Genomic DNA, 72,089 nt, shown 5'->3' with positions numbered 1-72,089 from the left:
TAATTGATTTCTCTTTTTGTTTTTGTAAAAGAAGCTTTGAACATGTTGCCAGACGAGAAGAAACCCAGACGGTCCTTTGCACAGATCCGCCGAGACTTCGCGGAGGCTTAGGCGCGAGAGCTCAAGGTTTACTTTCAAAGTTTACTTTCAAAGTTTTCTTCCTTCGACTGCTAACATTAACTTGCTTATTTTCTCAAGGAGGAAAAGTGGACAAGACGTTTGAGAAAACTCTCAAACGGGCTAGGGAGGAGACCACCGTCTCTAACCCCAGCAAATCCTCCAAGAAGGCTGCCTCCACTGCAACTCCCAACACCTAGGCGGGAGACAAATGCGGATAGGGGGGAAGGAATGAGAGAGTGAGCGGCTCTGTTGGCCTTGACTTGGCCAACCCCCTATCTGCAACCGGGGGGTTCACCACGCCTGCCAGCGGCTCTCGTCTGGCCGGCTCTGCAGGTAAGAACCCTTTTGAATCCGCGCCTGAGCTGGGATGGCCATTGCGAGTGAAATCACACTCCCAGCAGACGTCATCCTCAGATGGTCGAAACCAGATAGGCGCTGCTTTAGTATCTCAATCTGACGCTGATTATGGTGCAGATCAATCTCCCCGTTGGCCAGACGTCCAGAAGCATGCCAAGGCCATGCTGGATGCTGTCAGCAAATGGGATAAGGATGCTATCCTGGGGAATGAGACGTTTAATCTTGAACGTATTCTAGCCCTCTTGGATGAGGTAAGACACTTGAACAATTTTCAATAGATTTCTCCAAGTTTTTCTCCGCCTGCACTACTAACCTTGTTTGCTTTTGCAGGCTCTTCTGCGGGTAGACGGGCTCAAGCGTCCTTACACCCGGGACGAGGTAAGACGGTCCAAGTTGGCCGCCACAGACGCCGATAATGTTGCTTTATAGTCATGTATAGTTAACGATCTTGAAACTAAAGCAACCCAAATGACACAGGCGGCTAAGGTTCAAAAGCTGGGGGCGGATCTGGAGGCGGCCAAAAAGAGGGCTGTGGATGCCAAGGAGGCTCAAAAACAGGCGGAGGTGGACCTTTCCAAGCTCATGGAGGACCTCAAGAAGGCCCAGGAAGACCTCGAAAAGCTTCAAGGAGTCTCTTCAGAGAATGCTGATCTGAAGAGCAAAATTGCCAAGTTGGAGAAGGAGGCGGTCAAAGCTCAGGATAACTTCCGAGCGACTCTCCAAGCGGATCAAAACCGTCTGGTTGCTGAGATGGCCGCCGATAACGAGGCTATGATGAGGATCGCCTAGACCGCCTTGTATCTTGACAAGGATTATGGCGTCTAGGCTCTAGCTCACAAGTATGCTGATGAAGTTATCTACTTGAGAGAGAAGGGTGAGCCAGAGCCTGAGTCCTTCCTCGCCTAGGCTGAAACTGAGCATCCCGAGCCTGAGCCTGAAGCTCCCGAGACTGAAGCTCCTGAAGAAAGGGAGAAGGGCCAGGAGGGACCGTCTGCGGGGCAATGAATTCAGCGGTTGTGTGCCAATTTCTTTTTTTTTTATTTATCTGCGACAGTATGCCATTAATTGCTTTTCTGGCCCGTGTGCCGAGTATCAGTGTATTTACCGGCTACGGAGCCGTGTTTATTAAACAATTTCTCTTTTCCCGGACAGGGTCCGGATAACATTTGCCCCACCACAGCCGTTTGGTTGGGTGGAAAATTAATGAATGTACCGACTGAGTCGGTTTTGATCATTTTGCGCTTGTGTTTGCACTTTTAAATATTTTTTTTTGGCATTTTTATCAAAAGCATGTGGCGAATTTTGCCTATCTTATCAAAAGTATGCGGCTGTCCTTGCCCCTGGACGGCTGTGTGGTTGGTTTCAAATGGAGTTGGTTGATTGACTTGGGAACGTCTGATGCTGCAAAGAGCATGATACGTTTGTAAGTCAATCAATCACAATAGTAATTGCCCCAAACCAAGTACACAGCCGTACATTAACAATGTTGTCCGTCTAAGTAGAGTTCATATAGCCATTGCACAACTCTTTTGCCGCAAACGAGGATGTGTACAATTTAAAAATGAAAAAACGCTAAGTAAGAATTGCAGTCGGTCGCCGACTGATGTCGTTGGACATTCGGGTTCCGAAACTTGGTCGTTCCTTAGACTATTCAAGTCAGACGGCTATGGATGGCTGACTCAGCTGTCCAATTGTGGTCGCCTGCGCTGGCACGTAGAGTAAGCAAGTTGGCTTCTCTCTGCGACGATTGCACCCGGAGGGGTGTTGCCGGACACCTTTGTCCATGTTGGGACAAGCGAATTTATGAGAAAAGCAGCCATCCAGCCATTGGCCTCTGGTCTTGTTTGAGACCGGCTGTATAGCCACTAAGCGTTTTTGTGCTTAGCTTAATTATCTGGCCATTGGCCTATCGTCAATCAAACGTTAATTCAATTTCCAAGTGTCAAACTCAGAAAAACAAACAAGTGACCCGTTTGAGATTCAGACGGGGCATAAGACAAACAAAACAAAAGTGAAAACAAAAAGCAATCTCTCATTAATGTACTTCTTGTTTACAAAAATTACAAAATCTCAGAAGTAGTATTTTTTCAAATTATCTACATTCCAAGTTCTAGGCAGGCGCCTGCCCTCTGGAGTTTCCAGGTGGTAGGTGTCGTCTCTTACTTTTTCATAAATCCGGTAGGGGTCTTCCTAATTAGGAGTCAGCTTTCCAAGCTCATTGGCCCTACCGGTTGCCTCCATTTTTCGTAACACTAGGTCGTCCACTTTCAAATGACGCCTGTGTACTCTCTTGTTGTAGGCTGTTGTCATTCTCAGACGATAAATCTCATGACACAAGGCGGCATTGCCCCTGCATTCTTGAAGTGAGTCCAATGCCAGGCGCATTGCCTCCCAGTTTGCCTCTTCATCATAAAGCATGACCCTGAGAGTCGGCTCATAGTGTTCAATGGGCAAGACGGCTTCAGCACCGTAAACCATGAGAAATGGGGTTTCACCGGTTGCCCCCTTTGCTGTGGTCCGGATGGCCCATAGGACATGGATTAATTCCTCCGCCCATAATCCACCATCTCTTTCAATTTTCTTCTTAATGCCGTCTGAGATCAGTTTGTTGAAGGCTTCAACTTGGCCGTTTGCTTGGGGACGGCCGACTGATGCAAAATAACTCGAGATCCCTTGATCTCCCAACCAAGTTTTTAGCTGAGGCGTCTCAAATTGAGGACCATTATCAAACCCCATGGACATAGGAACCCCATATCGGGTGATAACATTCTTCCAGATGAAAGAAATGACGTCTGATGTCTTGATATTCTTTACCACCTCAGCCTCTACCCACTTGGTAAAGTAATCCACAGCCACCAAGATGTAACGCTTTCCGCCTGGTGCAGGTGTGTAAGGACCTAAAATGTCCATGCCCTATTTTGCAAACGGGATTGGGCTGTGGATGGCCGTCAGATCAGTAGCCGGACGGTGAATAAGTTTGCCAAATTTCTGGCACTTATCACATTTTCTCACCAATTCCTTGGCGTCTGCCTCTAGAGTGGGCCAAAAGTAATGTCGTCTGGCTTTGACGGCTAGAGATCTACCGCCTATATGGGAGGCGCAGAATCCCGAGTGCAAGTCTTCGAGAACTTCCTTCCCCTTTTTTGGGGTTACACACTTCAAAAGAGGCTTAAGAAACCCCGCCTTTAAGAGCTCTCCATTTCTCAACTCGAAGCTTGCGGCTCGCTTTTTCAGAACGGCTGCCTCCTGTGGCGAATCAGGAAGTGTACCGTCTAAAGATATGCCCGGATACCATCCATCCAGGTAGAGCTTCGGTCTAGGACTCCAATGGGATCTTCATAGATGCTTCTTTTTTCAAGTACTTTCCAAAAGACTGACCGAGGCATATCATGGCAGTCGGAAGATGCAAGCTTTGACAGTGCATCCGCCTGGTTGTTAACAAACCTGGGTACTTGATTCAAATGAAACTCCTCAAGTGACCCAGCCTCCTCTTTGACCGCCTGAAGATATTTGATTATAGCCGGGTGAGTTGCATCAAATTTTCCCTCATACTGGCTAACGACCAACTGTGAATCAAAGTAGGCGTCAATTTTTGTTGCCCCTGCCGCCTTACATATGCGGATTTCGGCTAGCAGGGCTTCATATTCCGCCTAATTGTTTGAGGCCTGAAATTTGAACCGTAATGCATACTCATATCTGTCCCCCTCAGGAGACTCATAAATTACGCCTGCACCACAGCCGTTCTTTGTAGAACTCCCGTCTACATACACTTTCCAAACCTGATCAAGATTATCCAGAGCCACCGGACGGGTCATTTCCACAATGAAGTCGGCAAACGCCTGACCTTTCACTGCCTTTCTTGGTTCGTAAGTGATTTTAAGATTTACATTTCAATAGCCCATTTTAACATTCTGCTGGATGACTCCAAGGTAGACATTGGCTGCTTGAGTGACTGGTCGGTGTAAATCACCACTGGATGAGCCAGAAAATAAGGTTTCAATTTTTTGAATGCCATGTACAAAGCTAGGCCAAATTTTTCAACCACGGGGTACCGGAGTTCAGCATTTTTAAGGACATGACTAATGAAGTAAACCGGGATCTGAACGCCGTCTCGCTCACACTAGTAGAAAAAAGCATTTGGCCACCGGTTCAAAACCCCCTTATGCCACTGGTTTTGAACCGGTGTTCATTTGGGGGGTGGCAATAAGCTTTTAAAAAAGCCACTGGTTCAAAACCGGTGGCAAAAACAAGTATTGACCGGTGGCAATAATTTGTCCCGTTTTTTTTTTTTTTTTTTGGTATTAATGAGTATTGCCACCGATTAACCGGTGGCAATAATGCCCTAAAAAAACAAAAAAAAATATTTTTTTTTTTTTTGCTTTTTTTTTTTCACTTAAAATGTACAGCACACATGTATACATACATAATATACATAAAACACATATATATTCATCAATAACTAGTAATTGTACACTTTATAAGAGTGAAAAAGCTAAATTTATAACTACACATAAATTAATGATACAACAATTCCAATTTACAAGAACTAAATTTATCAAATTACACAAACCAAATGTTTAAAACATCAGCTTAGTCTTCAAAGGATTAGTTCTCTGGAGCATTAGTCTCTGTAAATTCCATTAGATCAGAAAAACTTGATTCTCTGGAGCATTACTAGCATCATTTCCTGATAAATAAAAGATGTCATGAGTATGGGATTAGGCTAATTGGCCTAATTTCTAAAACTAATTTTTTTTTAAAAAAAAACAAAAAACAAAAACAAAAAAACCACCGTAAGGTCCCTAACCCACGACCCACCCACAACCGACGAACCACCCACAACCCACCAGAACCCACCACCCACCCACAACCCACCATAACCCACAACCCAGAACCCACCAGAACCCACGACCCACCCACAACCCACGACCCACCCACAACCGACGACCCACCCACAACCCACTAGAACCCCCGACCTGGCACACGACCCACCACGACCTCTGACCGAACCCACAACCAAACCAAAACCTTACCCGACGCCAAACCCACCAGACAACAACCACAAAAGCAACAAAAACCCTACCCAAAATCAATTGGAAAAAAACCCAAAATCAATTCGAAAATAACCCCAAATTAATTTCGAAAATCAATTAACCCCAAAATCAATTCGAAAATCAATTAACCCCAAAATCGATTTAAAAAAAAACCAAAATCAATTACCCCATAATCAATTCGAAAAAACCCAAAAAAATTTAGAAAATCAATTAACCCAGAAACCCTAACCTCGAATAATTAAACCCAACAACATGCACTAACCTCGGACTTGGTGGCGGAGGTGGTTAGTGGCGGTGGCCAGGAACTACGCGCAAATTCTCAACAGCGATGGCGGGTTAGAAGACAGAAAAGAGAAGAGGGGTCGTAGAAGAAAGGGGAAAGGAGAAGAGAGGGGAAAGAAGAGGAGTGAGAGGTCGGACTACAGAGGAGGAGAGAGGGGAAAGAGGAAGAGAGGGGAAAGAAGAGGTGTACAGATCAGAAGAAAGGAGAGAGAAGGAGGAGAGGAGGAGAGAGAGGCGCCTAAGAGAGAAAAGCTGAGGGTATACTTAGGGTTAGGGTATTTAAAGGAGAGAGCTAGGGAACAAAATGAAAGGTCGGTTTTTTTTTAAGAATGCCACCGGTTCAAAATCGGTGGGATTAATGTTTTTCCCACCGGTTCAGTTTGAACCGGTGGCAATAATCTCCCCTCAAAATCCCGCCCATTTTCCCCCTTTTTTTCCCCACCGGTTTTTAAAAACCGGTGGCCTTGAGGGGGTGCCTATCTTCTTTTTTCACCTAGTGTCAGCAAGGAGAACGGCACTGAGAGCATGATCTGAGACGGCTAAATACATGTACAATGTCTCCCTAGGTAGAGGACTGACCAGCCTAGGCAGAGAGTGCAGGTGCTCTTTTAGCTTCTGGAATGCCGTCTCAGCATCGTCTCCCCATTCAAACCTGGTCTTCTTCCTGATTGCTTGGAAGAAGTAAAGGCATTTTTCACCTGACCGGCTGAGGAACCTATCCAAGGCCACCAGGCAACCAGTTAGTCTCTGAACTTCCTTGACAGAACGGGATGACTTCATGTCAATTACCGCCTGTATCTTTTCGGAGTTAGCCTCTATCCCTCTTTGATCAATCAGGAATCCGAGAAACTTCCCAGACTCAACACCAAAGACGCATTTCTTTGGGTTTAACATGACCTTATGCCGCCTTAGTGTGGTGAATGTTTCTCGGATATCAGCAAGGTGATCCGTTTGTTGCTTGGATTTGACTATCATGTCATCGATGTACGCCTCCACATTCCTCCCAATTTGATTAATGAAGACCGTATTAATCATCCGTTGGAAGGTGGCAGGCGCATTCTTCAAGCCAAACGACATCACAGTATAACAGAATAACCCCAAATCAGTGACGAAGGCCGTCTTCTCTTGATCTTTCTTCCAGAGGGGTATCTGATGGAAGCCGGAGTAGACATCCATAAAGCTCATCAAGGCGTGACCGGCTGTAGAGTCGACCAGACTGTCGATCTTTGGAAGTGGGTAACTGTCCTTTGGACACGCCTTGTTGAGGTCTGTGTAGTCAACACACATGCGCCAGGTCCCATTCGGTTTCTTGACAAGGACCACATTGGCCACCCAGTCGGGGAAATTGCAGGGCTGAATGAACCTGGCGTCTAGCAGCTTCTTGACTTCGGCAGCTGCCGCCTGACTTCTTTCCTCGCCATGGTTTCTTTTCTTTTGCCGGATGGGCTTCTTTTTGGGATCCACGGCGAGTTTGTGGACATCGAGATCCGGGCTGACGCCTGGCATCTCTTCCACTTTAAAGGCAAAGATGTCTTTGAATTCTTTCAGCAGAAGGTGCAAGCTTGCACCCAGAGTAGCATAAGCAACCGTCCCAACCTTCACAGTACGCTCTGGACGGCTGTCATCCAGAACAAGATCAATATTTTCACCACCCGATTGGGGACGGAGCTCGTCTGACCGTTCCCCGGTCAGTGATTGCTATTTTTTCTCTTTCTTCACCTCCACCAGCAGAGGCGCCTTTCTTTTCTTACCAACGGCTGGTAGGGCAAGGTTGGCAGCCTTGACATCGTCAAGGTCTATTGGTTCCTTCTCTTGGCCTTCTGAGGCCACAGTGTCTTTAATGGCTGAGAGGTAGCACTCCCGAGCCGTCTTCTAATCCCCGTTCAGGGAACCAACAGAGCCATCATCCCGCTCGTACTTGATGAGCATGAGAGACGGGATGATCACCGCCTTGACTTCGTTGAGGGTTGGCCTACCAAGGATGATATTGTAGGCAGTCAACTCCTCCACGACCAAGATTCTGACTACAATATGTCGTCCCTGGCCTTTTTCTCCCAGCCGGATGGGCAAGTCAATTATGTCGGTTGGGTAGACTGATGGGAAGGAGAACGGTAGGTCGTTGGGCTACCACCCCACCCAATCAAACAAAATTTGTAACTTAACAAACCCCTATTTAGTGTAGTGGTAAGTCAAGGTCGAACCCTAAGGAATGGAGGTCAAATGCACGATGCCTAAGTTAAGCTATTCCGAAGTCTAGTAGGGGTTTAAGGTAGAAACTAAAGCTAAACTAGGCGATGCAAAAGGCTTTTACTAAATGAATGCTAAGGCACTAGGGGAATGGATCCACATGCATCAACGATGAAGTATCATCAACTTGGGGAATTAACCAATCAAGTCAAGCAATGCGAGGGAAAACCGAAATTGCAACCAAGAGAGTACATCAAGCTATTCTCCTAGAGGTCTAATTAGCGTCAACTACATCAAACACTAGCTAGGAAACATCACAAGATATCTCAATCGAGTAAATGTAAGCCACAAATCAATGGTCCGTATCAATGTGAACTCACAATGCAATCTAGTGTGAATAACAAGGGTGATCAAGCCTAATCAAGCACACACATGCACAAAATCAATCAACCAATTTAATCACATTATCAACTCAATCAATTTCCCCCAAATTAATCTCAATTCATCATCAATACATGCTTCACCACTACCCTAGCCAAATAAACTAATCACAATCCATAAAGAACATCAAAATCAAAGCTAAACTAATCATCATTCTCAAATTCATCAATTGAAACCAACAAATTCAATCAAATCAATCAAACTATCAATTAACCAAATCAAACAATAATACTAATGAAATCAAACATTGAATTGCATTAAAGAGTAAAGAATTCTTACAAACTTGATAGAAATCAAATCAAATGAAGCAATCTTCAATCATCAATCATCAAATCCACACTTTCTCTCTCTAAAAATGCTAAGAACTAATGTTTTTCTCTCTCTAAAATCTAATCTAATCTAATTCTCTAATTGTCTAATTGTTTTTCTCTCTACCCAAAAATGGGTATATATTGAATACAAGGATTAAGAGAATATAAAAGAGAAAAGAAAATAAAATAAAATGAAAAGAAAAAGAAAGAAAAGAAGAGAAAATAAATTAATAAAAGAGAATAGAAAAGAAAATTAAAAAGAATAAAAAGAAAAATAAATAACAAAGAAATAAGGAGGAAAAGAAATCGGTTTTTGCTGCTTCAAACAGAGGGAAATTATCCCATGCTTCTCATCTTCAAAGACCCATAATCGTGCGGCCGCAGAGGAGGCGAGTGCGGCCGCACCTGTTGAGGTGTGGGTGCTAGTTGCTGCGTGAGGTGAGTGCGGTTGCTGCCAGGAGTGGCGCGTTGTGAGGGTGGCTGCAGCAGCGGTTCAATTGGGACAGCGTGGCTGGTGGTTGCGGAGGTGAGGGAGGCGCAATTGGAGGCTGACTGGTGTTGCTGCAATTATTGTTGCGAGGTGGTTTGCGGGAATTGTTGTTGCTGCAATTGGTAGTTGTTAATTGCAGTTATTGTTGCTGTCTTTGTTGCGTGTGGTGGTGGAATTAAGGAGTGAAGGTGGCTGCTTTGGTGGGAGGTTTGGAGGTGCGCTTGGAGTTGGTGGTCTGGGTGAAGCAAGGCGGCGCTGCTGGTGGTAATGGTGGTGCGATGGTGGCAGGTTAAAGGGGCAGCAGGTGGTTGATGCGAGGTGATGGAGTGAGGTGCTGCTAGGGGTTGCTTCGGGGTTTGTGGCAGCAGCTAGATGATTTGTGTTGCTGCAGTTATGAAGTGCGGGAACAGGGGAATTGAGGGAGGAGTTCCTGGCAGCTTAAATCACCATCACCGTCATCACCATGATGGTGATGAAGGTTCAACTATGCAGTAGCTAGAACCAACTCGGACTTGGAACAAATACCTACAAAACACACATAAAACCGGGAAATAAAACAAAGTGAAATAAAACTAAAACCGACAAATAAAAGTAAAAGAAATAAAATGAAAATGAAAATAATAAAGGAAGAAAATATAATAAAATGAAAATAAAATAAAGTAAAGAAAATGAAATAAAAATAAAATCAAATAGACTAAAATTAAATAAAACTAAATCTATAAAATCTAAAATAGAGAGAAAACAACTAAAATAAAGAAAATAAAAGAAATAAAAGAGAAAATACTAGAAAACCATAAAAATGCTCAAAAGCCGTAAAATAAGAGAAGAAAGGTAGAATAGAGAGAGAAAGCATAAAACCGAACATTTATTGAGCAAGAAAGCTATGAAAATAGGATAAAAAGGAACTAAATGCTCATCAAATGTGTGCCATTTATGACACACATCAAATGCCCCCAAGCTTACCTTTTGCTCGTCCTCGAGCAAAACAAAACCAAGGGAGTAGAAATGACGAGCTTATTAAAACAAACTAAACAAGACTCAAGCTAAGAATATACACTAAGACTCACTGTCGTAGGAATCACGGTTGCTTTTAGCTACAACAAGCCCTTTAAACCCCAAAGTCGCCTATGAGGATGAGTGAGGTCTCGTAAGGGTATCCTAAGAGTTTGACCCATAACTCTCCACCAAACATCAATGAGGCAAACCATAAAAGAAAAAGAAAGAAAATAAAATAAAAACAAACCTTTGCGAAATGAACCAACATAAAGACTATAATGCAAATGAATGACAATCTTTCTCAAGTAGTTAAGGTATGCACTTTTCAAGATATCTAAGGTTGATTGAAACATAGGGTATGCTAGGCATAGGAACTAGTCGTCACAATCCACGTTCATCCCAAACAATCTTACCGCGTTCTCCCCACTAGTCTCAAATCTCCCCTTAGTGAGTGTCCCAATGATTCCTCGAAGGAACCGGAAAAAGAATTATTTTTAGGCTACTCGACAATCTTGACTATGCATCCCTTTTCCTTAGGCAATGACCCATGATGCCCTCCCCCGAATAGTGACTCAACTATCTAGGTCAAAAGGTCTTTCCCCAAGGTTGTAACGTAAGGCAATAAGGGTGAAGGTAGGCTAAAATTTAAAATTTGGTGGTTTTCCTAATAGTGAAGCAAAGATTGCGCATATCTTTACACCAAGACTAAGTTGTCACCAAACAAAAACAACACCCCCAAGCTTACTTGAAGCTATACTCACAAAAATATATACAAAAAGCGTACACGCTTCTCCCCCAAGCTAAAACGAAGCATTGTCCTCAATGCTTAGAAGGAGAAAAGAATACATCAAAATATTTTTGAATTTTTTTTTTCATTTTTTTCAATTTTTTGTTTTTTTTGTTTTTTTTTATTTATAAGAATTGAATTTGCAATGTCCGGGCCTTTTGTGAAATAGGACGGCTTTTTCACAAATATTTGCCATTATTCACAAAGAAAATCTTATCACAAATTTGCATTCATAAAAACCAAAACTCCAACTCATCTACCACAAACTCCATCTCAAATGATCATTATGCTTCACAAAAACCAAGAAAAGTAGAAAATGAAACAAAAGGTCAAATAACTAAAGATGTGGCTTGAAAAGAAGGGATAAGGCTCAAATGGTTGTAAGAAGGCAAATGTAAACCCAAAAATAGGAAAATAACAAAATATAACAAAAAAAAATGAAAAATACCACCCCGAAAAATGTGCCTTTGTCCTTCCTAGATAGTTCGGTCTCGGGTTTGAGAATCATACATCAGGCTTTATTAGATTAGGTTTTAATAGTCAAGGATCCACGCCGCTCATTCAAAGAATGTTGAAGGCTAGAAAAACAAGTAACCTCACAAGGATGTGGCAAAAACTCACTAATGGTGTCAAATTGACTATAGGGAGCAACTACCAACATGCCACAAACAAGTAGAATCCGGCTTCATGATCCTCCTAGTTCAAACCAACTACCCTAGCATACACCTATCCTAGAGTCAACCGAACATAGTCTCAAACCGTGCATACCTTTACAACCTAGGAAGAAAATCATGCAAAAGACAAAGTCCAATGTACAAAGTCCAATTCAAAAGAAAAATGAAAAATAAAACCTCAAAATCATACCACAAAGAAAAATGAAAGGAAATAAAAGAAAGGGAAAATAAAAGAAAAATAAAAGCAAAGTAATGGAACATAGAAAAGGAAAATAGGAGAAATAATATGAAATGGACTAGAAGGCAAGTTAAACACATAAGAATCCCAATTGACAAACAGGTGATCGATCGACATCATCGTCATCGATCCCAAACACATTACGTGTTAACAAGCATCCATCCTCGAACCATTCAACTTCCCCTAAACTAATCCTATTCTATGCAACCAAGAAAAATAAAGAGAAAAATAAGAAAGATCTCACCGGCTCCAAGCTTAGCAAAAATTAACGAAGCAAGTAGAAACCACCTCGTTGCATTCCATATCCAAAAGCTTCTTCAAGAAACCAAGTGAGAAAGGGAAAATAAAAGAAACTATAAGCAAAGAAAATGGTTAGTAACTTCAAAACAAAGAAAAGAAAACAACAAATAAAAGGAAACTAAACTAAGCAAAAAGTATATACAACTAAAGGAAATAAAAGCTAAACTAATCAAAGAGTAAAAAGAATAAAAGAAAGGAAACTAAAGAAGCAAGAAAGTAACTAAACAAACTAAAGAACTAAACTAAACTACAAGATTTAGATTCAAGGGATTTTGATGGTGAATGGTGAGTGAGGAGTGTATACAAGTGAGGAGGGTTTGAGAGAGAGAGCGTGAGGTAGGAGATGAGGAATGAGGGAATGAATGAAAGAAGAAGGAAGAAGAAATAAAAGGGAACGGCTACAGGGGGTGTGCGGCCGCACTTGTAGCTTGTGCGCCCGCACACGCAAGGTGTGCGCCCGCACACACCTGATGTGCGGCCGCACCTTGCTGTGCTTCTCCGTTCTTTCTTTTCCTCTTATTTTTGATACTCACTGACCACTTGGGTGCGCACATGAATCATGATGGTGATGAGGAACACCATAGGCAGTAGCTAAAAACATTTTTAAAGAGCTCAAAGTTAAAGATTCATGTGCTCACCACAAAAACTCACTAAGTATCAACTTCCTCCAACCTTTAAAACATGAAATTCCTATCTTACCTCTCTAAAATTCTTACCCCTTTTACCTCAAATTTCGATTGGAATCGAACAAAATATGATATGCGCCACGAACACCTTCCATTCACCATGCATTCTTGAAGAAATCCAATCTCGCAAAGTTCATCCTAAAAATCCAAACAAGTAGAAAAGTGAAAGCAAAGAAAAAGTAATAAAAGAAACAAAAATAAGAAAACTCAAAAATCAAAAAGAAAAGTTAGAATCTCCGGGTTGCCTCCCGGGAAGCTCTTGCTTAAGGTCCTAAGCTCGACCCTTCCTCCAAATCATGGAGGGTCAAAGAACACCACCTTCTTCATGGTAGTAGAAAGAACAAATTTCTCTTCAACTTCTAGCAACTTCTCGTTGATGCTTGATAAGCTTTCATAAAGACCTTTCAAATGCGAGCTTTTCTTTCCTCAACTTCATTCTCTTTCTCTTTTTCTTAGAAGCTCGGGCTCTTTTCTTTGCCTTGTTTTTCTTTGTAAAAGGTCCTTCACCATCTAAACTCATAGAAACATCACCTTCATCTTGAGGATGGAGTTCAAACCAATGAGGAATATCAACTTCCTCCTCGTCCATAAGCTTGGGAATCATTACTTTATCTTCACTAACCTTCTTGCAATCACAACTCAAAAGCACATCATCATAATTCTCAAGAAAATCGGTATGTGAAGAATCAATTGTGCATGCATCATCAATAGGGCGAGGGGAATTAACACACATAATTCCTTTTACAAGGGACAAAGACTCATGTGTTGGTTTCAAATCAAAACTTTCCTCATTCTTACCAATTCTCAAGGTAATACGACCTCTCTTAACATCTATCAAGGCTCTCGAGGTGGCTAAGAAAGGCCTTCCTAAGATGATAGGGATATGTTCATCTTCCGCAATCTCAAGCACAATGAAATCAACGGGAATGGTGAACTCTCCTATCTTGAGAGGAACATCCTCAACTCTCCCCTTAGGAAACTTGATAGACCGATCGGCCAATTGAAGGGTCATATTGGATGGAAGGAGTTCACCTAGCTTAAGTTTCTTAAAGACGGAATAAGGCATGATACTAACACTAGCACCAAGATCACAAAGAGCATTTTGGAACAATTTTCCTTTGATTTTGCAAGGTACGGAGAAATTTCCGGGATCCTTCAACTTTTGGGGTAAGTCGTTTTGAAAAAAAGCACTAAAGCACTCCCCTAGATTCACCGGTTCCACCAAATTGCAATCTCTCTTACCGCTCAAGATTTCCTTAAGAAACTTAGCATAGTTTGGCATTTGTTCTACAACATCGGTAAAAGGAAGAGTAAGATGAAGTTGCTTAAGCATGTCGATGAATTTCCCAAATTGCTCATCCAATTTATGCCTATTGTGCTTTTGGGGGTAAGGAAGTCTAGGTTTATAAACCTCATCTTGCTTTCGCTCTTTCTCCTTAGGCTTATCATTGGAATCCTCACTCATCTTTCTAGGCTCTTCATTCTTATTCTCTTCACTCAAAACATTCTCTTTTTCACTCTCCTTACTCTTCTTAGGAACACTCTCTTTAAGGACCTTACCACTCCTAGTGGTCATAGCACACATCGGTTCCCTAGAATCAACTTCTTGTGAAGGTAAAGGAGATGGACTAGCACAATCTTTCAAAGGGTTGGCTAGTTGAACGATTTGGTTCTCAAGCATCTTTCCATGAGTAAAAAGGACCTCAAACATTTTATTACAAGACAATGTGAATTCATTCAACATCTTAGATTGATCCATCATGAAATTTTCTAGCCTATTCAATTGGGATTGTTGAGTAAAGAAATCATCACCTTGGCTTTGAGTCTTTGGAGTAATTTGGGGTGGGGTGTCTCTTTGAACATCATTTTGAAAATTTCCCCTACCTTGATTACTCCAATTACCCTTACCATGATTTTGGCCGAAATTTTGATTATGGTTACCATAACCTTGGTTATGATCCCCATATTCTTGGTCATAGCTTTGATCATTACAACAAAAGTTGTTATGGTTACCACAAAATTCTTGGGTCACACGGTTACCATTACCACTCTTTTGGTTGTAATTATCATAGCTCCCATTATTGTGATAATTCCTATTCCCAATAATCTTTTGAGCATTAAATCTAGGTCCAAAATCATTATTATCATCACAATTCACACGCACATTCTCATATCCATCATATCTATCACAAGGAACATTGGAGAAATTAGAAGCATCATGATCATTCTTGCCACACATATCACAAACCAAGCATTCTCTAATCATGCAACAAGAAGCAAAAAGAGGGTTAGAGTAGGAAGATGTACCTCTCCCCTTAAATTGGGAGGGAAGACTAGAAGCTTGTGAAGGACTCTCGAGCTTGTTCTTGAGAGAATTCACCTCCTTTCCTAACTCCGAGACCATTGTGGACAATTCGTTGATGACATAAGATTGATCGGTTGAGCAACTTGTGCTTGCCGATTCCCTCTCTACATCATGCCAATCCATGTAATTCCTTACCACATCATCTATTACATCCACAACCTCTTCTTCCGTCTTGTTCATGATTGGCCCTCCGGCTCCGGCATCTAGGCTCGATCTACCTTGAAAGCTCAAACCACTATAGAAGATTTGGATCACTTGATATGTTGGAATTCCGTGGTGAGGACATTGCCTTTGGTAGTCCTTGTACCTCTCCCATGCTTCATAGAGATTCTCTCTAGGCAATTGCTTAAAACTTTGGATTAAGGCTCTAGCCTCCGCCGTCTTCTTTGGTGGGTAGAAATGGGACAAGAAAGCTTTTGTGACATCATCCCATGTCTTCAAGGAATTGGGCTTCACTTCTTTGTCTAGCCATTCCAAAGATCTTCCTATGAGAGAGAAAGGGAACAACTTAAGGCGGATAAACTCTTGAGAAACTCCATTGACATTGATAGTGTTGCAATATTTTTCAAACTCCTTAAGATGGTTCAATGGGCTCTCGTTTTTTGCCCCACTATATTGTCTCCTCTCAATTAGGGTGATCATTGCCGGCCTAATTTCAAAATCGCTTGCCGGTGTTGTAGGTGGAGCTATGCCGCTCTCATACCTATATGCACCGGGCACTCCAAGTTCCTTCAAGGCAACTCTTGAATTACTTCCCATGGCTAGGGATCTAAGCACACAAAACTCAAAGAAATTGTTAGTAGCACGGCTACAAGTGTAGCCTAAAGTGTAAAATCTTTTTGTATTTTGCAAATAAAGTGGAATAGACTCAACAACAACATGCACTCAAAGCACCATTCCCCGGCAACGGCGCCATTTTGATGGGAAGGAGAACGGTAGGTCGTTGGGCTACCACCCCACCCAATCAAACAAAATTTGTAACTTAACAAACCCCTATTTAGTGTAGTGGTAAGTCAAGGTCGAACCCTAAGGAATGGAGGTCAAATGCACGATGCCTAAGTTAAGCTATTCCGAAGTCTAGTAGGGGTTTAAGGTAGAAACTAAAGCTAAACTAGGCGATGCAAAAGGCTTTTACTAAATGAATGCTAAGGCACTAGGGGAATGGATCCACATGCATCAACGATGAAGTATCATCAACTTGGGGAATTAACCAATCAAGTCAAGCAATGCGAGGGAAAACCGAAATTGCAACCAAGAGAGTACATCAAGCTATTCTCCTAGAGGTCTAATTAGCGTCAACTACATCAAACACTAGCTAGGAAACATCACAAGATATCTCAATCGAGTAAATGTAAGCCACAAATCAATGGTCCGTATCAATGTGAACTCACAATGCAATCTAGTGTGAATAACAAGGGTGATCAAGCCTAATCAAGCACACACATGCACAAAATCAATCAACCAATTTAATCACATTATCAACTCAATCAATTTCCCCCAAATTAATCTCAATTCATCATCAATACATTCTTCACCACTACCCTAGCCAAATAAACTACTCACAATCCATAAAGAACATCAAAATCAAAGCTAAACTAATCATCATTCTCAAATTCATCAATTGAAACCAACAAATTCAATCAAATCAATCAAACTATCAATTAACCAAATCAAACAACAATACTAATGAAATCAAACATTGAATTGCATTAAAGAGTAAAGAATTCTTACAAACTTGATAGAAATCAAATCAAATGAAGCAATCTTCAATCATCAATCATCAAACCCACACTTTCTCTCTCTAAAAATGCTAAGAACTAATGTTTTTCTCTCTCTAAAATCTAATCTAATTCTCTAATTGTCTAATTGTTTTTCTCTCTACCCAAAAATGGGTATATATTGAATACAAGGATTAAGAGAATATAAAAGAGAAAAGAAAATAAAATAAAATGAAAAGAAAAAGAAAGAAAAGAAGAGAAAATAAATTAATAAAAGAGAATAGAAAAGAAAATTAAAAAGAATAAAAAGAAAAATAAATAACAAAGAAATAAGGAGGAAAAGAAATCGGTTTTTGCTGCTTCAAACAGAGGGAAATTATCCCATGCTTCTCATCTTCAAAGACCCATAATCGTGCGGCCGCAGAGGAGGCGAGTGCGGCCGCACCTGTTGAGGTGTGGGTGCTAGTTGCTGCGTGAGGTGAGTGCGGTTGCTGCCAGGAGTGGCGCGTTGTGAGGGTGGCTGCAGCAGCGGTTCAATTGGGACAGCGTGGCTGGTGGTTGCGGAGGTGAGGGAGGCGCAATTGGAGGCTGACTGGTGTTGCTGCAATTGTTGTTGCGAGGTGGTTTGCGGGAATTGTTGTTGCTGCAATTGGTAGTTGTTAATTGCAGTTATTGTTGCTGTTGTTGTTGCGTGTGGTGGTGGAATTAAGGAGTGAAGGTGGCTGCTTTGGTGGGAGGTTTGGAGGTGCGCTTGGAGTTGGTGGTCTGGGTGAAGCAAGGCGGCGCTGCTGGTGGTAATGGTGGTGCGATGGTGGCAGGTCAAAGGGGCAGCAGGTGGTTGATGCGAGGTGATGGAGTGAGGTGCTGCTAGGGGTTGCTTCGGGGTTTGTGGCAGCAGCTAGATGATTTGTGTTGCTGCAGTTATGAAGTGCGGGAACAGGGGAATTGAGGGAGGAGTTCCTGGCAGCTTAAATCACCATCACCGTCATCACCATGATGGTGATGAAGGTTCAACTATGCAGTAGCTAGAACCAACTCGGACTTGGAACAAATACCTACAAAACACACATAAAACCGGGAAATAAAACAAAGTGAAATAAAACTAAAACTGACAAATAAAAGTAAAAGAAATAAAATGAAAATGAAAATAATAAAGGAAGAAAATATAATAAAATGAAAATAAAATAAAGTAAAGAAAATGAAATAAAAATAAAATCAAATAGACTAAAATAAAATAAAACTAAATCTATAAAATCTAAAATAGAGAGAAAACAACTAAAATAAAGAAAATAAAAGAAATAAAAGAGAAAATACTAGAAAACCATAAAAATGCTCAAAAGCCGTAAAATAAGAGAAGAAAGGTAGAATAGAGAGAGAAAGCATAAAACCGAACATTTATTGGGCAAGAAAGCTATGAAAATAGGATAAAAAGGAACTAAATGCTCATCAAATGTGTGCTATTTATGACACACATCATAGACCATCCCACCCCCAAAACCAACCAAGGGGTGGGTGACCGGATACATGCTGCTGACATTGTATTTCAGCTTCTGCAGGCATCGGAGGCTGATAATGTCCGAAAAACTGCCGGTGTCAATAAGGATCCGTCAAACCAGTTGGTTGGCAACCTTACATTCAATGACGACCGGGTCGTCATGCGGACGGCGGCCGCTGCTCCTGTCCTTCTTAGTTATGAGGACGTTTGGGAAGGTGGAACTGGCAGACGCCTGCTCATCATCATCATCCTTGTCCATCTTTCGAAGATGGCTCTTGGTGCCTCGGATGGTAGGGCCACCTCATGAAAATCCGCCTGCTATATTGTAGACCGGATCCTTGTCGGTATCCGAACTACTAATAGGCTGGGGGTTAGCCTTGGAGGACTGACCCTTGTTCTTCTTCTTTGCCCCAGCTGGGGACTTAGAAATGTAGGACTTTAAAAGCCCTTAGTCAGCCAGACGGTCCAACGTTCGCTGTAGATTGAAGCAGTCATTGGTGTCATGGCCAACCTCCTCATGGAACTGGCAAAATTTATTTTTGTTCCGTGACTGGACGGAACTCTTCATTGGATTCGGCTTCTCAATGGACAGTCGGTCCTTTACCTCCATGAGGATGTAGTTGCAGTCTTTGTTAAACTCGTACTTGGGGACGTACGGTTTTAATTCTCTCTTTTTCTTCTGGGACGGCTGGTCAGAATTGCTAACCGCCCAGACTTCTTTTCTCTTTTTGCTCTCTTCTTTTTTGTTACCCAGCTGAGCTTCCCGGCTTTGTTTTTGTTTGTCAGACTTCTTGGAGTCTGACTGGCTACCAGGCGTGCAGAGCTCGGTAGCTTGTACGTAGCTCTCCGCCTCCCTCAAGGCCGCCTGTAGCGTAAATGCCCCTTTTCAGACGAGGTCGAACTTAAAAGCCGACCCGTCCTTCAGACCCTTGAGAAAGTCTGTAAAAGCTACCTTGTCAGGCAATCCCTGGATCTGTATTCTGACCAGGTTGAACAACCTAACATATGAGCGTAGCCCTTCCCTCTCACCCTCCTTAACGGTGCTTAAATCAAGGCTCGTTTTCTTAGCAGGGATGTTCATTGAGAAGTTGGTGGCAAACAAGAAGGCTAGCTTCTTGAAGCAATCAGTTGAGCCGGCTGGCAAGTTGCCAAACCACTGTTGGGCAATGCCCTTCAGTGTAGCCGAGAAACACCGACACTAGGTGGCATCGTCCCAACCCTGTAAGCACATAAGGTTGGTGTATATATAGCAATATAACGCTTTAATATTTTAGATTGTATGAAAAAACTATTGTTCCATATCTATACTCCCTCCATTTTATTTTCTTTTTTTAATTTGACACAATTGTATTTTGCATGTTCTTCAACACACGTTTTTGACCAATCACTCCTTGATTAAGAACTTATGTTAATTATGAATGTTGAAATTTTGATATGACACATTAATTTTTTTAACAAGATCTCACACGATATAGTTTCTTTTGTACATAAAGTGTAAAAAAAAAATATAGTCAATTAAAACTACGAAGAAAAAAGTATATGAAGTATGTGAAAGTATTTTATAGAACGGACTCACGTGAGTCCAATCATACAAATAGAAATAAAAAATTCTTAATTGTTAAAAAATTAGATAATAATGGTTATATATTAGATTAAAAGTGTTAGAAATTAGATATTAATAGTCAGATATTAGACAATATTGATCGGATTTTCGAAAATATTGATCAAATACTAGACAATATTGATCTGATATTAGACATATATTCGGTAAATACACAGCTGCTGCAATAGAAAGGCAACTGCATTTAGTGATCTGAAAACCAGTAGCAGAGCTTCATGACCAAGAATTATTATGCACCGTGAAATCAAGTGATGAGCAAATGACAGTCACGCTACCATCTCAACCACGTTTGCAGTTTGCACGAAGGACTAAGAGAAAATGAAAATTTTTGAAATGAAAATTTTCCATCAACAATCTGATACAGAGCATGAACCAAGGCAGTAAAATAGATTAAACAAGGGTGCACATCAAAACATGAACATAAAGAATTAACATTTGAAGTAAGGATGGAGTAGCGACTAAGAGTTGTTCGATTGGTGCGTGATGTGTGCGATGGATGGAGCAAGAAGTAGGGGTTTTGGCTGGGCGAGTGGTGGACGGTACTATATGTAAAGAGTTGGGGATGGGACTATGACCTGTGGGAGGGGGAGGGTGGTCGTCGGCCGCCGACAAATGGCTAGGTAGTTGTAGTGGCAATGGATGAGGAATGGGTGTGTGCATTATAAACCTGAATCACATGAAATATTCTCATGCAAAACCTTCTCATAAAGTATATAATAGTTTTTAATAATATAAAGTTTCAGAAAATATTTTTTTAAATAATTTCATTATTATATATTATATCAAAATAAAGTTTATGTTAGGGCCTACATTGAGTATGTAGATTATATAGCTAACGGGCCTAGTTCTTGTGCCCTAATCTCTTGTATATATATTTGTGCATACCCCTAATACAAAATATAACACTCTATTCACTTTATTCTCTCTAATTTGACATGGTATCTGTTTATGCTAATTTTTGTTGAGTGGGATTGAATATCAAAATGTAGGCTACGAATCAACTAAATAAAATCGAAAACAAATAATAACGAAAGCAATAAAACGACACAAGGAATTGTTGACGCGAAAAACCCAATGAAGGTAAAAACCGCGGGTAGAATGGGGATCTACCAAACTTTCACTATGGCAAAAATGTAGTAAAGTGCGTACAATAGGTGTTTTTAGTTTGTGAGTAACTAGGTTGCAGTGTATCAATGTTCGTAGGTGTCTCCCCCTATATACAAATGTTCCAAATTAAATTTTAGCCGTTGCTTGGAGATAGAGTTCTAATCCTTGATTCTTGGAATTTAGTTGGTGAAGTATATTTTTTGTTTTGATCTTTAACGGACTGGAGAAGGCTGGGTTAGACCAAGTCTTATAGCTGATCTTCTTGCAGAAGAATAGGAAGCTTGTTAACTGACTTCGTTTTCCGTCCATGACGAAGGGTCATCGTCACTTGACTTTTCTTTGACTGACGTTGACTTATATCTATGAATTTTTACCCATAACAATTTGCCCCTAATTGCTAAATGTGGATTGCCACATACACGTTTGGCAATTAAAAAATAAACAAAAAATAATAAAAAACAAAGAGGAACAAGAAAAAAAAAATACAAACAAACGTGGGTTTACTTGGGGGCGTTTCTGTCATTTCGTGTGGAAGCACGTTCTCCTAAGAGCAGTTACTCCACTCTCCACTTTCTCACTTTAACCGTCACTTCTCTTCCTTAATTACTGCAGCACGCTTCCTCCTTCCCCAAATTTCTACACCATTCCTTCCTCCTTCTTTGCTTTTTCTTTCTCTTTTGCACAGATTTCTTCCCGGTGGTAGCGTGAGGCGGCGATTCAGAGCTTCAAGTGTCTTCGTTTGCCAGGTAATTTCTTAAATTCACTTTCTTTGTTTGTTAATTTCTTAGGCGGAATGTCGAGCAAAATTCCCAAAACTAGAACTAAGTTTTCCCTTCGTATTGTTGAAAAAAGAGAGACGGTTCCTCCGCAGAAAAAACCAATGACCCAATCAAGATCATCCATGGCGCCAGAGATGAGAAATGCCTTTATCAAGATGGCGGGTTTTCCCGACACGACCTTTACGCACATTTCGGGCCCTGGTCAGACAGTGAAGGACTGCCTGTAAGGTTTCGTTGTATTTTATAGGTATCCATTTGCAGAGACGGAATTACATACCCTTTCCCGCCCTTAGTGAGGTCATTTTTTGAAGTTTTAGGTATCAGCCCTGGTCAGTTAATGCCTTCAGGTTGGAGAATTCTCTCTCTGATCGCGGAAAAGACCAAAGACTGGGAGGAACCTTTTATGCTATCTAACCTAGCTATAGGGTATTAGATGAAAATGGGGGAAAACGGATTTGTCAGCTTGACCAAGAAAGGGAGTAGGTTAGTTTTGAACACGGATGTGAATGATAGGGGTTGGAAGAAGTGGTTTCTTTTTGTAAAAAGGGTGTCTCTGGGTGTCGAAGGCTCATGGTTGACGGAAGGTTGGCCGTTGAAGGGTAAGTGTTTATTTTTCAATCGTCGTTAGTTAGACTTGAATTGGCTAAATGGGTTGATCCTGGCTTTCCTTTTGCAGAATTGGATCTTGGACTTTCGGAATCGTCGGAGACATCATCGGCGAACGTGAAGAAATTCCTCTCCCTTAGTCCTTCAGCCAGGACCTTTGTGAGGAAGAAGAACACGACGGCTACACCGCCAGTGCAAGAACAGGGGACACCGACGAATGCTTCTCAACAAGTCGAAGACTCAGAAGAGACAATGTCAACTCGTAAGCTTTGCGTTGTCTTTTTGCTTTTGCTTGTGTTATTCATATCTTAGCTTGTGTGTTCATTTGCTGTGTCTTACGATTTTGGCAGAATCATCTGCCCCAGGTGCTCGTCGAGGATGAAGCTTGTCCCAACAAGAGGCTGACCTGCGCATGAGAAGGAAGCGGGGTCTTCCTCTTCCAGATCAACAGCCGATGCCTGCGCCTGAGAAGGTGGAGGCGGTGTCGACTCCAGTCCCTCAGAGGACTGTCGACGACCAGGGGACTATAACTTTGTCGCCGTCTCCTCCTCCTAAACAGCAAAAGACTGACGACGAGCCTCCAGTGCCAAACATCATGGCGCGCTTTCCTGCCAACTTTCTGGAGATGCGGAAGGGCGATCAGCACTCTCTCTTCCCTGCCTTGAATCAGATGCTCTTTCCTAAGTCTAGGGAGCTTCTGGCTGGGACTTCTACGCTGGATCTAGCTTCTGAAGCAGCGTCGGCTCATCTCTATGTAAGTTTATTGTGTGGTTCTGTTTTGTTTGGTTTGTCGAATCAAAAATTTTCTAGTTTGTGACTTGGGATATGTTTGGACAGTGCTTGCAAAATTCGCTAGTGTTAAGGGACAGGGTGATTGGCTTGGCTAAGGAGATTAAGAGGTTAGACAGTGCTGCCAAGAATGCTGAGGATCAACGAAGGACTGCTGTCAATGCTTTTCAGAGGACATAAAGGGAGCTGGACGACACTAACAAGAAGGTGGACACTTTGAAGAGTCAAGTGTCAAACCTTCAAAAGAAGGCTGAAGAGAAAGCTAGTCAGTTGAGGGGGCAGTTGAAGGAGCAGGCCAAAAACTTAGAGGATAAGGTCGGGGTCATTGCAGCTAAGGAGGAGGCTCTGGCGAAGGTGAATGGGGATCTGACGACCGTTCAGAAGGAGTTGGAGGACGCCTTGGACGACTATGCTGAGCTGGAGATTAAGCTGAAGGCGAAGCTTATGAAGCAGTTTCTGGATGGGAAGGCTTCAGAGTGGCGTCCCCAGGAGGTGATCGACCGTTTTCTGGCTAACGGTGGAGATCTCAAGGAGTTTAAGGAGGATGCAGCAGTGGCGTCGACTGCTGACTCAGGCCCAGGGCCTTCCACCATCGCTCCTCCACCAGCTGTCGTGAGCGAGGTTTAGCTTCCCATCGTCGAGGCTCAACCTGCTACTGACGTGGGTCAGCCTTTGGAGGGTGCGGAGGAGTTGCAGGTCGAAGGTGTCGACGACAATGCTTCGATTGATGACATCGTCAACGAGGTCGTCAATGATCTTCCCGTCGACGGAGCTAATGTTTGAAGGCCATCGTCTGTGATGGTTTTATTTTCTGCTTTGTCGTTGTGTTTTGTTCCACTTGAGGGCAAGTCGTTTTTGGATTTTCTTGTGTGCAAGACACTTGGTAAATTTTACTTTTGTATGCTAAATATTTCTTTGTTTTCTGTCACTTTGTCTTTCGTTCATCTTGTGTTCTGTAAAACAAAATATCTTGGCCAACAGTTTTTCAAAATATAAGTACGTAAAAAAGACGTTTAAAATATTGACATGTCAAGAATTTGAAAAACTTTGGAAAAATTCAACTTTAATTAATATCATAATAACATTTTGAATAGATCAAAATACTGAAATTTAAGAAACATTTTACAAGTGTTGGTCGTGCTTTGTCGAGGGCGTTGTACATTTCAGGCCTTTCGTTGCGATGTTTGCCAATGCCCCTTGCGTCCCAACGTCGACGCTGAACACTGAAGTCTAGTTCGTTTGTTCAGGTATCGAGTGTTTCGTTGTTCTACGATTGTCGTCGGAACGGTAGTTTTCTTTATTGCAGTCGTCGTCCGTTGCTTTGTTTTTACTTTACTTCGTCGTTGTTCTGCAAAACCAACATGGTTAGAGTACCGTTGGCCGTTGGCGCGGCTAACGGCCCTCCGATGCTTAAGTCAGTACACTTAGTCATATGAACAAAATGAATTTAGAAATCTGTTAGAGCGTTACCTCTTCGTCGACGAAATATTTCGACGACCACTAAAAGTAATACTTTCTGAGATGGGTTGCGTTCCAACTTCTTGGAATGGGGTTACCTTGTTGGTCCGTCAGTCGATAAGCACCGTTGTCGACGATCTGTGTTATCTCATATGGCTCTTCCCATGGAGGGGCTAACTTACCATCTGCTGGGTTCTTTGTGTTCTGGAACGCTTTCCTGAGTACCCAGTCACCTAGCTGGAACGTCTTGGCCTTGACATTATTGTTGAAGCTTCTTGCGACGATCTGCTGTTGCGCTACCATTCTGATTAGGGCTGTTTCTCTTAATTCTTCGGTTGCGTCCAGGCTGTCTTCCATTTCTTCCTAGTTTCTTTCTTCCGTCATGAGGCCAAACCTCGACGTTGGGAATTCAGCTTCTACTGGGAGGACGGCTTCGCATCCACAGACGAGGGAGAAGGGCGTTTGCCCCGTCACCTATCTTGGCATCGTTCGGTTGGCCCACAGGACCGCTGGAAGCTCGTCGGCCCACTTGCCTTTAGCTGCTTTTAGTCTTTTCTTGATGGCTTCCATGACGGCTTTGTTGCTAGACTCAGCTTGTCCGTTGGCTTGCGGGTACCTAGGTGTGGATGTTCTCAGCTCTATGCGGAACTTCTGCAAAAAAGAACGAGTTTTGTCGCTAATAAATTGCGACCCGTTATCACAGACGATTACTGACGGGATCCCAAACCTGCAGATAATGTTAGTCCATATGAACGTAATAACTTCCTTGTCTGTCACCTGTTTCAAAGCAACTACTTCAATCCATTTAGAAAAATAATCAGTTTGTGCTAACATATAGACTATTTGTCCTGGTGCTGCAGGGAGCTTCCCGACGATGTCCATTCCCCATCTCATGAAAGGCCACGGCGTCAACGTTTGATGCAAGGGCTCTGAAGGCTTGTGAACGGTGTTGGCGAACCGCTGGCAGCTGTCGCACTTTGTTACGTATTGCATTGCATCTTCGTGGAGCGTCGGCCAGAAGTATCCTTGTCTTTTTGCACGGCTTCCCTTTCTTCCTTTTTTTTTTATCAAATACAATAACTTTATTAGGGTTTAAGATAATTTATAGTTGTTGATAAAAAGAGTCCTATTTAAATTAAAATAGGGTTTTACAACTTTCCAAACTCTAAAATAAAAATTATATGAGATTAGAAAAGTTATTTAATAAATAAAAATAAACTATATATAAAATCATAAAATATTCGGGTATTACAGATGCTCCATTCACCTAGTCGACCTGTCAAATCTGGCTTTCTCAAAACAGAGTTAAGTGGGTAGTTAGTCATCACCACTACGTGGTGGGTTTCGAAGTAATGCCTGAGTTTTTTAACAGCGGTGATTAAAGCAAGAACCAATTTTTCTGGGATGTGTATCTTACCTCGGCTGAGAGTAGTGTCTTACTTACGTAATAAACTGGGAGCTGCCCAGCCTCGTCGTCTTCCCTCGTTAGAACTGCGCTGACGGCTACAGCACTGACGGCAATGTAAAGCTGCAAAGTTTCGTTAGTTTTTGGTTTCGACAGGAGAGGTGGCGTCGTTAAATATTTCTTTAGTTCCTGCAACGCTTTTTCATGATCGTCAGTCCATTCAAAACCTTTATTTTTCCTCAAGACATTATAGAAAAGATGACATTTATCTGACAATCGTGAAATAAAACGATTCAATGCTGCCATTCGTCCTGTCAGTTTTTGGGTTTCTTTAACATTTCGGGGGGATTGAACATTTTTTAAGGCCCTGACCTGGTCGGGACTAGCTTCAATTCCCCTTTGTGTTACAACATAGCCAAAAAATTTACCAGCTGTAGACACCTAAAAATGTCTCCCCAAAACCAAACCCGATGATAAATAACCTTTCACCGCCACTATTGGTCGGGTTTAGTATTTAATCCCGAGAGTGCTTAAAAAATCGTATTTTATTAAATTCATATTTTTGAAAGGTCTATGGATTAGTCTTGATGTTTGGTAAAAGCATAGTTTTAATTTTAGCCTAAGCTTGTTAATTAATTTTAAGCCCAAACCTTTTTATTTTATTATTTTCTTATTTTAGCCTGAATAATAAAAGTCAGAAAAAAGCCCGAAATTATCAGTCGACACTTAAAAAGCCGAAAGAAATTAGGGTTAAAAAATGAATTTAGACGGAAAATGGACTGGAAGTGACCGTGTCACGGTACAGTCTGACCGTGTCACGGGAACCCTTCCCGTCTGACGGTGGGACTTCCCGTGACACAGGAGGTCTATCGTGACACGGGATGTTCCGTGTCCTTTCCGCGTAAACCCTTAACGCGTTTTTCATTCCGTGTTCTGAAAATTTCCCGCGTCACTCCAAAACTGTACCGCGTCACGGGAAAGTGTACCGTCTGACAGTACAGTCTGACCGTGTCACGGTACAGTCTGACCGTGTCACGGGACACTTTTTTAGGGTTTTTATCATTTTAGGGTTCCGTGTGCCCCCTCAGCACATTTTCCTTATAAATATCCCCTCATTTCTGATGTACGGGGCAACTAGAATTTGATTATTATTATTTTCTCTCTTCAATGCTATTAACCTAAACACTTGCCTACCCTTTTCACTTCAAATTTCCTTCTTCAAGCACTCAAAGGAGTCCGTATTTTACTCGAGGTTCTGTCCTTAAGCCAAGGCGTGGAAGGTAGAATCGTTTGAGGGTTTGGCCACAAAATCAACCTTATCGTATTTAATTTAATTTAGTTATTGCTTCATTATTTCCTTGAAGTTACTAACTCGTTTATTATTTTGTGGTTGCAAACAAACAGATTCAAAGTAAGGATCATGCTCTTTTCATTATTATTATTTTTCTAACGATTTTAATGTTGTAGGAATTATGATTAAATTGGTTTTTATATTAATAATGATTCTATTATTTATTTTGATCACCATATTGCATGTTTAAAGGGAATATGTGATTGAAAATCACGCCTAATAAGATAATTTGGACAACCGGCTTAGGATCCTTTTAATTTTATATTAAATTGAAGTGATCACCAAATTTTTAGAATTATGTGTGCATTAATATTAAACCAATTTAGCATAATAATAGTTTGGAGCGAATTGAATTTTGTTTGCATGCCTTTGAGATCGCAGGAATACTTTTCATAATAAGAATCGAGTAGAGGCCAATACGGGCGAATGTGACTCCATGACTCACTTCGTACCATCATCCCCGATCCTCCTTTCGCGGTTCCGAACCATATGGAGTTAGTAATCTCATGGATTATGAATGGGGTGTAACCTTCACGGGTCAATCGTTGTTGCCTATCGTTGTCCCTTAATCGTGGTTGCCTTTTTTGATTCGTGAACGGTTTACAAGTTCCTTAAAAACTTGTTGGCGGCTCCCTACTTTGCTTTGTCCCTAATCGTTGTCCCTAATCGTATATGTCAATTCCCACTTCCTATGAGTGCCAAGCATATTCACACATGCTTTAACGTAGGTGCACTTCGAGCGACGCCTACAATTTGGCGACTCCACTGGGGAGTATTCTTGGTTATTTATCAATTTGAGTGATCGGTATTTAATCGAGATGAGTAGATGAGACTTGAAAGATTCTTGAAAAATATTCCTGTGATTAATTTGGCATTTTTGCATAAGCATATACGTTTTAACGTCGAATTTAGATCTGTCCCGTAGGAAAAATTGAACAACTTGATTGCGTACGAAGAAAAACAAGGCACCAGTCAGATATTCTGACTGCCGTGTCACGGCAGTCCTAAAATCAGTCCGGTGGCTTATTTTCTTTTCCCACATTCGACTTCCTTCGATTTTCATGAAAAACCGTATGTGTTCTACATGCGTCTTAGCCCCGGGGGATTTAAGCTCTATCGACCCAAAAACGCTCACGGCAATAAGGGTTCATCCGAGTTATTAAGTCCACCCAAACCATGGAGTTGAGTTCGGTTTCATCACGAACTCGCGGAGCCGCCCGTTGGCATACACCCTCAAGGGAGGCTGCCTTGCTAACGCGTCCAAACTCTTAACTATGGTACCCTTTTGACACCCAAAGCTTGACCAATAGTTGAACATAGATTTTGACTCTAGGTTGCGAACTTTTTACATCATCGTGCCTAAATGCTATGTGGATGTTTGGTGCTAATCCTCATGCGTTTGCTCTTTTTGTTTAACCCATGACCTGGAACTGCGCACCGTGTCACGGCATGTTCTGCCGTGTCACGGTGAACAGTGCCGTGACATGGGAAAGTCTACCATGTCACGACAGTCTGCACCGTGACACGGTGCCAAGGAAAGTGTCTTGTTAGTCTTTTTTTTCGATTTTTGTGCGAATGTTGTGTCCAGTTTGGTGTCATGTCTAGCTATACGGTCAAAACACGCGTCTATCGTTCACATATCGTGTTCACACACTTTTAAGTCGTGCACCACTTTTTTGACCGTATTTTAGGGAAGTCTTGTTTTTGTGTCGTTTTTTTTCGGAGAAAGTCGAATGGTATCCTCCCTTTAAAAAAAAAAAAAAAAAGTTGACCGTGTCACGGTACAGTGCACCGTCTGACGGGGTACCGTACCGTGGCACGGGAATGTCCACTGTGACACGGTGGATTTTCCCAAAAAAAAAAAAAAAAGAAAAAAAGAAAGCGTCAGTCAAGTTTTCCGTGTCCTCGCATCAATCATCTTGGTTACTGTTCACATGTCTAGCCATACGATCATACCACAAGTCTTATGACGTCACTTAATCACTCACGAGTCAAGAATAGTCCACACACTTTCTTTATGTTCCGACTTGAGTCGTGCACCATGTCGTTTATGATCGTATACTAGGTTCATGCACCCTTTTTCCGTCATAATAAAAAATGAGTGGAGTTTTCTCACCTGTTTTCAAATGTCTTTTTCCTTCCTTTCCTATCTTGAGCAATGACCTGAGTCAAACAATTAAGTGATTTTATTTCATTTCACAGCACTTGGTCAAGAAGCAGGGGTAGACTGTTACGGTTTGAGTCGCTACCTCACCAACCTCATATACCTAAGAGGCGTACAAGAAAACCACCACAAGCATCCCCACGAAATCCATCTCCCATTTACTTTCAACCAATGTCCACTAAGGAAGATATGGAGAATATGAACCAGGCCATCGAAAGGTTGTCTACTATGATGGAAGCACTCACTACCAGGGTTCTCACGGTATAGCAAAATAATCAAAGCAATGCCACTGTAGCTGCAATAGACAAGATCAGAGAACAGATGAGTAAGATCTCTGAAGAGTTTACCTATGTCGAGCAACCTGCCACTTCTCTGAACATAAGGGATAGGCTTCCTGAGAAATTTTCCACCGCTGACATTCCCAAGTTCAAGCCTACTGATAACCCGATGTTTCATTTGAAGGCTTTTTCTGCAGCCATGGCTCTTAAGGGATTGGACGTAATACTCTTCCCTACGGTGTTCCCTCTCTCCTTAGAACACTCTTGCCAACAATGGTTTTATTCCCTAGATGCCAAGTGTACTGCGACTTGGCAAGATGTCACCGACAGTTTTATGAACCGTTACTAGTGTAACATTCAAAGTAAAACTTCTGAACGTGAACTCTCTATTCTCAAACAGAAAGAGAATGAAGGCTTCACTGCTTACCTGAATAGGTGGAGGGAAACAGCTGTACTCTTGGTAGATCCTCCCAAAGAAAAAGAGATGATTCGCCTCTTTATCCAAAATATGACTCAGAAGTACAAGCAACATCTCAAATTTCTTCCGTTGAACACTTTTGAAGCTGTATATGACATTGGCATCAATATCGAGGACGAGCTAATAAAGACTGCTGGTAGTAACAATAACAACACTTGGAAAAACAAGAAGAACGACCTTCCTTCTTCTTCGTCTTCTAAGCAGGAAAATACTACCAACAATATAAGCCAAGTTGATCTCAATGAAGTATTAGCTCTTGATGCTCCATTGCCCAAGAAAAGGAGAACCTACACTCCTTTAGGAATGACTTATGATGCGGCCTTTGATCGCCTTTACGAACAAGGCTTGATCACACCTATTGGGCCATTTCCAGAGCCCAAACCTGAAAAAAGGAGCGCCAAATGGAACCCCAATGCCCATTGCAAGTTCCATCAAGGAAGGGGTCACTCTACCGAACAATGCTGGAATTTGAAGGATGCTATTCAGGATCTTGTTGATGCCAACAAACTTCCAGTCCCTCCAGGTGGTAAAAAGTGACAAGCAGCAATGAAGACAAAGCGCGCGACGAGCTCCTCGTGAAAGATTTCATAATTTTTTCCTTTCCGCCCTTTTAAGTCTAGCATAGATTTCCCATCCTAAGTTTAGTGTTTAGATTCCCTTTTTCTATAATTTGATATTTTTGTTATCTAATTCACCATTTCCATCAATAAAATGAGCATTATTTCTTTATATCTCGATCATAGCAATTCTCATTTTAAAAAAGAAAAATTGCCGAACTAAACACAAGGTGCACACATGATTTGAGGCACCTTTGCAACCCATTCATTCCTTTAAAACATTTTCAAACACTCATTCCATTTTTTCGTCAACCACTTTGAGCCTCGTCTAACGATTGACGTTATTTATTCAACCCACATTCACTTAACCCAGGGATGGAAAGATGTGCAGTTTGTGTAACAGTAAGAAAGCAAGTTCAAATAATAAAAAATAAAATAAATAAAATAAAATAAAAAAACAATGTCTAAAGGCAAGTGTTCCAATGTCTTCGATATGAACACGTCTCAAATTGCGTCTCTCATCGAGTGCTTGGTACCGTGCCTGAGAAACATGAATGCTAAGTGAGTGATGAACCGTATGATCTGAGATTGCCTACATTGATTCAAAAGAATGAAAAAAAAGGAAGAGAAAGAAAAGAATTTCAAAGCAAAAAATATGTGAAAAATAAAACTTGCAAATTCAAAGTTTTCAAATACACAATTACACATCTCGGGGGGTTTCTCTCGGGTCTTGAGCCTTTTACCCCTTTCTTCCTTAAACCATTAGCTTAACCACATTACAACCCTTGAAAGACCTCTTTGAGGTGTACATATATACTTATGCAAAGTTCGGCTAGAGCTACGTTTGGCCTGATTCCTAACGGATACGTAGGCAACCTCACATTGAGGTACGACCACATTCATATTCATATCTATGCATGATTGAGTCAAAAAATATCCAATGCTTATCCCTTACCATTTAGAGCTAGACTTGGGGGCTTGAACCCACATCACGTAGCTTACCCAACCCAACAAGAGTCATCATCTTTGACTTTTCTCGCATCTATTTCCATCACCACAACCTTTGCATCCAACCTTAGTATCACTTTCACACACTTCACTAACACATACATAGCCATATCATCCTTCCCTTTAAGAACCCTCTATCATGAAATCTTGTTTCAACACTGTGCATGTCATCATCTTTCGAGACAACATTCATTAGAAAAAACATTGTATACTTGCTTAGCTTCCTGACCTGAGCAATATTCATTGTTTCATGCATCGCATAATGTGCTGAGTACATTTATATATCTGTGATTTTTAATCATACAAAGCATATCGTGCTTAGCTCCTTGACTTAAGCAACGTTCATTATGCAATAATCACTTCGACTATATACATGCTTAGCTTCTAGACCTAAGTGACGTTCAAGATCGTTTCTTACACCATATATGATGCTTAGCTCCATAACCTAAGTTCATTCATCTATCGTGTCACATGATGTAATTGTCCTTAGCCTCCTGGCCAAAGAGCATGCAGCATGCATAAACTGTTTTCAAGACAAGCAATTCAATTCATACGATTAATTTCGTCATGCTTAAGGAGGAAGTTCAAAACTTCTTCCCCTTTTTCATTATTTTCTTTTGGCGAAGTTCAAAAACTTTTTCAAAATTTTCACATCGAGGGAAGTTTGAAAATAAAATCTTTTTCATGTCTTTCTTTTTCGGGAGAAAGTCGGTACCCTCCACTCATGAAAAAAATGACGAAAAATTTTTGCTTTTGAATTTTTGGTTGCTTGTGTCAGTGCACACACTCACTCGAGACACCCACACACACAAGTCGTACACATGTCATGTCATGTCGTGTCAAGTCAAACTTGGTCAAGTCAGTTGGTCAAGTCAATCATAGTATATACGAGTCCCTTGGCAAATTTTATTTTGCAGGTCTCAACTATACCCCACGTCCGGGGACAAGCGGACCATCTACAGCCTACGTCCGGGAACAAGCGGACCATCTATAGCCCACGTCCGGGGACAAGCGGACCATCTACAACCCACGTCCGGGGACAAGCGGATGATCCGTTCCATTTATGGCACCTTTAGGCTATGTTTTCTTTATATTTCTATGCTCGTTTTTGGTCATTTGTGTCGTGTTTATAGAGAATAATGCTCGATTTGGGTTAATTTGTGTTAGTTTAGAGAAATGCATGCTTTTAATGGTTTTCTTATCATTTTATTCATTTCTCGGCTATTTCTCTTGCTTCTCCGCTTCATTGTGTTGTTTTGTAGGTACGTCGCGGGCTATATGCATGGAAATTGAAAATAGCACCCACTAGCATCAATATGCACTTTTCGGAATTGAATTTGAGTTTGAAACAAAGGAAAACGAAGGATTGCAAAGTTTCAAATAGGACCTTTGTTCATTGTTTCAGCCATATCTCAAGTTCTACAACTCGGATTAATGTGATTAAAGTTGGGTTAGAAACTAGACTTAAATATCTTTCCAATGATAGGTCGCACGCCCTCATACGATTCATAGATTGAGAGTTACAGCCTTCCAAAGTTAGCCATGAAATTCTGCCGCGGGTGCGGGCTACAGTACCCGCGGGCGCGGGGTTGCTGCAGCTCCAAAACTGCCGTTTTTGGGCAGTAAGCACCCGCGGTTGTCTCGAGGGATCCCCGAGGGCGCGGGACTTGGCACCGCGGGCGCGGGCTTGAGCCGCGGGCGCGGCTATCGGGGTGTCCGTTCTTCTCCGCGGGCGCGGGTTTCTGGGTCTTTTACGATTTTAAGCTTCTTTTCTCCTTTTGTTTATATAGTTTTTAGTTTTCTTTATTCTTCATTGATGTAATTCTTTAGTTTTAGAATAGTTTTCTCTCTCTTAGGTTGAGAGCTTCTCTCTCTAGATTAGGAGTAGTTTTAGAGAGAGAAAGTGAGGAATTTCAATGGTGATTGAGAGATTGAAGATGCAAGTGTGACAATTGTGTTGGAGATCTTCCTAATTTTCAATGAGCATTTCTAAACTCTATCTCATTCAATTGTTTTGTTTAATTTGATGTTTGTTTGGTTAATTTTGTTATTTGATGTTTGATTAGAGTAATTGTTCTTGATATTTTGTTGATTCTTGTTTTCTATAGTTGATAGTAGATTTGATGATGATGTTTCTTGAGTAGTTTACTTGCTAGGGTTTGGGTAAACATGTGTCATTGATGGATTGAGATTGATTTGGGAATTTGAGTAGTTCTTGTGTTGTGATTAAATTGATTCATAGAGGTTTGCATGTTGCATAAGTTTGATTGGAGTAGCTAACCATGATTGCTAGCATTGATTGCATGATTGAATTGATTGACATGACCACTTGATATCAATTTGATCATAATTAGTTGAGTATTTGATTATGTTTCTTCATATTGTTTAGCACTAGAGAAATCTATGTTAGAGAGTGTGAGGATGATTAGTTTAATGCCCCTAATTGCTCCTACTATTTGTCTTTGCATAGCTTGGATTGCTTGACTCCCTAATTACCTTGATTATCATGAATGCATGTTGATCCCCATTCTCTAGTGTTTCATTTGTTTGGTTCTTGATTTAGAAAGTAGAATAGCGTTAACTTTCACCTTAGACTTCGACCTAGCTTAGGCGTTAATTAGAAATACTTGAACATAACCGTTCCTAGTGGTTCGACCCTTGACTTACCTATATACTTGTATTTAGGTAGTTGAGTGATTATAAATTTGTTTGACAGTAGGGAGGATTAGTTCAACGACATAGTTTTCCCCACGTTAGCGGACCATCTGCATCCCACGTCCGGTGACAAGCGGACCATCTACAGCCCACGTTCGGGGACAAGCGGACCATTTACGGCCCACGTCCGGGGACAAGCGGACCATCTACCGTTCACGTCCGGGGACAAGCGGACCATCTACGACCCACGTCCGGGGACAAGCGGACCATCTACAGCCCACGTCCGGGGACAAGCGGACCAACTACAGACTACGTTCGGGGACAAGCGAACCAACTACAGCCCACGTTCGGGGACAATCGAACCACCATCATTTCATGGCGCAAGGTTCTCGATACACATAGACTTGCAATTTCATCATCAGACAAGTTTTTCCTCAAGCATGGAAAATTGTCATCTCTCGACTTTCCTCAAGCATGGAAAGTATCTCAACCGGTGGGTTTCTTCAAGCATAGAAAACTGCCAACATCATCTGTCGACTTTCCTCAAGCATGGAAAGTATCATCCGGTGGATTCCTTCAAGAATAGGAAGCTACCAAACTCATTTGTCACCGATACACTGGCGTCAGATAAGCATTCTATCCCTTTACTCTTTTATCTGTAGAACTAATATTTTTCTGTAAGTATCGGCGTATACAGAGTGATTTAGGATCGCAGAACATCTTAAATCTTTCTCCGTCCCTATCGACTACTTTGACTATCGTTTTCGAAAACTGACGTTTCTACAAACTCAGTCAAAGTGGGGGCTTTTGTAGACACCTAAAAATGTCTCCCCAAAACCAAACCCGATGATAAATAACCTTTCACCGCCACTATTGGTCGGGTTTAGTATTTAATCCCGAGAGTGCTTAAAAAATCGTATTTTATTAAATTCATAATTTTGAAAGGTCTATGGATTAGTCTTGATGTTTGGTAAAAGCATAGTTTTAATTTTAGCCCAAGCTTGTTAATTAATTTTAAGCCCAAACCTTTTTATTTTATTATTTTCTTATTTTAGCCTGAATAATAAAAGTCAGAAAAAAGCCCGAAATTATCAATCGACACTTAAAAAGCCGAAAGAAATTAGGGTTATAAAATGAATTTAGACGGAAAATGGACTGGAAGTGACCGTGTCACGGTACAGTCTGACCGTGTCACGGGAACCCTTCTCGTCTGACGGTGGGACTTCCCGTGACACGGGAGGTCTGTCGTGAGACGGGATGTTCCGTGTCCTTTCCGCGTAAACCCTTAATGCGTTTTTCATTCCGTTTTCTGAAAATTTCCCGCGTCACTCCAAAACTGTACCGCGTCACGGGAAAGTGTACCGTCTGACGGTACAGTCTGACCTTGTCACGGGACACTTTTTTAGGGTTTTTATCATTTTAGGGTTCCGTGTGCCCCCTCAGCACATTTTCCCTATAAATATCCCCTCATTTCTGATGTACGGGGCAACCAGAATTTGATTATTATTATTTTCTCTCTTCTATGCTATTAACCTAAACACTAGCCTACCCTTTTCACTTTAAAATTCCTTCTTCAAGCACTCAAAGGAGTCCGTATTTTACTCGAGGTTCTGTCCTTAAGCCAAGGCGTGGAAGGTAGAATCGTTTGAGGGTTTGGCCACAAAATCAACCTTATCGTATTTAATTTAATTTAGTTATTGCTTCATTATTTCCTTGAAGTTACTAACTCGTTTATTATTTTGTGGTTGCAAACAAACAGATTCAAAGTAAGGATCATGCTCTTTTCATTATTATTATTTTTCTAACGATTTTAATGTTGTAGGAATTATGATTAAATTGGTTTTTATATTAATAATGATTCTATTATTTATTTTGATCACCATATTGCATGTTTAAAGGGAATATGTGATTGAAAATCACACCTAATAAGATAATTTGGACAACCGGCTTAGGATCCTTTTAATTTTATATTAAATTGAAGTGATCACCAAATTTTTAGAATTATGTGTGCATTAATATTAAACCAATTTAGCATAATAATAGTTTGGAGCGAATTGAATTTTGTTTGCATGCCTTTGAGATCGCAGGAATACTTTTCATAATAAGAATCGAGTAGAGGCCAATACGGGCGAATGTGACTCCATGACTCACTTCGTACCATCATCCCCGATCCTCCTTTCGCGGTTCCGAACCATATGGAGTTAGTAATCTCATGGATTATGAATGGGGTGTAACCTTCACGGGTCAATCGTTGTTGCCTATCGGTGTCCCTTAATCGTGGTTGCCTTTTATGATCCGTGAACGGTTTACAAGTTCCTGAAAAACTTGTTGGCGGCTCCCTACTTTGCTTTGTCCCTAATCGTTGTCCCTAATCGTATATGTCAATTCCCACTTCCTATGAGTTCCAAGCATATTCACACATGCTTTAACGTAGACGCACTTCGAGCGACGCCTACACCAGCAGATACTCCAAATGAACATTTAGTAAGGTTTAGTTTCATACCATACTTACGTAATACCTCAAAGGTTTGACGAAGATGCCCGACATGATCTTCTGACTTTTTAGATTTAACCAGCATGTCGTCGATATACACTTCCATCGTGTCCCCGAGTTGGTCCTTGAACATTCTGTTTACTAGCCTCTGGTACGTCGAACTTGCATTTTTTAGTCCAAAAGGCATAACTTTATAACAATATATACCTTTGTCGGTCATGAAGGTCGTCTTCTCTTGATCGTCTGGGTGCATTAAGATTTGATTGTATCCGGAGTAGGCGTCCATGAACGTTTGGAGTTCGTGACCAGCTGTGGCGTTGACCAGGGCGTCGATGTGCGGGAGGGGGAACGGATCTTTAGGGCACGCTTTGTTGAGGTCGGTGAAGTTGATGCATACTCTCCACTTGCCGTTCTTTTTGCTGACGACTACCACATTTGCGAGCTAGTCTGGATATTTGACCTCTCTTATTTTTCCGGTGTCGATCAGCTGCTGTACTTCATCGTTGATGATTTTGTTTCGTTCTGGAGCGAACTTTCCACGCTTCTGCTTAACAGGCTTGTGATGCGGATCGACGTTCAGCTTGTGCGAGATGATACTTGGATCTATTCCAGTCATATCTTCATGAGACCAGGCGAAACAATCCTTATTCTCTCGGAGAAAGGCTAGGAGGGTTTGTTTTAGTTCAGGTGTTAGGTTGCCTCCGACACGGACGGTTTAATCTGGTTTTTCAAGGTCCAATGGTATTTCGTCAATTTCGAGGTCGTTGGGAATGTTTGGTGTCGGCCCATGCTGTAATTGCTATGCGGTTCTCATGGTAGATTTTAGGGTTGTTTTGTAGCAGTGTTTGGCTTCGCGGGGTTCTCCTTTTATTTCTTGGATCCCCCACGGGGTTGGGAATTTGATTGACTGGTGGTAGGTTGAGGGGATGGCTTTTAGTCGATGAATCCATGGTCTGCCCACTATGGCATTGTAGGCTGAGGGACAGTCGATGATGTTGAATTTTGTTTGAGGGTTTAGGCCTCCTGCATAGGTTGGCAAGGTTATGTCTCCGAGAGTCGACATGCTTTCGCCGCTGAAACCGACCGGAGTTGTTAACCTTCTGGTGATGTCGCTATCTTTCAGCCCCACAACATCCATAGTGCTCCGGAACTGGGCATTTGCATAGCTGCCTCCGTCGACCAGCACCCTTCGAAGCAAACAATTCCCGACGATCAGCGAAATTACCAAAGAGTCTTCATGTTCTCGGTTGATTTTGTTGATGTCGTCGTCATCGAATGTAATCGCCATTGCTTCCAACACTTTTTCCTTGGGATCTCTAATTTCTTCCGGAACATCTGCAATATCTATGCTAGACTTTGCGATCCTTTTGGCTGCAGAATATGTTAGTCCACAAATATCTGAACCACCAGTAATAACGTTAACTGTTACCTTGGTTTCGGGTGGTTTTGGAGGACCATTCGTCGCATTTTATGGCTTGGGGCATCCTGCATTGGCGCTGTTTTTCCTTCCCAACAAATGCTTGAGGTTACCTCTCTTCAACTGGAAGGCGACCTCTCTACGCAGGGCGTAGCAATCCTCTGTCTTATGGCCATGGTCACTGTGGAATTCGCACCACTTGCTCATATTCTTCTCCGATTCAGGCTTGTTGCCCTTCATCGGCCAGCGCACTTTGTTGCCTAAGGGCTCCAGCTCTTTGACCACCGCCACGATGTTAACGTCGAATCCATACTCCGATATTTCGGGGTACTGCGGGGCATCGAGGACCTGTTTTACCTTCACAGCATTAACAGAACGTGATCTACCTGATGCCTCGTAGGGCTGGTGTCGCCATGATCCTCTCGGGTTGGTTGGGGCTTTACGGTCGGACGGGCCTCTGGCATTCGGATAGGAGTTGCGGTTGGCGATATCTTCGTCGAAGCGCATCTGGACCACAGCTCTTGTCCTGACTTCTTCAAATGTTGAGCAGGGGTACTTGACCATATCTTTGTATAGATCTGAATCTGTATGCAATCCACGAAGGAAGGCTTCGATGGCAGTCCTGTTGTCGACGTTCTTGATCGACACCTTCTCTTTGTTGAATCGGGACCAATAGGTTCTGACGCTTTCTCTGGGCCCTTGGACGATCCGGTACATATCGCTAGTTTGCTTGTCGAACTGCCTGTGGTTTCAAAATGGGAATAAAACTTGTTAACTAACATAGCAAAACTGGTTATACTACCTGGTTCGAGCTTGCCGAGCCATTTGAGGGCGGGACCGGTCAGCGTCGCACCGAATGATTTGCACATGCATGCTTCACAAAAATCGAACGGAATCGAGGCTTGCCACATCCGCTGCTTGTAATATTCCACATGCTGCTCTGGGCACGTCGTCCCATCATAAAGCGACGTAAACGTCAGGAGCGACACTCTTCTTGGAATCCGAGCCATGGCCAGCTCGTCACAAAATGGCGTTGCAGCGAATCCATCTGGAGCTTCTCTTTGGACTGGGATTGGGACACCTGACATCCTCTTCATCATCGACAGCACCCTGGATGTAGACACCTAAAAATGTCTCCCCAAAACCAAACTCGATGATGAACAACCTTTTACCGCCATTATTGGTCGGGTTGATTATGTAATCTTTAGAGTGCTTAAATCCATGTTCATTCCCAATACATTTCATAAACAATCCAATTCATAGCCCATTTTCCCAAACCATAACTTATTTTCTTCATTTCGTGTCCATTAAAATCATTCATTTCGTGTCCATTTTATAAATACATTTAGATCAGTTTATTTTGGTCCATAATATGGGTCTAATGATTTAACATTTGGATGGGGCTTTAAAAGAGCTTTCCAACGATAAATTATAAACCCAAACCCGAGTTATAACGAATAAGTTATGTCCAAAATACTATACTGGGTCTAAACCGAACCTAAGCCCACCTTACCTACGACCCAATGATCATGTGGAGGGTCAAAAGGATTTAATCTCATTCCTAATCAAATTAGGATTAATTGGAAGCTTCTATGAGTTTCTAAAAGATCTTAATTATCCTTTTTGAAATGATAAGATTAAAGCATTTGAAATTGAATAAAACTTTTCTTTTTGAAAGTTCTAATTCTATTAGAATTGAAAGGCGTTCAAAGATAGTCAGAAATTATTTTTGTGCTTCACTTTTTTTATCTTATTCTTAGATGGTTGGATAGCTCTTGAAATTATCTTTCCAATGATATATTATAATATTAATTCCAAGCTATAACGAAAAAGATATAAAAGAAATACGAAACTCTATTCAAAACTGACACCGTCCCACTATTTCGGCCATATCTTTTATTCTACAAAATATTTTAATCCGATTCTAATTGGATTAGAAAGTAGACTTCATGAGCTTTCCAACGATATCTTATTCATCTTATTCCAATTTATGGATTAAAGATATGATAAAAACAAAAACCGCAAAAACTGTTGTCTATCGCAAGAGTTTTATCCGATTCGAATTCTTATCTTCTCTTGATTTGACCCCTCTTTTTTCCCTATAAATAGAGGTCACATATGCATATTCATGTTAGGTTACCTATTTTTCCACAATAGTACGTGTTCTACGTACGTGGTTAGCCCGAGGGATTTAAGCTCTATCAACCCAAAAACGCTCATGGCAATAAGGGTTCATCCGAGTTTTTAAATCCACCCAAACCATGGAGTCGAGTTTGATTTTATCACGAACTCGCGGAGCCGCCCGTTGGCATACATCCTCAAGGGAGGCTGCCTTGCTAACGCGTCCAAACTCTTAACGATGGTACCCTTTGACACCCAAATAAGCTTGACCATAGTGGAACATAGATATTGACTTTAGGTTGAGAACTTCATTGCATCATTCGTGACAATGTGCTTATGTGTGCACATTTTTATTTTTATTTTTTTCTTTCTTCTCTTTTTTTTTCTTATCTAACCCTTCTTTTTTATTTGAGTCAAGTCACAGATTTTTTTTTAATTTTGAGTCAACTCGGATTTTTATTCCCGTATCCTACATAAGAGTCAACTTGTTTTGGTCATAGCCGGAGTTCTAGTAAGAGTTACGTGTCGTTCCACCTATGGATCTGTAGCCCCGAGTTTTATCTTTCATAGGGCGTTGGTTTCGTCCCAATAAAAATCACAGATACAAAGTTATAATTGATATACTACAGCCTGTCCAGTTTAGGTGTCTTTTTATTTTAATTTTTTCTTTCGTGTCAAGCTAGTCTTAGCCAAGTCCTTTAATCCGTGTCAACTCGTATAGCATAGGATTATAGATTTTTATTTATTTATACCCATGAGTCCTAACTCTTCTAGAATTCCACTCGTTTTTCTAGTTTCTTGTGATTATTGTGCTAACCTTAACATATGTTCTTTGTCTTTGATTGTGGTTAATCTTATTTATGACTAGCAATTGCCAATGGACCGTTTTCACCTAGTAAATAGCATAAACATTAATTGGACAAAATTAATCAAGTTAGTTTGTCTTTTAGTCTTCCGTGCTATTTGGTCATTGGGTCTTTTGTTTTTTCACAACGTCCTCATGTCTATCCATGCGATCATACCACGAGTCTTATAAATTCACCTAATCATACATGTTGAGTCGTTGCACACACTTTGTCTTCGAGTAATGCACCATATTGTTTATGATCGTATACTGGGACCATGCATGCGTCATTTTCCGTCATAATAGGAATGAGTGGAGTATTTCACATTGGTTTTGAAAATTCTTTCATACACTCTTCCTTTCCAATCCGAGTATTGATTCAATACATTAAGTGAGCTCATTTTGTTCCATATATAGTACTCGAGTTCAAGAATCACTAGGCAAGAGTTGGAAGAATAAGGGGAACGTCATTCCTTCCTTCTTTACTTCTAATCAAAGCATCAGCAATAACAAATTTCTTGTCCCTCTTGGCGATAACAAGTAATTCATAAGCATCCATGAAGACGAAGCACAAGACAAGTTTCCCTTACAAGATTTCATACTTTTTTTCTTCTTTTGTTTCAACCCTTTCCCCTAATGAGTCTGGCATAGGTTCCCCTTATCCATGTGTATTGTCTATGTGTCATGTTTCTTACCTTTTCCATCAATGAACATTTCTTTCCTTTGCTTGATCATGTTATTTTGCAAAAAAAAAAAAAAAAAAAAAAAAAAAAAAAAAAAAACAACAAAAAAAAAAACCGCCGAACTAAACACAAGGTACACCAATGATTTGAGGCACCTTTGCAACCCTGTCATTCCCCTTAAACCATTTCAACCACATATCCATTTCTTCATCAACCACTTTAGGCCTCGTCTAACGTTGGGCCTTTATTTCTTCAACCCACATTCACATAACCCTGGGATGGGAAGGTGTGCAATTTGTGTAACATTCAAAAAGCAAGTTCAAATAAAAAAAAAAGAATAAGTAATAAAAAAAAACAATGTCTAAAGGCAAGTGTTCCAATGTCTTTGATATGAACACGTCTCGAATTGCGTCTCTCATTGAGTGCTTGGTATCGTGCCTGAGAAACATGAATGCTAAGTGAGTGATGAACCGCATGATCCGGGATTGCCTACATCGATTCAAATGACCAAAAAAAAAAAAGAAGAAGAAGTTCAAAGCAAAAAAAATATGTGAAAAATAAAACTTGCAAAGTTTTCAAATACACAATTACAAATCTCGGGGGGTTTCTCTCGGGTCTTGAGCCTTTTACCCCTTTCTTCCTTAAACCATTAGCTTAACCACATTACAACCCTTGAATGACCTCTTTAAGGAGTACACACACTTGTGCAAAGTTCGGTTAGAGCTACGTTCGGCCTAATTCCTAACGGATACGTAGGCAACCTCACATGTAGGTGCGGCCACATTCATATTCAAATCCATGCATGATCGAGTCAAAGAATATCTGATGCTTACCTTTACCCTTTTAGAGCTAGACTTGGGGGCTTGAACCCACATTAGTTAGCCTACTCAGCCTAACAAGAGTCATCATCTTTGACTCTTCTCACATCTATTTCCATCACCACAACCTTTGCAGCCATTCTTAGTATCACTTTCACACACTTCACTCACACATACATAGCCATATCATCCTTCCCTTTAAGAACCCTTTATCATGAAATCCTGTTTCAACAATGAGCATGTCATCATCTTTCAAGACAACATTCATTAGAAGAAACATTGTATACTTTCTTAGCTTCCTGACCTGAGCAATATTCATTGTTTCACGCATCGCATAATGTGCTGAGCAACATTTATATATCAGTGATTTTTAATCATACAAAGCATATCGTGCTTAGCTCCTTGACCTAAGCAACGTTCATTATGCAATAATCACTTCTTCTATATACGTGCTTAGCTTCTAGACCTAAATGACGTTCAAGATCGTTTCTTACACCATATATGATGCTTAGCTCCATAACCTAAGTTCATTCATCTATCGTGTCATATGATGTAATTGTCCTTAGCCTCCTGGCCAAAGAGCATGCATCATGCATAAACTGTTTTCAAGACAAGCAATTCAATTCATACGATTCATTTCGTCTTGCTTAAGGAGGAAGTTCAAAACTTCTTCCCCTTTTTCATTATTTTCTTTTGGGGAAGTTCAAAAACTTTTTCAAAATTTTCTCATCGAGAGAAGTTCGAAAAAAAAATCTTTTTCATGTCTTTCTTTTTCGGGAGAAAGTCGATACCCTCCACTCATGACAAAAAAAATGACGGAACTTTTTTGCTTTTGCATCTTTGTTTGCTTGTGTCCGCATACACACTCAAATCATACATATACACACACAATCACAAGTCATACATATGTCATGTCATGTCGTGTCAAGTCAAACTTGGTCAAGTTAGTTGGTTAAGTCAATCATAGTCTATTCGAGTCCCTTGGCAAATTTTATTTTGCAGGTCTCAACCACATCTCACGTCCGGGGACAAGCGGACAAACTACAGCCCACGTCCAGGGACAAGCGGACCATTTACAGCCCACGTCCGGGGACAAGCGGACCAACTACATCCCACATCCGGGGACAAGTGGATCATTTACAGCCCACGTTCGGGGACAAGCGAACCAATTACATCCCACGTTCGGGGACAAGCGAACCTTTTACAGCCCACGTTCGGGGACAAGCGAACCAACTACAGCCCACGTTCGGGGACAATCGAACCATCATCATTTTAGTGATCATCTCCCAAACGAAGACAATTCACAGTGCAAGGTTCTCGATACACAGAGACTTGCAATTTCATCATCAGACAAGTTTTTCCTAAAGCATGGAAAATTGTCATCTATCAACTTTCCTCAAGCATGGAAAGTATCTCAACCGGTGGGTTTCTTCAAGCATAGAAAGCTACCAAACATCATCTGTCGACTTTCCTCAAGCATGGAAAGTATCATCCGGTGAATTCCTTCAAGCATAGGAAGCTACCAAACTCATTTGTCACCGATACACTGGTGTCAGATATGCATTCGATCCCTTTACTCTTTTATATGTGGAACTAACATTTTTCTGCAGGTATCGGCGTATATAGAGTGATTTAGGATCGCAGAATGTCTTAAATCATTCTCCGTCCCTATCGACTACTTTTACTATCGTTTTCGAAACTGACGTTTCTACAAACTCAGTCAAAGTGGGGGCTTCTGTAGACACCTAAAAATGTCTCCCCAAAACCAAACCCGATGATGAACAACCTTTTACCGCCATTATTGGTCGGGTTGAGTATGTAATCTTTAGAGCGCTTAAATCCATGTTCATTCCCAATACATTTCATAAAAAATCCAATTCATAGCCCATTTTCCCAAACCATAACTTATTTTCTTCATTTCGTGTCTATTAAAATCATTCATTTCGTGTCCATTTTATAAATACGTTTAGATCAGTTTATTTTGGTCCATAATATGGGTCTAATGATTAATATTTGGATGGGTCTTAAAAAGAGCTTTCCAATGATATATTATAAGCCCAAATCCGAGTTATAACGAATAAGTTATGTCCAAAATACTAAACTAGGTCTAAACCGAACCTAAGCCCACCTTACCTACGACCCAATGATCATGTAGAGGGTCAAAAGGATTTAATCTCATTCCTAATCAAATTAGGATTAATTGGAAGCTTCTATGAGTTTCTAAAAGATCTTAATTATCCTTTTTGAAATGATAAGATTAAAGCATTTGAAATTGAATAAAACTTTTCTTTTTGAAAGTTCTAATTCTATTAGAATTGAAAGGCGTTCAAAGATAGTCAGAAATTATTTTCGTGCTTCACTTTTTTTTATCTAATTCTTAGATGGTTGGATAGCTCTTGAAATTATCTTTCCAATGATATATTATAATATTAATTCCAAGCTATAACGAAAAAGATATAAAAGAAATACGAAACTCTATCCAAAACTGACACCGTCCCACTATTTCGGCCATATCTTTTATTCTACAAAATATTTTAATCCGATTCTAATTGGATTAGAAAGTAGACTTCATGAGCTTTCCAACGATATCTTATTCATCTTATTCCAATTTATGGATCAAAGATATGATAAAAACAAAAACCGCAAAAAGTGTTGTCTATCGCAAGAGTTTTATCCGATTTGAATTCTTATCTTCTCTTGATTTGACCCCTCTTTTTTCCCTATAAATAGAGGTCATATCTCCCCTTTTTCAATCATCAACAATCTTGATCACCAAATCCTTCTCTCTTCCTCTCTTTTACACCAAAAATCATTCTCTCTTGCTCTCTCTCATATTCTAAGCCTTAAACCTATATTCATAAACACTATTCTTCCCTTAAGCACTCTAAGGAGTCCATATTTAACCTGAGGTTCCATCCTTAAACCAAGGCGTGAAAGGTATAATTAACTGAGGGTTTGGACTAAATCAACTCTACTTTTTAGTTAATTTTATTTCCATTTGATTTATTTTGAAGTTACTAACAGTTTATCATGATGTAGCAATTCAAGGAAATAAATGCGGAAAGTGAGTAATTAATCACTTAATTACTCTTATTTTTATTTCTTATTGCTAGTATCATGATTAGGTTTATTATTATTTGATTTGACTAACGCTATTATTGTTAAATTGCTTCCAATATTAATGTTAATTCTATTGCTATTATTTATGATCACCATATTGCATGTTTAAGGGAATATGTAATTGAAAATCACGCCTAATAAGATAATTTGGACAACTGGTTTAGGTTCCTTTAATCTTATTATTAAATCGAAGTGATCACTGATATTTTAGAATTATGTGTGCATTAATATTCAACCAATTTAGCTTAATAATAGTTTGGAGCAAATTAAATCTTTGTTTGCATGCCTTTTAGATCGCAGGAATACTTTTCATTATAAGAATCGAGTAGAGGCCAATACGGACGAATGTGACTCCATGACTCACTTCGTACCATCATTCCCGATCCTCCTTTCGTGGTTTCGAACCATATGGAGTTAGTAATCTCATGGATTATGAATGGGGTGTAACCTTCACGGGTCAATCGTTGTTGCCTTCGTTGTCCCTTAATCGTGGTTACCTTTTATGATCCGTGAATGGTTTACAAGTTCCTTAAAAACTTGTTGGCGGCTCCCTACTTTATTTGACCCTAATCGTTGTCCCTAATCGTATATGTCAATTCCCACTTCCTATGAGTGTCAAGCATATTCACAACATGCTTTTAACGTAGGCGCACTTCGAGCAACGCCTACACTGGAATTCTGCTTTTCCAATGCAACCAACCTCTGTAGCAGGATCTCTGTCTGATTCGGCGGCTGGTTGCCTTGATCGTTCCCTGGCGTCTGAAGGCTTCCTTGCCCGACGTTCCTGATCGAGGGGTTCCTATCTATCTCTCCGTCACTTGACTCGGTATCAGTATCGTGCGGAGATTCAAGGATGTCAAACGGCGGCATTTTAGGGACCATATTCAGCTGCCTTGGCTGGCGGCGACGGGTGTTGTTGGTTGACTCCAACTGCTGGCAGAGTTTGGCTACGTCGGTCTCTAACGCCTCCTTTTCTTTGCTGAGACTCTCATTAGATTCCTTGGCTGCTTCGAGGTCCGCCTGGGCCTTCTCATAGGCCTCCCTAAGTTATTCTGGGGTCATTTCGCTGGATGACATTCTGGGAGTGAAATAGGGTTTTTCTAGATCTTATCTAGTTGTAGCCCCACGGTGGGCGCCAAATTGTTTATGCTAATTTTTGTTGAGTGGGATTGAATATCAAAATCTAGGCTACGAATCAACTAAATAAAATCAAAAGCAAATAATAATGAAAGCAATAATACAACACAAGGAATTGTTAACGCGGAAAACCCAATGAAGGTAAAAACCGCGGGTAAAATGAGGATCTACCAAACTTTCACTATGGCAAAAATGTAGTAAAGTGCGTACAATAGGTGTTTTTAGTTTGTGAGTAACTAGGTTGCAGTGTATCAATGTTCGTAGGTGTCTCCACCTATATACAAACGTTCCAAATTAAATTATAGCCGTTGCTTGGAGATAGAGTTCCAATCCTTGATTCTCGGAATTTAGTTGGTGAAGTATATTTTCTGTTTTGATCTTTAACGGACTGGAGAAGGCTGGGTTAGACCAAGTCTTCTAGCTGATCTTCTTGCTGAAGAATAGGAAGCTTGTTAACTGACTTCGTCTTCCGTCCATGACGAAGGGTCATCGTCACTTGACTTTTATTTGACTGACGTTGACTTACATCTATGAATTTTTACCCATAACAGTATCGGAGCCTCTAATATTCTACACTCTAACCTCTAAATTTTTTTCCCTAATCCCTAATTCCTAATTCTAATTATAATTCTTCTACTCCTTGACATCGCTTACAACATTTTTCTACTTTGAATTTGGGGTTAATTCCTAATTCTAATTCTTCTGTTTTTTTATTGTGCGTGTACTGTCTTGGTTGGGTGTTGTGTGGTGCTTTGTCTACTGTTGCGTATTTTGTTTCTATTTGGTGTGTTGTGAGCTCTTTGGTTGGTGCATTATTTCTACCTTTCTATTACTCTTGCTGCTTGATTATCAATGACCAACACTATTGTTTTCAATCAACAAGATACTATGGTTAATAGTACTTCTCTGTCTAGGCCTCGTCATAAGTCGATGCTACATTGTTCTCATTGTAATCGTAAGAGTCACGATTATGAGACTTGTTTACTTGTTCACGGGCTACCCGAATGGTGGCTTAACAAATACGGCCATTCTTCATCTACGGTCACTGATTTTACTACTCCTACTTCTACTACTCACTTCCCCACCAATACTCCTATTTTAGGTAGGGTGTTTGATGTTCCTATCGATCGTATTACCGGTGATAATTTTTCATTGTCATGGATTATTGACACGGGAGCCTCACATCATGTAACGGGTGACGAGTCTTCTCTATTTGATACTCAATCAATTTTACCATGCCCCGTTGATCTTCCCGATGGGGCTCAAGCTTTTGCAACAAAGGAGGGTCGTGTTTTCTTGGCGGACGGAATCATTCTTGAACACGTCTTATTTGTCCCTAAATTAAATTGCAATTTGATTTCAGTGTCTAAGTTGATTGATGATTCTAATTGCTTTGTCCGATTCACTAATTCTCTTTGTGCTATACAGGATCAATCCTCGGGGAGCTTAATTAGAGGCGATGAACGGATAGATGGACTATATTATTTCCGGCGTCTCCCAAAAGTATGTGCACTCCCGAGTCCAGTGATTTCTACATTTGAGTTGTGGCATCGCCGTTTGGGGCATCCATCGGAGAAAATTGTCAAATTGCTTCCTGCTATTCGAGGTACTTCTGGTACTAAGTGTTTACACAAAGCTTGTGAAATTTGTCCTCTTGCTAAACAAATCCGAGCCAACTTTCCTGATAGTGATAGTCGTGCTAGTCATATTCTTGAAATGATACATTGTGATTTGGCCTCTACTTGTGGTGTTCAGTATTTCTTAACGATTGTTGATGATTTTTCACGTGGTGTTTGGGTTTATTTATTGAATGACAAAACTGAAGTTTATTCTTCTTTTTGCTCTTTCTTTGCTATGGTTAAGTGTCAATTTGATGTCAATGTTAAGTGTGTGAGGAGTGACAATGGCACAGAAATTAAACCCATGATCCCATATTTTACTGAAAATGGCATTCTTTTCCAAACCTCTTGTGTTGGCACACCTCAACAAAATGGTCGGGCAGAGCGTAAACACCAACATATATTGAATGTCAGTCGTGCTTTGATGTTTCAAGGCAATTTGCCGATTACTTTTTGGGGTGAGTGTGTCCTTGGGGCGGTTTATTTGATTAATCGTACTCCTTCTACTTTGCTAGCCAATAAAACCCCATATGAAATTCTCTTTGACAAAGAACCCGATTTTGATGCTTTGAGGGTGTTTGGTTGTCTTTGTTTTGCTCATAACCAAAAAGCTAAGGGTGACAAATTTGCACCTAGGAGTAGGAAGCGTGTGTTTGTGGGTTATCCTCATGACAAGAAAGGTTGGAAGTTGTATGATTTAGAAAGTGGCGATATATTTGTCTCTCGTGATGTGAAATTCTTTGAGAACGAGTTTCCATTTGTTGATGATGGTGCTTTGGTTTCTCCTAATGTGGATATCTAAGACACATCTAATGCCAATGTTGGGGTTGATCTTGACTTTCTTGATGATTTGGAGTACATTTTAGAGGTTGGTGAGCAATCTCTTGTGCCCGAAAATAGCAGCCACGACCCTACCACTACTGCTTCTATTGCTTCCCATAATGGCAGCCCTGCTACTACTGTTCCTACAGCACTTGTTACGGCCCCCCACCGCAGGCCACCTGCGGCATCTAGCCCCCCCAGCAGCCCTGTTGTGAGGTCTTTTGGCCCCTCTTCTACTGCTGCACAGCCCTCGGACAGCAGCCACACGGCTGATCCGAGCTTCTCTATTATTGAATTAAGTCGTGGTCAAAGGCCGCGGCAAGCTCCTGGTTGGCATCGTGATTATGTTGCACATACTGTCTCTCTTCCCGATCCATCTATCTCTCCAAGTTCACCGTCCACTCCAAGCTCCTCAGGTTCTCCTTATCCTTTAGCACATTTTGAGAATTGTGATAAATTTTTTGTGCGACACCGTGTATTTATTGCAGCTATTGATACGGTGGTTGAGCCTCGTAATTTCAAGGAGGCAATGCAAGATGAGGGGTGGAAAGAGGCAATGCAAAAAGATATTGATGCATTGGAAAAAAATGGAACATGGGTAATGGAAAAATTACCTCCGGGCAAGAAAGCTCTTGGGTGCAGATAGGTTTACAAGGTCAAGCTTAATTCTGACGGCACTCTTGAGAGATTGAAGGCTCGCCTGGTTATATTTGGTAACCATCAGGTTTAGGGTGTTGATTATACCGAGACTTTTGCTCCGGTTGCTAAAATGGTAACTGTTCGTGCTTTTCTTGCTGTTGCTGCTGCAAAGAATTGGGAATTGCATCAAATGGATGTCTACAATGCATTTCTTCATGGTGATCTTGATGAGGAAGTTTATATGAAGCTTCCCCCTAGGTTTCATGGCTCTCAACCTGGTATGGTGTGTCGTCTTCTGAAGTCGTTGTATGGTCTTCGCCAGGTACCTCGTTGTTGGTTCTCTAAATTGGCCTCATCTTTGAAAAGGTACGGATTTCTGCAATCGTACTCTGATTACTCTCTCTTTACTCTGCAATCTGGGTCTATTCAATTGAGTGTTTAGGTGTATGTTGATGACTTGATAATATCTGGTAATGATTCTTCTGCAATTTCAAAATTCAGATCATATTTGAGTGACTGTTTTCATATGAAAGATTTGGGTGTGTTGAAGTATTTTCTTGGCATTGAGGTTGCATGGAGTCCGGAAGGCATATTCTTATGTCAACGAAAATATACACTTGATATAATTGCAGAGTCCGGTTTGCTAGGGGCACGTCCGGCAGGTACTCCTATTGAGTAAAATCATAATCTGGCAAAATTTGAGTCCTCTCTTCTTTCTGATCCAGAAATGTATTGGCGACTTGTGGGGCGTTTGATTTATTTGTCTTTTACTAGACCTAATCTAGCTTATGCGGTGCCTATTCTATTTCAATTTATGCAAACCCCGCGACAGGACCATTGGGAGGCTACTTCGTATAGTGCGATACTTGAAAGGGTGTCCGGGTTAGGGAATCCTTTTGAGTTCAGAGTGTGTTTACATCTTACAGGTTGGTGTGATTCGGATTGGGCAGGTTGTCCCTTGTCGCGACGATCTATCACTGGCTGGTTGGTGTTTCTTGGTGCTTCTCCTATCTCTTGGAAGACTAAAAAGCAAGTCACTGTGGCCAAATCTTCTTCAGAGGCCGAATTCCGCTCTATGTCTAAAACTACTGATGAGTTGAAATGGTTAAAGGCTCTTCTTCTGAGTTTAGGTGTTTCGCATCCCCGCGCAATGAGTTTGTTTTGTGATGATCAATCTGCTTTGTATATTGCGCATAATCCAATTTTCCATGAGCGTACCAAGCACATCGAGGTGGATTGCTATTATCTTCGTGATGCGATTCAGGACGGTATCATTAGTTCGTCTTATGTGAAGACAACGGACCAATTAGCAGATATATTCACTAAGCTTTGAGTAAAAGTCAATTCATGTATTTACTTGACAAGTTGGGCATTTGTGATTTGCATGCTCCAACTTGAGGGGGGTTGTTAGGGCCTACATTGAGTATGTAGATTATATAGCTAACGGGCCTAGTTCTTGTGCCCTAATCTCTTGTATATTTATTTGTGCATACCCCTAATACAAAATATAACACTCTATTCTCTCTAATTTGACAGTTTAACTAATATATTAGTATATATGCAATTTAACTGTGTCAATTATTATGGGACAAAGGGAGTTTATCAAATCAATTGTAACACTTGAAAACAAAGAATCCATAATAACTTTACCATTGTGTATGTGAAAACTTGTGTCATACTATTGGACAGGAAGAATTCGTACAAATAGAGTATGAGAAATTGAGAATAATATGAGGGGTTGAGTACTTTATACAGATTAACGTGTAGGTCATAGGTCATAATCATTCAAAAATGTCTAAAACGAACAAAAGGAAGATAACTTTTTTTTTTATTACTTATAAAATCTATTGTTGACTACGTACTAATTAACAATATCAAATTTCTAGTTCATCTATTTCTTGCCGTTGCGAATAAGAAATGCGATAATGATCTCATGGGCCGGTGGGTGGGGCCACATATTGCCCCCACTCAACAAGCCCTCATCTTGTCAATCACGAATTGATTTTTTTAAAAATTTAAGTAAAGATTAATCAACAAGATTAGACTAATGATGTTGCTTTTAGTAGTTTTAAACATTTCTCATTCATAACATCCTACGAAGTATATATTAATATTATTTACCAAAATAAGATATCTTGAAGAAAGTGTGTCCAATAGTGTTAGTTCTCATGAAGCTGACAAGGATTCCTAGACAATAAAATGTTATCTCAGTGATAAAACATTCCCAAGGTCAAGATGCTATAAAGTAATAATCAAGTACACCAATTTGACAATTTTAGTTGTAATACAATGTTCCAACGGTGCAAACACTTTAATAAACAATTATAATATGATAAACCATTATGATATTACTTTCTCTATTATTTTTTTTCTTTTGCAACACTTTTCACTATTCGCATTTGTTAACGAATCATTAAATTGAATAATATCTCCAATTGCTAATTTGGAAAAACTAAATAAAATTAAATTATATATGAAAGCATAATTAAAATTAGTGAAACAAGACCTCATATGAGACATGCCTATATTTTTCCTTTTAACTATATGTTATCAAAAATGGACAAAAAAAAAAAGTGGTTTATGTAGTCAAATGATATACAAATTAAAATGTGGCAAGTAAAAAAACAAAACAAGCACATACAATTTTTAGAGCAACATATAATAAAATGCACACTTTCAAATATGGTATAAGTTTAAGTTTTATAACAAAATCATACGCTAATCAGAGTTGTTAATAATCTTTCCTCTACAATCTTTTCATAATTAGATTAGGTCCCGTGTCATGCACGGTTATTTCACTAAATTTAATTAATTAAAGAAAAAAAGTTGTATTAAAAAATAGCATAGATAAAATACATTTATAACATATTTATCATCTTCTTATTTTGCGTATTTAATAAAATGCTACATGAAATATTACGAAAGAGTCAGTTTAACAAATGAGTATATTAAAACTAAACCTACATGTTAGACCATATGGCTGTTTAAATTTCAATGATAAATTAGTATAAGTTTTCTTTTTATTAATCAAATAAGTATATAAAATTATGTATTATCAAAAGTGTTTAATAATGTGAATTACACTACTTGTTGGTCAAGAATGATAACCCCGTTTTAATATTTAGTCAATTTTTTTCCCTAAATTATAATACTATATGAAAGTATTGGAGATACAAATACAAAGAATTTAATCAAATTGTCTTACATGATTACATGTATAGATAAAGTGTTTATAATTTTATGCTCTGTTGCTAAACTTGTTTCATATTTTTATTAGGCTATTCGTATTAGAATTAGGCCAGAACAAATTAAAGTATTAAAAAGGAAAAATTGATTCTAATAATCCCACCTTTAGTTGATTCGCCGTTAATAATCCCACCTTTTGATTATTATCTAATAATCCCACCTTTATAGGCAATTTTCTTCTATTGGTCCCTTGTGACTGGTTACCTGCTTAATGGGTAAATTTTTTTTTTAAAAAAATTTAATTGGCATGTGTTATTATGTGATAGGACAAAAAAATAATTAAAAAGAAAAAATTAAAAATAATACCAGCCATCCCAATCTCACGCCACCTCATACCTTCCGGCAGCCGTACTTTCCCACCCCTCCTCCTCTGGCGGCCCCCTTCCCAACCCCCACCCCCACCATCAAAATCTTCCCCTCTCCAGGATCCACCCAACGACAACGCCCCCCTTCCCCAGAACCCATGGAGTCGTTATCCTTGTCATCGTCGTCACAACTAGGCGACAATGGTGAAGAAGTTGCAGGTATCATTCCTCTTACTTCAATCTACCAGCAACCTTCGTTTCTGAGCTCCTCTCTTTCACCCTTGATGGTCTTCACAAAGTCAATTTCATTCCCCGAATTTCTCCATTTCTAACTTTTGGAGGTCCAATTTTTGCGACATTTTGAGTTTCTGGCAGGAACTATAGCTTCTAGGAGTTGATGCGAAGCGGAATTGGTGACAAATGTAGGAATTCGCAATGGCGAATTATCGTTCATTTATATCTAATGCTGATGCTTTGGTTTCGATTAAAGAAGAGGTTTCTGCCATTGATAATCATCTTGAATCAGTGGTAATTTATTGATTTTGTTGTGTTTTTGTGGTTGATTACAAGGTGGAGGGGTGTTGTCGTGGGTGGTCATGGAGTGAGGAAATTTCGGTGGTGGTGAGGGTGGAAAAGAGGGTTGTCGGAGGGTTTAGGAGGTGGCTGCCGGAAGTTGGGGTGATGGGGGTGGCGTAAGGGGTTGGGGTGGCTAAGGTTTTTTTTTTTTTTTTTATTGTTAATTATAAATTTATTTAATTTTTAGTTTTTTTTTTCTTTTTTTCAACCAATCAAAAAGTGACATGTAGCATATTACCTACCAAAACCGGTTACCAACAAGTTAGGGACCAAAGGAAGAAAAACACCTATAAAGGTGGGATTATTAGATAACAATCAAAAGGTTGGATTATTAACAGCGAATCAGCCAAAGGTGGGATTATTAGAATCAATTTTTCCTATTAAAAAAGAAAAAATTTGTCAAAAACAAGCCAACCTGTGTCCGGTTAGCTCAAAATAAGCCAACCTTTTAACAAACTAAAGATAAGTCGACCTTTATATACTATATCTTCTCGAAATGAGTCATAACCTGTGGAATTATGCAGTAACTTGTTGTTCCGATAAATACGCCATGTGTCGTTATGTGGTCGGTCATTTTACAAAAATATTATTAGGATTTATTTTTGATTAATTATTAATTTATAAATTCAATAACAATTATATTAAAATAAAAAAAATCCCTGCCACCCTTACAGCCCTACCCACTGCCAGCTCCCCTCCCGGCCTCCCCACCACCTTCCCTGTCGCCGGTCGGAGACAACCCCGTACCCTCCTTTTCATCTCTCAACCCCTCATCTCCGCCGTTTTTTCCGCCACCTTCTCTAGTCCCTCCAGCTCCTTTTCTCTAATTCCGGTTAACCCTCTTTCTCTTCTCCAATTCCATTTTTGACCTTGCTTCTACTCCTTCATTGACCTTTGATCTATCTCTTATGTCGCCCAACTCCCTACTTTTGCTCTCCATTACATCCTCCGATTTTGTTCGATGACGATGTCACCATTAATGGTTAGGGGTTTGTAGTGGGTGGGTAAGCAGGAAAGGGGAAAGGTTGGTGTCGTTAGTGGGAGAGAGAAGGGGCATGGGGTCGCCGGCGTCGAGGGAGGGGGAGGGAATGGTCTCCGATAAGCGGTTGGTGGCAGGGGAACAGTGGAGAGGCTGGCAGTGGGTGGGGGGAGGGGGTGGCTAGGATTTTTAGTTTTTCTAGTTTTATTTAATGTAATTATAATAAAAATTTAATATATAATGTTTTTTTAATTATTGTTTAGCAAGTTAGGGGTCATTAAACCTATTATAAGAAAATACCCTTTACAAGTCGACTTATTTTAAGTTAATCGAAAAGTTGACATATTTTAAGCTAATCAAGTAAAGGTTGACTTATTCTTGACAAATTTTCCTAAAAAAGAAAATCAAAATTCCCATTTAATAATATTGTGTATTAAAAATCTATTATTTAATAAACATTATTTTAAAATATAATACTATAACCAATTTCAATTGAATGAAAAAAGTATGATGTATATATTGAAGATTTGTCATACTGCCTATTTATGGAACACGGAATAATAACCAAAAGAAATATTTATACTATAAAAGATACGTATATAATATTTGAAATATTAATATGATAGTAATGTTATACTAAACTTCTCAATAAATATTAGGAAAAATTGCCCAAAATAATCCGACCTTTGCCTCATCCGCCCAAAATAATCTCACCTTTCAATTATTTTTAAATAATCCGACCTTTGATATCAATCTGCTCAAAATGGTCCTAACCGGTCATGCAACTTTCTATAACAAGTTAATTGACACGTGTCGGCTCGTGATTTCTCAAAAAAAAAAAAAAAAAAAAAAAAAATCTATGTTATAATTGTAGAGTCACTTTTCACCAAAAGCCTCCAAATCCCCAATCCTAAGCTCTCATTCACTCCCGCCTTTTTTTCCCTTAATTCCTCTAAACAGCCTATTCTAAACATACAGATTTGAATTTCAAAAAAAAAAAACAAAAAAAAAAAAACAACCAGAAAATCGTGGTAGGCAACACACTCCACCACACTACTCCATAACTGCACACACTGCAACAGAGTATGGATTATATATTAGATACTTTGCAATACTCATTTCCCACACACACCCACACAAGCATTAAAAACAAAAAAAAAAAAAAAAAAAAAAAAAACAAAATCACAAATCTGCTAGAGTATATTATTGTTTGGGGTTTCAATCAGATAACCAACAAATTTTGCTCAAAATGTTAACTATACATGAAAATTTTTGTCTCTGCCTAATTGCGCTATTATATGACTGAAATTCTGGGTTTGGTAATTTCTTTTTCTTCAACAGTTTGAGCTCAAAGGTGAGATTTTTTCCTCTTAATACAGTAATTTGAATTGTGTAATTGATTATTGAAAAATGGGAGTTTCAACACGGTATAATAGAGAAACAGTAGTTTTGGTGGGTTGTTGGAGAAACAGAAGAGTTTTCATGGAGATGGAGAGGCAATCTACTTTTGGTGGCAATAAGAAAAGGAAAAGCAAAGATAAATACTGTAATTGGTTTTCTATTAATATGCTGCATAATAGTACTACTACAGATGGTCATAGAGATAAACTATATGATATGTGAACTGAACAACTGATTTATAAAACTTTGTTTGTATGCTAATTGATTTATATTGTGTGTATCTATTGTATGGTCATATTATATGAATTGATCTGATATGCAATTTACTTGCTCTTCAGATTGACGAGTTGGCGACTATCTCTGATTCCCCTGCACCATTGGAGTGCTATTAGTATTTCATGTGTAAATAGCATGAAGTTTGATGCAAGGAAACTTAATCATGGGTTGCTTTTTTGCTGTCTGTAAGTTGATATTGCAGGTCCCTGTTGATAGTATTATGGAAAAAAAAGTATATATATATCCTTTTTCTCTATCTTTACATGTTGGTAATGAAGATTAGATATTACCGAGGCTTTTCTTTATAAATAATACTCCTAACTGAAGTGCCATTTTGTTTGACCGGTACCTTAATCAGAATGTATATTGGACAGTTGGAGTTCATACGAAGTATGTTATAATGTTGCATTAGCTATTCTTTAGAGTTGTAGCCTGTTAGTAGTACATGCTCACATATGTTTAAATCCGGGTCGGTTTTGTAACAAGTCGGGTTATATTCGAGGTGGGTTACATTCGGGTTGGGTTACATTCGGGTTTGACGGTTTAAACGGGTTTGGGTCAATTTCGACTCAGGTCGGGTTTGGTTCACGGGTTATATTCAGGTAGTGTCAGTTGATGTTCGGTTCGGGTCTCAAATTCTCGAATTTACTAGGGGCTAGAGTTGGTTTTGGGTCGGGTCATATCAGGTTCGGGTCACCATTTTTTTGGGTTCAAATGGATCGCTTAATGGGTTCGGGTCGGTTTTTCGGGTCGAGGCAGCTTTGATAGCTCTAGATACATCGATAATTTTATTAACATGTAGCATATTTATGGAATTTTGTTCTCTTCTCAGATTATCCATGGAAATTACTCTTTAGTAACTAATAACTTGGTAATCACTTCTATAAAAAATATTGGAGTACTACTAACCACTTTTTGTTTTTTCTTTCTTTTTGGTGGTTGTTACTATTTTATGTTTTATTAAAGACTATATGCATCTATATACTCAATTTTTAATCCTATCTTTAATTATAACACGTGCATTAGCACGTGCACATTCTAGTATTAGAAAAGTTAAAAGTTCTTTAAAGATTTTTTTTTTTTAAAAAAATAATAAAATAAAATTCCCTCTCCCTGCCTGACTTCCTTGAGTTGCCTCTTCGCTCCGGCCACCCAGACCCCTAATCCAACGCCGGAGCCGACACCGGAGCCGTGCTCGCGTGACCATTCTCCCTTGAATCACCAACCCCTTTTGCCAACCAAACACGCCACACCCTTGCTTCCCCTGTTCCTCCTTCAACACACCAGCGACCAGCCACAACGCCGCCAATTCCGGCCACCGCAAGTAGCCCTAACCATCTCTCACCCATAGCCTCACCTCGCACCAGCCACACACCCCGATACCACAATCCACAGCTTTCCACATTACACCACCAGACCACCTCACTCATACCGCATATACAACCACCAACAACCACTAGCCATCTCCAATTCACAAGCCCGCAATTGCAGCGGCAACCACCAATCACAACTGCACCAAAAACCGCTCAGCCACTGTAATTCAAACCGCAGCAATCTGCCGCCATGAACGAACATCTAGCAGCCCTAATTTCAGCCAATTTTGGCTCAATTTGAAGAACCGGTGGCAACTATTTCGGCCTCCCTCACCTTACCCTGCCCCAATTTCAGTCGCCCAAACCATCCACAATAGCGACGACGGCAACCGAGCTTTGATGTCACGGTTGCTACTCCGATGTCACAGTTTCTCCTCCAATCTCACGGTGGCTGGGACTGGGGGAGGGAGTGACTGGGTGGCTGCAATTTTTTTTTTTTTATAATTTTTTTTTTTAATTTAAAAGTTTAGACAAATTATATAATGACATGTATATTTTAAAATCAAAAATTCAATAAAATTACTTATTTATTAAGTAACCGGTCACTTGGGTCCATTAGGAGCAGATTGGGTATAAAGGTCGGATTATTGAAAAATAATCAAAAGGTAGGATTATTTTGGGCGGATGAGGCAAAGGTCGGATTATTTTGGGAAATTTTTCCTAAATATTATAGCAAAAAAGGAATGGTTTTTTTTGGAGGGAAAAAATTAAACTAAGAATTGACACGTGTTATTTCTGGTGTCTGTTTTAGTATTATGTTATTGATGATTGATGTTTCCTTATTCTACATTTAGCTTTCCGTTCATAGATGTTAATTTTTTTTATTTATTTAATATGATAAGTTAGGGTATAGTTTTGAGATAAGACTAGAACAATTTGCCCAATTGGTGTTAAAAAATAAATAAATTACAAAAATAGTGTTCACTTAAAAATATTTCTCAAAGTAGTGTTCACGTAGGTTCGAAAATTACAAAGCTAGGAATTAAAAAATAATGGCTAATATAATCCAAATATATATATGTATACCATTAAATTCTTTATGGTAATGTATATGAGTATATCTTTACGGAGTAGTACTTAATCCTATCCCTGACAAAGACTATTGGACACATTATAATGGACCAAAAGTTGTTGCTGATGCTAGTCTCAAGCGTAGTCCCGGACGACCTCCTTCCCAAAGATTACGAAATGAGATGGATGAATTGAAGGTAATCGAGCAAAGGTGACATGTAGTGTTTGTCGACAAAGGGACACAATAAAAAAAATTGTTCATCAAGGTTAGCTAATTTTTTAAGATTATTAAATTTCTTATATGTATATATAGTTGTTCAAATGGAATTACTTTTCTTACTAATAATGTTGCATGTCTACTTTTTAACAGATCAAATAGAGCTTCCAACTCTACTTCTTGGCCAACATGACTCTTCAAATTTTCATTTGAAGCATGAGCACACATCTGTACTTTGAAGGTTGTTCGATCATCATCTCCAAATTCATAAAAAATGGTGCTAAATTGATTTTTTTATTTAGCTAGTATGACATGTTTTGAGCTATTTTGTAATAAAGTAATACCATCTCCGATCCAAATTGATATTGCATTGTAGAACTAGCAGTTGGTTTCAAGAATGGTGATTGAGTCCCCTTTGATAATTTAAATCCGTCTAAATAATGCATTATATATCATGTTATATATACGTTTTTTGACAAGGTTATGTCCATAACAAAAATGCTAGAAATTTTTAAACATTTATATTACTTCGAAATTCATAATCCATACTCTGGTTAAGATACCGTCAGCGTTAAAAATAAAGAATTTAATGGTATACATATATATATTTGGATTGTATTAGCCATTAATTTTTAATTCCTAGCTTTGTAATTTTCGAACCTACATAAACACTACTATGAGAAATATTTTTAACTGAACACTATTTTAGTAATTTATTTATTTTTTAACACCAATTGGGTAAATCGTTCATAAGAATATCCTAAACTTGTTTACCTTTCGTTATAAAAAAGCAAGAACTGTATTTATCATTAAATATTAAAGTTATTAACCACAGAAAGTTTAGACTGCCTAGGCATTATGTAGTTTTAAATAACATGTTTTTAATAATTGGGTCAATTCCGTGATTAGGCAAGCTAGGAGTCTTTTTCAAATTATAAACAAGACATGGAAGAAAACTTTTGTTTTTAAGCATGCAGCATGCAAATAAACGTCAACAAACAACGTTGGTAATTTGGCTTTTGCTTCATGTAGGAAAGCCGAAAGAGCACTTTTATTTTTTATTTTTTATTTTTTTTTTGTTTGATACTTGTGGAGTGCTTTCAAGTCAAGTTATTATAATGTAAAATGCTTTTTCATTGGTCCAAAATTAATGATTACTGATTCTGTTTTCGAAGATTTTAAATATATATATTATTTGTATACAATGAAAGATTATTAAGACAATTCTAGAGTGTTAAAGTAGTATTGTGGCGAGTGACTATGAAAAAATCAAGATAAAGTAAGGTATGTTCCTTTAAGCTGCTCTGCTCTTCTTTGTTGAGTTCTTCTCTGTTCGGCTTAATTTTGCTTTTCAGTATTTAAAGCTCTACTATAATTTGCTGAAATTTTGTTCTACTTTGCTTGGGCGATCTCTGTTTTGCCCATAGACTCAAAAGAGCAGGGGCTAATAGAAAATATGTACACATGTGTGGTTAAATATTCAAATAATGTGAGGAAGTAATGCATAAGATAAAGGAAATGTATAGAAGCAACAAAAGCACAAAATTGAACAAAAAACGTCAAATTATTTAGAAATATAAGGTCATATTTAAATACAGGACATATATCAACGATACACTTCCTCTGTTTATTTTTAGTTCACTCTTTTATATTATCACGCTTATCAACGTATGTTTTTCACGATTAATATCTCTAATTATCAACGTTGTAAACTTATAAAAAGTGGAAATTAATAAAATATACATTAAAACGATTCAAACAAGATCCACATGAATATATTTTATTTTATCTATAAACCACAAAAGCGAGTCAACGCATATTGTGTCAATAGTGTAAAAGTCAAACGGTGTCAACAAAAAAAAATGGAGGAAGTATATCGTGCAGCAAATTTAATTTATAACAATGAAAGTAGTAAAACTACCATTTTGTGTAAACTAGCTTAAGTCTCGTGCCATGCACGGTTTTAATTAATTTACAGTTAATTATATTGCAACAGTCATGTACCAAAAAAAAACTACAACAAAGTAAAGTTTTTAAGCATACAAAATGGCTAGACTTACCCATGTCGACAAAAGACGTCAAGATATTGATGCAAAGACTTAACAAATAAAATGTAATGAAAAAAATTTATGGACAATGAGGTTTTTATGCTACCTCATATAATAAAAAATGAAAATTTTAGATTAGTACCCATACGATATACACATACATGGATATACCCTTCGTCCCTAATTTGCTAACATACTTCGTTCAACACAATGTTTTAAGCAAATTTATTTGATTTTATTTTACTATGTGATAAATGATAACTTTTTTTTATTATATTATTATTTTTTTTAATATTTAGAGTTCTTGAGTTGTCAAGGATTTTTACATAATATATGAGTAGTATATATAAATTTTTATTAATATAATAACTTTTGTTTAATTACTACCTCCGTTATATATTATTTGCAACGATTAGACATTTTCCCTCTCTACTTTATGTCAAATCGTTGCAAATAATATGTAACGGAGGTAGTGGAAGTAGGGAAGTAAAAATTGTATTCTCGACAAATTACATTTTTTTATTGATAATTTAAGATTGTTTATGTATTACATTATTATAAATTTCTTAGTTGAAAACATTTTTGCACAAAAGTTTGACACATGATATTATTAATATGAAGAGTAGAAAAGTGAAAAATATACAGGTATACATGTTATTAAAGTATTTTATTCTTTAATTGAAATAGACTTTATTGCCAAAAATAATAAAGTCAGAGAAAAAAAAAACAGAATGATTATACATAGTCTTCAATCAATAGCTATATATTAAAAGACACACTAGCAATGACATGTGTCATCTCCTGGTGTGTCCTTAGGGTTTTTTATTTTTTTTTGTTTTATTTTTTTTTTGAAAAAAACACTATTTGCAAAACAAATCTTTTTTAAATACTCCATATATAAAGTATAAAATTCATCCAAAGTATAATAGAAAATTTTGATGAATCTTTCTAAAATAAAACATATTGATCGACTGCTATAAATATAAGCAAAAATAATTAAAAATAATATTCTTAGCATAATATTTTATGGGTTATTTTTGTAGGAAAGACATATTATGTATTATATACGTTTATTACAACAAGATTATACTTCGTATAATTTTAATTATGTTATAGAAGCTAATTATGTTGTAGGCTACAAGCTTAAATAATGAAATGCGAATATCAAATCATCAAATGATGCTTTATTTTTTTTTTTAATTTTATTGAATAATTTTTGATTATTAGAATTTCAATAAATTGATACTCTGTGGATACTTCAATAATACTTGCCAAGAATGACACATGTTGACTATTCTTAGTGTAATTTTTCTTGCCATTGTTGTTGATTTTCAACATTCAATTGATATGACTGTAATATATGAAAGTAAAAAAAATATAATATATAATGGTAATTTAAAAAATAGTTATTGAAGCACAAATAAAAAATAGTTATAGAAGCACAAAAAAAAAAAATAGATATTGAAGATTACCATGCATGTCGCGGGATTCAATAGCTATCACTGTAATACATGAAAGTAAAATAAATATAATACATAATGTTAATTTAAAAAATAGTTATTGAAGCTTTAAAAAAAAAAAAAAAAAAAAAACGTTATTGAAGATTACCGTGCATGGCACGGGACCGAACCTAGCTGGTTAAAAATACTATTCTAGTTATATAGTACCTTTAAAAGGGTCTAATTATGTAGTACCTTAAATATGGAAACAAAATAGGGTATTTCTATATAGTACCCCCAAATTATTACGTTTTCTATATTGTGCTCTTCTAAATCCAAACTTCTACACGTTGCCCACAAATTTTATGTATTGTTTTATATATGCCCTTTATAAGCTATTTTGTTAACTTGTGGTTAAGTTAACCACCCACCTTATTAGTTAAGCACTAGTACTTAAATTTAAAGGACATAAAATACAAAATTAAAGCCCCATTCTCACACACCCCTGTTTTTATTGTGAACAGTTATCTCATTGAATTCCCGATTGTTATAAACACTAAGATTTTTGCTCAAAAATTTGAGGCTAATTATACAAAATAAAAAATCCATTATTCTTCTTTGCTTTTTTTTTTTTTCCGATCAGAATTCAGGTGTTCTTTTTTTTTTTTTTTTTTTTATTTAACCTGAATTTTTGTGTTCTTCATTCAAAAAGGTATGATTGAACAATTTAATGATTACATTAACTATAAGAGTTGGTAAATTTCATACTAGTTGTTCGTTGTTTAGTTGATTGTCCAATTAATCAATCTACTGTATAAATGCCATGCCATGTAATCTGATGAATTTACTTCCACAACAAAATAACCAAAAAATAATGATGAAATGATATTCATCCCCTTCTTGAAATTGCGATTCGTAAAAGACACCTTCAATTTCGCATGTTTTGGTATCTTGAAATTACATTTAAGTCGATTTGACATCGGAGAATGACGATACGATGAATATTGAGGCTGAATTGGAGGGGTTTTAATATGGCTGCAATTAGTTAAATGAACTTATTGGATTAATAACTCACAATTATGTAATAATTAGGAGTTTGTTAGGAATTTGTTACAAAGTTATTAGTAAGTGGGAAGTTAGTGTAGTAGTTAGTTATTTCCTTTAAGTGGAAATATGACGTGGAGTCCACTACGATAAATATGAGAAGCACTATAACTTGTAATCAATTTTTACTGAAATCAATTTCCTCTTCTTCCTCATTTCTTCTGTGCTTTCTCTCTCTTCTTTCTTTCTCTATTCTCTCTGTAAATACTCATATTTCCTCCATTGGAGAAGCTTCGAGCTACCTCCATTATCATTGGTATCAGAGCATCCTTACTGTGCTTTTATAGTGAGCGATTCTGGCGCCTCCTCCTGTTACGCGACGAGTTGCTGCAATGGAAGACCAAATCAAGAATCTGGAACGCCGATTTGATGATCAAATCTCAAAATTCGATCAGAAAATTGATGAGATGTTGAAGATGATGCAAGCGTTACAAGCTGAGAAGGTTTCGATTCCTTCGAGTTCAGATCCCTCTTCTCCAACTTCTTCTAATGGAAGTTTGAGTAGGTCCAATCCCACCAGGACCTTAAGTATGAACCTAAGCTTGAATTTCCTAAATTTAATGGTGTTAATCCTCGAATTAGGGTTAAAAAATGTTGCAAATCGTTCACTCTTTGCAAAATTGCTGATGATCAGAAAGTGAATTTAGCCTATTTGAATATGACTGATAAAGCTGAACATTAGGTGATGAACTATTTGTTTATTAGAAGGTCAGTTGTTGTTGATTTGAACGACTTTGTGGTTGATTTGTATGCACGTTTTAGGGATAATTCTGTTTTATATGTTGTTGAGCAGTTCAATAGATTGCAGCAATTGGGATCTATTGAGGATTATATTGATGATTTTGAGAAACTTAGGTCTGTCATGTTGATGAATAATCATATATTGCCAGATTCTTATATTTTGGAGACTTTTGTGGGAGGTCTTAAACCAGTTGTGAAACCTTTTGTTAAGGCATTTAAGCTAGTTACAATTGCTCAGGCAATAGAATATGCTAGGTTACAGGAAGAATCTTTGAGTTTTGCTACCACTTATAATCGTTCTAGACCTTTTTCTTACACATCAAAACCTCATACCACAAACACAATTACCCCAAACACATTACCTCCTTTGTTACCTACTCCTTCTTCTAACCCTACCCTACCTGTTTTTACCCAGACTCCACACAAAAACAAAAACTATAGACACATACCAGCTGATGTTAGGCAAGAGAAGATTGCTAAGGGTCTATGTTACTATTGTGACCAATCTTACTCCAGAGAACATCAATGCCAGTTTAAGAAACCTCAGTTGTTTATAGTTGAAATCCTTGGTTCAGTTGATTTTGAGAGTGATGAGGAATTGGAGTCTTTTCCTAACTCTATTGATGAACCTCAAATATCTATGCATGCTCTTGCTGGTAACCAATCCTTTCAAACTATGAGAGTGATAGGTAGGACCCATGGCAAGGATTTACATATCCTTATTGATTCTGGAAGTACACATAACTTTGTGGATGCTTCTGTAACTTCTAAGTTGGGTTGTCCTATGGAGCAAATTCCTTTCCAGGCTATCTCAATAGCAGATGGCAATCATATACCTTGTCAGCAAACTTGCAGAGGGTTTTCTTGGGAGATGCATGGCCATAGTTATGAGGCAGATGTTTTGGTCATTCCCTTAGGAAGTTCTGATATGGTTTTGGGAATATAATGGTTGAAACTATTGGGTTCCATTCATTGGGATTTTCAAAAGCTCATAATGGAATTTACTTTCAAGGGAAGCAAATTGTCCTTAAAGGAATACAACCTAAGAAATTGGTTGTTGTTGAAGGTGATCCTGGAGCTTCAATTAAGGACTCTTCATTTCAGTAATGCTTGCAGCATGTTCATGATTCTGATTGTTATATTAGGTAGATGGAAAAGGACACTAGTGCAGTTTTGAGTTGTTCTGAGTTTCTGGCCATCAAACAACAGTATGTCAAGGTTTTTAAGGAACCTTATACTTTACCACCAGTTAAAGGGATGTTTGATCATTCTATACCTTTGATACCAAGCAGCACACCTGTGAATATCAGACCTTATAGATTTCCACTTAAACAAAGGGATATTATTGAGCAGTTGGTGCAAGAGATGTTGGATAGAGGCATCATCCAAAACAGTTCAAGTCCTTTTGCATCTCCAGTTGTCTTGGTGGGTAAGAAAGATGGGACTTGGAGATTTTTTGTGGATTATAGGGAACTAAATAACAGAATTGTGAAGAATAAGTTTCCTATTCCAGTTATTGATGAATTGATAGATGAACTTGCTGGAGCATCTGTGTAAACTAAGCTTGATCTTAGGGCAGGTTACCATCAAATGAGGGTAAGCTCTTCTGATGTGTTCAAGACAGCTTTTAAGACCCATACTGGCCATTATGAGTTTTTAGTTATGCCCTTTGGCTTAACTAATGCACCAGCTTCCTTTCAAGGGTGGATGAACCATGTCTTTAGACCTTTGCTTAGGAAGTGTGTTTTGGTGTTCTTTGATTTTGGTTTATAGCAGATCATTAGAAGATCATTGGAAGAATTTAGTTGAGGTGTTTAAATTGATGCAACAGAACAATATGATTACTAAAGAGAGCAAATGTATATTTGCTACATCAAGGGTTAAGTACTTGGGGCATTATTACTCAGAAAGGTGTTTAGACAGATCCCAAGAAAGTAGCAGCAGTTAGCAGTTGGCCTGTACCTTCTAATGCCAAAGAGTTAAGGAGCTTTTTGGGGTTAACAGGATATTATAGAAAGTTTGTGAAGGGGTATGCTGTCATTAGCAAGCCTTTAACTGATTAAGTTAAGAAGAAAGGGTTTTCTTGGAATGAGGAGGCTTAGGAAGCTTTTGAGAACCTTAAATTTGCTTTGGTTTCAGCTCCTATGTTAGCTGTTCCTAATTTTAACTTACAGTTTGTTTTGGAAACTGATGCTTCCAAGACTGAGACTTGTGCTATTTTGATGCAGGAGGGGCATCCATTAGCCTATAGCAGGTCATTGGGTACAAAGTGGCAGAAATTGTCAGTTTATGACAAAGAACTGCTAGCTATTGTGTTTGCAGTTCAGAAATGGGAGCAGTATTTAGTTGGTGCTCATTTCATTATTAAGGTAGACCAAAAGAGTTTGAAATGGTTGCTTCAACAAAAGATTTCAACACCCTTTCAACAATTTTGGCTTTCAAAATTAATGGGGTTTGATTATGAGATTTAATATAAATGTGGAAAGGAGAATGTGGCTGCAGATGCATTATCTAGGGTCCAAGGTTCAAGATGAACTACAAAATGCATAGCATGGAGAAAACCCTCACCGAGCTTCATGGGATGTTGAAGCAAGCTGAGCAGACGCTCAAAGGATTGAGGGAAGACATGATATGCTCATGATTAAGAAGGGCAAGCCATTCAAAAGGGCGGGTAAAAAGAAGAAGGGCTTCAAGGGGAAAGGAAAGAAGAACTTTCCGCCTAAGCCGAAAGCTACCAAAGACAACAAGGAGAAAAAGGTAGCATCTTCTAAGTCTGATTACGAATGCTTCTATTGTAAGAAGAAGGGAAATTTGAAGAGAGACTGCCTCAAATTCAAGGAAGATAAGAAGAACGGACCCGTTGCTTCTACATCAGGTATTTACGTTATAGACTTTAACTTCACTAGCTCGGCTTCATGGGTATTAGATACCGGATGTGGCTCACAACTTTGTTTCGATTCACAGGCACTAAGGAACAGTAGGAGGCTAGCGAAGGGAGAGATCGGGCTCCAGGTAGGAAATGGAGCAAGGATTGGTGCTATATCCGTAGGATCTCTTAGTTGGTCTTTGCCCACGGGGCTAGTTTTGGAACTTGACAATGTTTAATGTGTTCCCAACATTACCAAAAACATCATTTCAATTTTGGCGTTGGACGCCAAAGGTTTTGAATTTCGAGTTAAAGACCAATCAGGTTCATTTTATCTCGATAATGTTTTGTATGGTACGGCACAATTAGAAAATGGTCTTTATGTGTTATCTCTAGACAAAGAAATTTATAACGTTAATAATCCCACAAAGAAAGCTAAGACTACACAGTCTAGTCAAACTTACTTGTGGCATTGTCGTCTTGGCCACATTAACATCAAACACATCAAGACGCTTCTATAAGAAGGCATTCTTGACTCATTTGATTTAGAATCCTTTGTGAATTGCGAAGGATGTTTATTAGGCAAGATAATAAAGCAACCGTTCTCCAAGTTGGGAGAAAGGGTCGGTGACTGGTTAGGCCTAATACACAACGATGTATATGGGCCAATGAGTACACCCGTAAGGAATGGTTATCGGTATTTCATAACCTTCACGGATGACTATAGTAGATATGGTTATGTCTATATAATGTCACACAAATCTAAATCATTTGATAAATTCACAGAATTTCAGAAAGAAGTTGAAAACCCACTTAGCAAGAAAATCAAAGCGCTTCGATCGGATCGAGGTGGCGAATATTTAAGCCAAGAATTCGATGACCATCTGAAAGAACATGAGATACTTTCAGAGTTGACACCTCCGGGAATTCTTCAATGGAATGGAGTATCTGAAAGGAGAAATCGAACCCTGTTAGACATGGTTCAATCGACTATGGGTCTTAGTGAACTTCCAATCTCTTTCTGGGACATGCACTTTTAACTGCAGCACTTACACTGAATCGTGCTCTGTCAAAAGCAGTGGAAAAGACTCCATATGAATTATGGACGAATAGGCCTCCAAGGTTGTCTTTTCTCAAGATTTAGGGATGCGAAGCATATGTCAAGAAACTTAAATCTGACAAACTTCATCCGAAATCTGACAAAGTTTACTTTGTGGGTTATCCAAAACAAACTAAAGGGTATTACTTCTACAACAAATACGAGAAAAAAGTGTTTGTTGCTCGTGATGGTGTCTTTTTGGAGAAGGAGCATCTTTCCGAAATGACAAGTAAGAGGAAAATCGAACTCGACGAACTTCAAGAGGACCAGCAACAATGACAAGTTGACAATCAAAGTGCTCACGAAGCATCTGTTGACATTGGTTAAAGTCAAAATATGCAAAGTCAAACCGACAATGCAAATGCTCAGTCCATTACCCTACGTAGGTCAACTCGGCCAAGATCTTAACCTGACAGATATCTCGGTGTTGTATTAACCGAAGATCAAGACATCGATGGAGATCAGCCGGCAACCTACAAGCAAGCTATGATGAGCCCCGACCCTGAAAAATGGCAAGAGGCCATGAAATCCGAAATGGACTCCATGTTTGAAAATCAAGTATGGGACTTGGTTGATTTACCCGAAGGTTACACACCTATCGGATGTAAATGGATTTTCAAGTTGAAAATCGACAAAGATGGAAATGCATTCATTTACAAAGCTAGGCTGGTAGCAAAAGGTTACAGGTAAATTCACAACGTTGATTATGATGAAACCTTTTCTCCAGTTTCAATGCTTCAGTCCGTTCGGATTCTTCTAGCGATTGCTGCATATTACAATTATAAAATATGGCAGATGGACGTCAAAACCGCCTTCCTCCATGGAATTTTGGAGGAAACTGTGTACATGACACAGCCTGAAGGTTTTGTCGACCAAAACAATCCTAAGAAGGTATGCAAGCTTAAGAAGTCCATTAATGGATTAAAGAAAGCAAGAAAAAGTTGGAATCTGCGATTTGATGAAGCCATCAGTAAGAGTGGTTTTAACAAGAATCCAGATGAGTCTTGTGTTTACAAGAAGGTCAGTGGGAGTGACATCGCCTTCCTAGTCTTATATGTCGAGGACATTTTGCTCATTGGAAATAGCATTCCATTGTTAGAGTATGTAAAGACCTGGCTCAGGAAATGTTTTTTTATGAAAGACTTGGGAGAGGCTCAGTACATACTAGGCATCAAGATCTTTAGGGATAAGTCAAAGAGGATGATAGGAATGAGTCAAAGTACTTTCATCGATAAGGTACTTGCTCGATTCCAAATGGAAAGAGCCAAGAGAGGCACCTACCCATGTCACATGGCATAACCTTAAGCAAGAAGCAGTGTCCAAAGACACCTAATGAGCGAGAAAGGATGAGTCGTATTCCATATGCTTCACTTATTGGATCGATCATGTATGCCATGATATGTACTAGGCCGGATGTATCGTATGCCTTGAGTGCTAAGAGCCGATACCAATCAGACCCAGGAGAGGCACATCGGACTGCGGCCAAGAATATTCTGAAGTACCTAAAAAGGAATACGGATAAATTCCTAGTCTATGGCGGTAAATATGAATTGGTTGTTGAGGGATATACCGACGCAAGCTTCCAGACAGACAGAGACGACTTGAAGTCAAAATCCGGATACATATTCTGTCTCAATGGAGGAGCGTTTAGTTGGAAGAGTGCAAAGGAAAGCACAACTGTTGATTCTTCAACTGAAGCTGAGTACTTGGCAGCATCTGAGGCAGCCAAGGAGGCAGTTTGGATTCGCAAGTTCATTGGGGAACTTGGTGTTGTACCCTCCATCAAGGGTCCAATAGACCTCTACTGTGACTTTAATGGAGCTGTTACTCAGGCTAGAGAACCACGAGAACATCAGAAGGTCAAACATGTCCAGAGGCGATTTCACATGATTCGAGAATGGAAGTTAGAGGGTGAAATCAGAATTTGTAAAGTGGAACGGATGATAATGTAGTCGATCTAGTCATTAAACCTTTATCTCAAGTGAAGCACAACAAACACATTGAGGCTATGGTAATCAAACATTTCGCAAATTGGCTTTGATTTCCATATTATAGTATTTTAATTAAATTATGGACAATGTTAATGTAAAGCACTGTGATGAACCACTCAGTTTTTGGAGTAATTAAATTTTTCATGGTATTTAAATCACTCAGTCTCTAATTAATTGTGGTTTAGAATTAAATAACGAGTACATTCAATTTTAATAAATATTTAAAATAGGGTATCAAGTCAATGGCTTGGATAAAGAAAAACCTATTAAGTGAACATCAAATATTATAATCGAAAATTATCCCTAATTAAGGTCATTTATTTGTGGACGATTAATGACCATTAGAGATTAGTGTGTAGTATGATTTGTAGCACCGTTTCTTGTGCTATGAGGATATAAATCATTTGCACAGTTATTGATTTAGAACCATAATGGATCGACCTATGAGAATACTTTAAGAGATTTAAAAATCGTCATAAGTATTTTTCCCATTATTACTATCGAAACTCTTTTCCTCGACCATGAGTATTAGGAGGTCTCTTGTTTGAGTACTAGTTTGTTTTGGTATCTGTCAAACGTCTGTCGTAGCTGGAGATTATAACGACAGATATCAGGCGGCTAGGTCCTCTTAGTAAGAGAAGCTACATTACAAGACTGGGAATGTCCCCTACTAATAATAGGGAACATCTCTTGTTGTTTACAAGACCTCTCGAAGAGCGAAACTGTGAAAATGCATGGCCGTGCTCAGATGGATTTTAGAAATCATCTGCTTATTGACAGTCGAACTTGGATTTTGAGAAACACTTCTGGACGTAACAGGGATGAAAAGTAATCTTACTCAGTAGTTCATTAAGAGACATGAAGAGACACAAGAAAGAGGCTATACACTAAATGCTCACTTGTCCGGAAGGACAAGTGAGAGATTGAAAGGAATGGTGTCCTTCGA

General features: G+C 39.2%; 2 protein-coding genes and 1 non-coding gene across 3 annotated transcripts; 2 read left to right on the top strand and 1 right to left on the bottom strand.

Moving 5' to 3' along the window:
* The first annotated feature begins 15,556 nt into the window (after positions 1–15,556).
* On the top strand, positions 15,557–15,662 carry LOC145621719 (small nucleolar RNA R71). The gene has a single exon (XR_014108527.1). It is a non-coding gene; the product is annotated as a small nucleolar RNA R71 (small nucleolar RNA).
* A 9,673-nt stretch (positions 15,663–25,335) lies between these two features.
* LOC145619698 (uncharacterized) lies at positions 25,336–39,765 on the bottom strand. Its single transcript, XM_081674401.1, has 4 exons — positions 39,575–39,765; positions 38,782–39,410; positions 38,349–38,649; positions 25,336–25,588 (listed from the first exon to the last, which is right to left on the bottom strand). Exons 1-4 carry the CDS (start codon positions 39,763–39,765, stop codon positions 25,336–25,338), a joined length of 1,374 nt encoding a protein of 457 aa, XP_081530527.1.
* An 8,478-nt stretch (positions 39,766–48,243) lies between these two features.
* On the top strand, positions 48,244–51,804 carry LOC145619697 (uncharacterized). The gene is made up of 7 exons (XM_081674399.1): positions 48,244–48,714; positions 48,820–49,117; positions 49,526–49,780; positions 49,877–50,248; positions 50,321–50,430; positions 50,914–51,133; positions 51,398–51,804. The coding sequence occupies exons 1-7, from the start codon at positions 48,244–48,246 to the stop codon at positions 51,802–51,804; spliced, it is 2,133 nt and encodes a 710-aa protein (XP_081530525.1).
* The last annotated feature ends 20,285 nt before the right edge of the window (positions 51,805–72,089 follow it).

This window comes from Chenopodium album, chromosome 27, assembly GCF_948465745.1.
Source record: "Chenopodium album chromosome 27, dcCheAlbu1.1, whole genome shotgun sequence".
Classification (NCBI taxonomy): Eukaryota; Viridiplantae; Streptophyta; class Magnoliopsida; order Caryophyllales; family Amaranthaceae; genus Chenopodium; species Chenopodium album.
This window is presented reverse-complemented; position numbering and strand designations above follow the sequence as displayed.

What these genes read in the sequence shown, in the direction of transcription:
- LOC145619697 (XM_081674399.1), top strand. Translation starts at nt 48,244, where the DNA reads ATGACCAACACTATTGTTTTCAATCAACAAGATACTATGGTTAATAGT. An exon ending in GTCCACTCCAAGCTCCTCAG is followed by an intron (nt 50,249 to 50,320) that starts GTTCTCCTTATC and finishes TATTTATTGCAG; the next exon opens with CTATTGATACGGTGGTTGAG. An exon ending in TGGAAAAAAATGGAACATGG is followed by an intron (nt 50,431 to 50,913) that starts GTAATGGAAAAA and finishes TTGAGTGTTTAG; the next exon opens with GTGTATGTTGATGACTTGAT.
- LOC145619698 (XM_081674401.1), bottom strand. Translation starts at nt 39,765, where the DNA reads ATGAAGAGGATGTCAGGTGTCCCAATCCCAGTCCAAAGAGAAGCTCCA. An exon ending in TATTACAAGCAGCGGATGTG is followed by an intron (nt 39,411 to 39,574) that starts GCAAGCCTCGAT and finishes TTGAAACCACAG; the next exon opens with GCAGTTCGACAAGCAAACTA. An exon ending in CGCCTTCCAGTTGAAGAGAG is followed by an intron (nt 38,650 to 38,781) that starts GTAACCTCAAGC and finishes CTGGTGGTTCAG; the next exon opens with ATATTTGTGGACTAACATAT.